The sequence below is a fragment of the Hibiscus syriacus genome, unplaced genomic scaffold, assembly GCF_006381635.1.
Source record: "Hibiscus syriacus cultivar Baekdansim isolate YM2019G1 unplaced genomic scaffold, ASM638163v2 tig00112044_pilon, whole genome shotgun sequence".
Lineage (NCBI taxonomy): Eukaryota > Viridiplantae > Streptophyta > Magnoliopsida > Malvales > Malvaceae > Hibiscus > Hibiscus syriacus.
In genome coordinates, this window is record NW_024063242.1 from 202,259 (window position 1) to 274,347 (window position 72,089).

Consider the following 72,089-nt stretch of genomic DNA (forward strand, 5'->3'; position numbering starts at 1 on the left):
TCATTCTCTACATAGCCAGTCATACGACGACAATACATAGTGATATGATATGAAGGGCATGTGGTCCCATTATACTTCTCAAAATCTGGAACCTTGAACTTTGGTAGAATAACCAGGCCAGGGACCAAACTTAGTTCTTTGGCATCAAACCCATAAAATGACTCAACTGTCTCTATAGATTTTATCACCTCTTCTATATTTTCCAGTCGTTGAGTGACTTTTTCCTTCTCAACTGATTTGTTTAGGTCAAGGACCTCATTACTAATACAAAATTCATCAGGCTTCAACTCAGAAGTAGTAGGACAATCAGTGGGGAATGATGCTCCAACTTGATATGGTGAGTTCTTAACAGCAAAGTAAAATTGGTGATTGAATTTCTTGGGGTACAGAGGTGAACTCAGGAATATGAACAGGTGTAACACCCAAAGAATTTGTGGGGTTTTCAATAAGACTCTTTCCAGCTGTCTGGTGCTTCTCAATCATTTCTTTCATATTGTTCAGTAGATCGATATGAGAATTTGTGATATTAGCTTCAATTTATGCCAACTTGCTCCTCAATTCCTCTTGTATTTCTTTCTGCTCTATCTCAAATTTGGCTAGCCTATCCTCATTTTCTTTAGACATTTTTCTTGTGTCGTGCTGAGCGTTCTTACTTCAAGGAAAAACCAAGATCACTTCGTTTGAAATCCTTATTTTAATGAATGAATGTTTTAATGTATTATGACATAAAAAATGCAAAGATGCCAAATGCAAATGTAAATATGTGAATGTAATAATAAGAATACAAATTGTGCAATACAAAAGCAAACATAAAAATACAAATGCAAAGATGCCAAATGTAAATATGCAAATGTAAAAATGTAAATGTAAATTATTTAAAATACCAGAATATGACATCCAGTTATATTAAGACTGCCCTTTTCTTTGATATTGAAAATAAATAAACATTATTATTTAATTAAATATGTTTTAATGCATGATGTAGGTTTAAAAATGTAAATGTAAATACAAACGTAAAAATGTACAAATGCAAAACACAAATGCATGTATGAAAAGGTGTTATTCAAGAGTGATCATCTTAGAACATATTTCATTGAACGCAAAAGTTTTGGTACATCGAACAAAACTTTACATATAGGGATATATTTCATTCCTAACTTCTCCAAAGCCAAATTAGTCTATCAGCTTAAGGGACATATTGCTTGTCTGGACTGCGACTTCTTCCATGACATTCTCTTTCATCTTCTGTGCCACTTTTCGGAGTTGCTCATTTTCCCTTGTAAGAGAACCTTTCTGTCCAAGAAGTTCTTGAACAAGATCTTCATATATGTTGCAGTTCTTTTTCAGCTTGGTGACCCCTGTGATCCACTCTTCTAGGGTGTTTCCTATGCCAGTATTTTGAAAGGCTTGACTAATCTTCTGGAAATCTTCATGCATGGCTTCCATTTTTGTGCTCAATTTCTTGTTTTGGTCGTTCAAGTCCTTCAAATAATATGCTTGAGCTTCATAAAAACCTCCACTACTCTGAATGTCCCGACTGATACTCTTACTGTAGACTGCTTTTGGTATCAATCTGGTAGGATCTTTGTGTAATACTTTTGGTATTAATATAACCGGTTCTCTATGTACAGACTTCCCTCAATCCTCGTAGTTTCTTTAGGATGTCTTTCCTTGGCCGCATCATATTTTGTTTAATCATAAAACTTTTTGTCCATTTACGATTTCTTTCCTATATGATAAACAGTCTTTCCAGTAAACACCTTTTGGTTATGCCATGATCATGCAATGCAATCAAAATAAGAAATCAATATGAACAGATTAGAGCAATGTAACATGCATGGAAAAATAAGAAAACAAAAATAGAATAATTAGTACCAATTAATGGAAAGAAAAATTCTATTTATCAAGGTATAAATCTTAACCTCATGCTTTATAGTTCCATGCTTTGTTTGGAAAATTTATCCTAACCGCATGATTTCTAGTTCGCATGCATTTATTCAGGAAAAAGGAAAGGAAATAAAATAAATTAAAAGCTAGAGCTTATTTCTCCTTTGTGTATACCTACTGAAAAAATGGTTTCAGATCGGGAGAGTTTCTAGGGTTTATTATATGCAGGTTTTTAGTTCCAGGAGTAAAGGTACTCGAACTGTCCTTGTTGATGCCCCCTTGGGTTGTCAACCCTCAATCCTAGTCCATTACAGACTTAAGCGGATCGAGTTCAATTCGAGGGGACACATTTCTCTATACCTGTCACGGAGAATAAATTCTCACGAAGACATAGAGCATATGAACCCCGAAAGTTACTTGCTAGGTCTGACACGGAGAATAAATTCTCACGAAGATGTCGCTTTCACTCCCACTTAAAAGGGACAAACTCAATTATAAAACTTTATGTTATGCAATGCAAGTGTTGTGTGTGAGGAGAAATGTTCAAACCTCTAACAGACAAATAAAATAATTAACACTTGAATAAAATAAATAAATAACAAATAATAATAATAAAAATAATAAGTAATAAAAAATTTGAAAGAAAATAATTAAAAATTAAATATATGAATTTTTAATTTCCAACTGATAGAGACAATTTACAATTGATTTTAAAGTTTGACAAATCCCCAGCGGAGTCGCCAAGCTATCGTAACCGGTTTTCGTCCGGGCACGAAATTTTTGCATCGGCGGGAAAAGTGATATGAATAAATGATTTTAAAATGATTTGGGAGTCGCCATCGACTTTTTGGGTCAGGTAGGTCGAATACCTAAAAATTTTCTTTTAAAATAGCTTTTAAGAAAACATCGATTAAAAGATAAACTGATTTACGTTTTAACCAAAAATTCGTTCTTTTTAATAATAAAAAAGGATTCGTGGTCGGTTACGTTTAGGGAAGGATTAGCACCCTTACAACGCCCAAAATTGGTACTTTTTAATTATAAATGGTCTCTATTATTAGAAATTTAAAAATTCAAAATATATTTAATTTATAACCTATTATTTCAAAATTATAATTATAAAAAAATATTAATTTATATTTATAAATAAAATATTTATTTTTAGAAATATCAGAAAATGACTTCTAGGTGCCTTAAGACAGCTCTTTTCTTCGATATTAAAAAATAAATAAATAATTAATATATGATTTAAAAAATATGATATTTATTTATTTAAAAATATCAGAAAATGGACATCCAGTTGTTTTAAGACTGCCCTTTCTTAATATTGAAAAATAAATAAATATTAAAATATGATTATTAAAAGTAATTTATGAAATATAATATTTTAACGAATAAACAAATATTATTTATTATATATATATTTATTTATATAAATAATAAGAATAATAATAAAAAAGAAATAATTAAAAAATAATATTGCAAATAATAATTAAAATAAAAGGAATTAAAAATATAGTATTAAGATATAAAATATTAAAAAAAGTAATCAAAAATGAAATTTTAATGATTAAAATGTAAAATTATAAAACTAGAGTACTAATTCGAAATATATAAAAGATGGGCATTAAAAGTGTAATTTAACCATAATTCATAATACGGGATTAAAATAATAATTACTAAACTATGAGGGACTAAATTTGATATTTACCTTAAATATATTATTTAATACTGGTAAGGACTAAAACATAATAAAATGAAATTCGAAGACTGAATTAGAACATTCAGAAGTTAGTTTTAGTGACTAAAATGGAATGTTACAAAACTACGATGGTTGCGTGTATGGTTTAACCATGCGTGAAATTATAGATATACGCATCCCAAAACGGTGTCGTTTGGGAAGGGGTATAAATACCTAAAACCGGCTGGCCCGAAAGGCCATTCTCTCATTTCTTCCTTTCTCTTCTCTCTCAAAACTGAGAGAGTTATAAAACTCTCTCTCGCCTCTCTCTAGCTTCTGTCGCCGGAGAGAGACCGATCATCGGCCGGCCGCCTTGCCCCGGCACCGGCAACCACCCATGGTGGCCGGAATGTACAAAATTACCTCACTTTCAAGATCTAACAACCCCAAAATCGAATCTGGCTTTCTTTTCTCCTAAAAACCCCAAGAATTTCCTAGATCTAGGTTTTATACCTTCGGGTTTTAGATGTTTCGACGGCGGTTTTGAAGTTCCATTGAAGGTAAGCCACTCCACTCTCTTTCTCTTTTCTTTTTGCTTCCTGTCGTTTCTGGTTTGTGTTATGTTTTAGGTTTGTTGTTGGTCTCTTCCTCTCTTCGTTTCTATCTCTCTTCCTCTTTTCGTTTCTGTCTCTCTTCCTCTCTTTTTTTGCAGGTGTGGTCGATGGCTTTTATAGCCATTGACGGTGTGACTCTCAGACCGGTCACAGAAGGGGGCACCTCGGTGAGTCATCGAGCTATGTGGTGACTCACCCTTAGAGCAGCAACGTGGACGGCCATCTGGGTCTTCTGGATCCTTCGGTGGTGGCGAGGCGTGGCGGTAGCTGAAGCGTCAACGTGAAGATGACAGCTGGCGTGGGGCGGCTGGAACTCACTGGAACTTTGGAGCGGCGGCTGGGTTAGGGTTTAGACAACCCTAGCTGAAACTCCCAAATAATTTGGGCTTCTCGGGCCTGGTTCAAGTTGGGTCACTGTTGGACCTGATCTGGGCTCTGGGATCTTGTAATTGGGCCTGTTTGTAATAATATTAATTAATTATTTAATAATAATAATATAATATAATAATAATAATAATATTAAAACAAAATAATAATAATAAATAAAACAAATGAAATAAAAAAACTAGTGTCTTCAGGTACCTACTTCAATTCCATAATCAAAAAGTTGTTGTTTCATCCATAAAACTTGTGCACAACAACTACCAGCTGAAATGTATTCCGCTTCAGTGGTAGATAATGCAACACAATTTTGTTTCTTTGAAAACCAAGAAATAAACATATTTCCAAGGAATTGGAAAGTACCGGAGGTGCTTTTCCTATCTAATTTGCATCCTCCATAATCCGCATCAGAAAAGGCATGCAAGCTAAAGCTAGAGTCTCTAGGATACCAAAGTCCTAAACTATGAGTGTCCTTAAGGTATCTAAAGATTCTCTTAACATCTAGTAAATGTGATTCCTTAGGGGCATGATTGAAATCTAGCACATAAGAAAACACTAAACATAATGTCCGGTCTACTTGCAGTTAGATAAAGTAAAGATCCAATCATTGACCTATATAATTTAACATCTACACATTTACCTCCTTCATCTAAGTCAAGCTTTGTTGAAGAGCTCATTGGAGTGTCATGAGGCTTGCCATTTTCCAGTCCAAATTTCTTGAGCATATCTTTGACGTACTTAGCTTAATTGATGAAGATGCCATCTTTTCTTTGCTTGATTTGGAGTCCCAAGAAAAATGAGATCTCCCCCATCATGCTCATTTCGAATTCTCTTTGCATTAGCTTAGAAAATTCTTGGCAAAGAACATCATTAGTAGAACCAAATATTATATCATCAACATACATTTGAACTACTAATAAATCTTTACCTTTATGCTTTAAAAATAATGTAGTGTCAACCTTCTCTTTTGAAAAAACCTTTTTCAATTAAAAAATTTGACAATCTTTCATACCAAGCTCTAGGAGCTTGTTTTAAATCATAAAGTGCTTTTGTCAATTTAAGAACATGATCCGGAAATTTTAAATCATAAAATGCACTTTTAACATCCATTTGATATAATCTAAATTCATGAAAACATGCAAATGCTAATAACATTCTAATTGCTTCCATCCTAGCTACGGGAGCATATGTTTCATCATAGTCTATGCCCTCTTCTTGAGTATACCCTTGAGCAAGAAGTCTAGCCTTGTTTCTCACTATATTACCACTCTCATCAAGCTTATTCCTAAATACCCATCTAGTACCTACAGTAGATTTATTACTAATGTCCATACTTTACTTCTCTCAAATTGATTTAACTCTTCTTGCATAGCCATAATCCAATGTTCATCATTTAATGCTTCTTTAATATTCTTAGGCTCTATGCATGAAATAAATGCAACATAATTACAAATATTTCTAAGAGAAGATCGAGTTGTTGCCCCTTTGGATGGATCACCTATAATCTCACCATCCTTGACATAGTTGTACTCTCTTGGATAAGATACTTCCCTTTCTTCAATGGTTGGATTCTCGAGAGGATCATGAGTTTTCTCATCTTTCGTTTCTTCCTTTGATGATGATTCCCCAACGTCATGTCTAACGTCATTTGTATTTATAATACCTACATCATCATTAACACAAGAATCCTTCCTCGGAAGGAGATTATCATCGAAAACAACATGTATAGACTCTTCTACAACTAAAGTTCTTTTATTAAATACTCGGTAAGCTTTAGAATTTAAGGAATAATCCAGAAAAATTCCTTCATCACTTTTAACATAAAATTTGCCAAGGTTTTCTTTACCGTTGTTTAAAACAAAAACATTTACATCCAAAAGGATGAAAATAGTTAATGTTAGGCTTTTTATTTTTGAAAATTTCATATGGAGTTTTCTTTAAAATTGGCCTAATCATTACTCAATTTACAACATAACAAGCGGTATTTGTGGCTTCCGCCCAAAAATATTTTGGCAAATTATTTTCACAAAGCATGGTTCTAGCCATTTCTTCTAAAGTTCGATTTTTCCTCTCAACAACTCCATTTTGTTGAGGGGTTCTAGGTGCTAAAAAATTATGGTTAATACCATTAGAATTACAAAACTCATTAAATCCAAGATTTTCAAATTCAGTGCCATGATCACTTCTAACACTAGTGATAGAGTAACCTTTTTCGTTTTGGATTACTTTTGAAAATGTGATAAAATTTTCTAATGCTTCATCTTTAGTACTTAAGAATAGAACCCAAGTATATCTAGAATAGTCATCTACCAATACAAATGCATATTGTTTTCCACCCAAGCTAGTAGTCTTAGTTTGCCCAAAAAGATCTATATGGATCAATTGTAATACTCTACTAGTTGACACATCATTAATGGATTTAAAAGAAACTCGCTTTTGTTTTCCTTTAGCACAAGCATCACAGATTTTATCATTATCAAATTTTAGTTTAGGCAGCCCTCGAACCAATTCTCCTTGAACTAACCGTTGCAAAACACTCATGCTAGCATGTCCTAGTCTCCTATGCCATAACCAACTATCATGTTCATCCTTAGCAACTAGGCACAAATTAGTCATATCAATAGAATCTAAATGCACCATGTATATGTTTCTTATTCTATGACCAACAAGCATAATCCGATTAGATGCAATGTCAATGACTTTATAACCATTAATTTCAAACATGACATTGAATCCCTTATAGCATAATTGACTACTACTCAATAGATTAAGCTTTAATCCATTCACATATAACACATTTTTAATTTGTATGGAAGAGGTATTACTTATAGTACAAATACCTTCAATGTGACCTTTTGAATTATCACCAAAAGTCACTTCTCCTCCATTTTTAGCGTTAAGCTCTATGAACCGGCTTTTGTCTCCGGTCATGTGTCTCGAGCATCCACTATCAAGGTGCCATGAATTTGGATTTGTTTCCCGTGCCTTGTAGCAATGCTCCTTTTCCTACAAACATAGATTAATTTCTAATTTTGGTACCCAATTCTTTTGGGTCCATATTCATGAGTTTCTAAAATCCTTGTCCCTTGGTATCCATTTATGAAGGACTCCTTATATTTAGTAGTAATGAATTCTTTAGAACCCATATACTCCTAACAATTTTACCCATTCAAGTTCGTTGAGGACTTCTATGATTGTAGCTTCTAAACTTTTCTTAACAAGTTGGATTTTGATTCTCACATTTTTCAAAACTTTTTGTTCCCCTTATTAAAAGAAGTTTTAAGATCATCAATCTTCTTTTGATGATCATCATGAACTTTTGAAAGTAAGTTATGCAAATCAGTATTTTCTTTTCAAAATTTCTTTGATCTTACTTTCAAGTTCATTGTTGGTCTTGGATATAAGACTATTTTCGTTTTTCAATTTTGAAATATCTTTTTTGTATTTTGAAAATAGAGTCTTATAATCTGAATCCAACCCATTATAATCCTCTAATAACCATCATAAGATAATTCATCCAAATCGAATGAGTTTAGAGGTTACCTTAGAATCTTCCCCGATAGCCATCAAGCACAAGGTTTGCAACTTCTTGTTCCTCTTCATAGGAACCTTCTTCATCGCTCCATGTAGCTACATGAGCCTTGTGCTTCTTTTGGATTGACCCTTTTCTTAATTGTGGCAATCATATTTGACATGCCCCGACTTTTTGTATTCATAGCAAATGATCGGTCTTTTTCCTTCGATCAGTTTGAAGCCTTCATGACTTTGAATTTTTCAATCTTATCGAGGTCTACTTCATCTTCAACCATCATTTCATGAGTGAGAAGGGAACCGATCAGTTCTTCAAGAGTTAAGGACATTAGGTCCTTAGACTCGATGATTGTCGTCTTCTTTGATTGCCATGATTTGGAGGGAGTAGACTAACTTCCTCACAAGCTTTTCATTTGAAATGATCTCTCCATATGATTTGAGACCATTGATAATCGTTGAAAATCTATCATAAGCTTTGATATCTTCATTTGGTTTCATCCTAAAATTTTCATAGTTATGCGTTAGAATACTAATTTTAGATTTCTTTACCTCATCGGTACCTTCATGAGTGACTTGAAGTTTGTCCCATATTTAGTTGGCGGTTGTACAAGATGAAACTCTTCCGTATTCATCTGGTCCAAGAGCACAAAATATGATATGGATGGCTTTGGAGTTGAGCTGGAACATTCTTGTCTCTCATTCACTCCACAATCTTGGATGAGTGAGAGGCTTGATGTATCCTTCTTCTACGGCAATCCATGCTCCCATGTCACTTGCTTGAATGAAGTACATCATCCTATTTTTCCAATAGGCATAGTTAGCCCCATTGAAGAAAGAAGGCTTGTTGACGGGCATTGAATCGAGACCGGAGTCGAAGTTTGAAGTAGAGGCCATTGATGACTTGATTATCGATGTAACTCTTCCCGAATCGACTCAAGAGGCGATTAAACCTTCAATGAGTTTAGGCTCTGATGTCAATTGTTGAGTTAATCGATTGACGGAATCGGCCAAGGGGGTGAATTGGCAATTAAATTTTGTGGAAGCTTTTGCAGAAAATTGAAAGTAATTGCACAACGATTTAGAGTGGTTCGACTTTCTCAATCAAAGTCTACGCCCACTACCTTAGCTATCCACACTAAGAATTTTCCAACAAATTCACTAATTTGTTCTTTTTTTTAGGCCAAAGAGATAACCTTACAACACCCTCAAGAATTATACCACAATTCTTGAGAACACTCTTTCTCAAAGAGGGGATTACAAATTTCGCAAACTTACTAGAAAAACCTCACAAGGCAAATATGTTTGCACAATTCTAGAATAAAGAAAGAACACTCAAGAATAAATACAATTGAGCACAATAAGTGTTCTTGAAAGCAAAATGAATATTGAATGAAAAATAGGCTTGAAATGCTCAAACTTGAGGTTTGATGCTTCTCTTTGATTCTCTCTTGATTCTAGTTGCTTGATGTTTCTTGTTGTTGATCAATGGCTTCTAAGTTTGTTTAAATAAACCTTGAATCATTTCTGAACGTTGGGGAATCATTAATGAAGTTATTGGAATCGTTTAAGTGTGAAAACAATTAATATTTCTACTTGGAGCGTGGGGGGAATCGGTACCCCCTCATAGGGAATCGGTACCCCCTCATAGGGAATCGGTTCCCTAAGTGTAAAATTTAAATATTCGACCGTTGAACAATGGGGGGAATCGATACCCCTAGGGGGAATTGGTTCCCTCTGAGCATACTGGAATTTCTCGAAGCCAAACCATTCAGGGGGAATCGGTACCCCTTGGGGGGAATCGGTTCCCTCTGGACAAACTGTAATTTTTGGCATTGAAACGGTTCGAAATACTTTGTAAAATTGTTTTGAAATTATTTTAAGATTAAAACTTAATTTTACACTTTAGTAAGGATTTAAAATGAACTTTGAAATACTTTGAGTAATATTTTGATATTCGATTTAATATATCGAATATGCTTAGAAAAATCATTTTCAAAATTAAAATTCTTTTAATTTAATTTGTTATATCGAAACATCAAAATGTTTTCAACAAAGATGACCATAAATTCTATCTAAATCTTGAAGTTACTGCCAAAGAAGCTTCCTAACTCTGTCATTATTGCTGTCATAAACAACAGTAATGATAATGGGTCAACCAAGATGAGTACCTTTAACAGTGATGCTCTGCTCAGAAACATGACAAACAAAAAACTCAATGCCTTTCCTCCATAAGATCCAAATCCTACCATTTATGCCAAAATCATAGTTGGTGCAAGCATTCTAGTTTTCAAATTTTCTACCTAGTATATTTACAGACTTATCAGCTTTTACTCTAGTCTCCAACAGACAAAAGACATCAATCTTGTTCTGGTTTTCTCTTCTTATAACAATCTCTTATTTGAGAGGGCAATTGAGCCCTCTAACATTCCAAAAACCTATGATCATTGGGAAAATATGTCAAGGGAACCTCCACTACCACCCACTTCAGCATTGTTAGCTTTTGTAAGCTTGTCTTTCTTTTTTAGTTTGAGCTCATTAACAATACTGGAAACTCTTAAGGAAGCTTCTCTAATCTTTCTTTGTTGGCCTTCAGGAGCAGTAGGAATATCATCAACATTACTAAGTATTTCAAATCTATTTTTTGATCCTGAAATATCAACTTTAGATTTATTCTTTTCAGGTCTTCCCCTGCCCCTTTTGGAAACAGTAGGTTTAGAGACAGATTTACCATCAGGAAGAGCATCTACAGTTTCAGAGTTAGTAGTTTGTTTCTCTTCGTTGGGTTCATTACTCACAGAGGCAGGATTATTAGTCATACCCACTGAATCAGTAGGTTTCATGTTAACTCCATCGGTATCATTAGAGACTTGCGATCCTTTTTCCTGTGAAACCACAATACCACCAGCAACATTTTCAGCTACTGTAATTGGGGTAATATCATCCTTCCTTTTCCAAATTTACTTTTTAACCGGAGCTGGATTTTTTAGTACAATATAATTTTTCTCGGAGTGACCAAAGACATTGCAGTGTTTGCATCGAGCAGGGAGCCAAGGTACTTCGACAATAACAGAAGTGGAGTTCCCATCTCTAAGAATGACCTCAACATATTTAGGAATGTCCTAGTTTACTTCTAGTTCAATGCAGATTTTAGCAAATTCTAGGTGTGTTTTAGCAGCAGTTACAGTGTCCATGGAAATTGGGGTTCCTATGGCACTAGCAATATAGCTCAAGCCTGCCCTAGAAAATAATTCAAGTGGGACATTATACAAATGAACCCAAACTGGAATCTTAAAGAGATCAAAATTTAATCTTGTCAAATTAGGCTCCCATTTTCTAAGAATTAATGGTTTATTTAGAATATGCCATGGTCCATTTTCAAGGACCCAATCTCTTGCTGATTCAGAATGAAAAGAGAAAACACACAGGTTATTTCCCACAAAACTAACCTGAATAGTGCTTCCTACCAGATCTTTCTTACACAGAGTATCCACGATGCGTTGCAAAGCCGCGAAGTTTGGAGCAGCACCGAGGAACTGCCTAACAAGCGAAAGCCTCCATTCAGAGATACCCGCTTCATAAACTTCTGGAGGGGGATGGACGGTTGTGACCCCATCGCTAACCCTAGGCGAAAAAAAATCCAGATTTTGCTCCGCAACACATCCAAAGAGTTTCCTCCAATCCATGGAACCCTTGATAGGAGTAGTGAGAAAGCAGTTGGAACAACCACTGAGGACACAACGAGATGATCGGAGAAGAAAACCAGAGACTCGACGGGGATTTTTAGATTTTCGTTAGCCCTGCTAATGTGCACCCAGAGAAATCCTAATCGTGCACTATTTTATATTCTCCGGAATAATCTGCTGACTAATTTTGAAAAACGTAATTTCTCTAATCACGGAAGCTGTCCATGCTGCGATGGTCCTTTGGAGGACATCGACCATATTTTTCGAAAATGTATTACTATCCTTCCCATTTGGACGATGCTCGTAAAAGAAGAAAAGGTTGAGGAATTAATGACGATGGAGATCAAGAAGTGGATTTGTACCAATCTGAGTAAAGTTTGCTATTTTCCTAAGGATAGCAAGGAGTAGGATAATATGTTCGGCTCGATCCTTTGGAATACTTGGTGTCATAGAAATTCCATAGTTTTAGATAATCCGTTGGAGGACAATATAGGTATTATCGAAATGATCAGGAGACTTCAAGGGTTGATGAGCAGAGCTACCGAACAAGAAGAGGAGGTGCAAAAAAGAGTAATTCGAACAAGGGTGGGCGGGACAGTGTGGATAGCTCCCCTTGAACATTGGATCAAAATGAACACTGATGGATCAAGAAATGTTGCTAACGGATTGGCCTCTTGTGAGGGTGTAATTCGCAATAATGCCGGAGAATAGCTAGTTGGCTTTAAAAAATTTATTGGCTTGTGCTCGATTTTGGAAACGGAACTTTGGGGAGTGTACTTCGGCCGTTATTGTTCTTGGAATACCGGTATGAGGAAAACATGTTAAGCGAACACAATAGAGAAAGGAGTCCACTGACAATAGTTGAGCATATTTATTGCTTGCTTGTTCGAGAATGGAGTTGCCGATAAACTAGTGAGGGACACTGGCCCGGAAGCGATTGAAACTCAGGTGTTGTACTATCCTCCAACTAATATCCTCGACATCTTGATGGTGGATTCTAGCTGATTGGTGATAGTCTTGTGCTTACTGTTTCGATGATGTGTGGATGTCGTGTGTCTGATTTTTTTTATGTTCAGTTGTAACGTTATTACCAAGTGTACTCTTTTCCTCAATTAGGATTAGAGAGGTTTTTAACGAGACTTGGCAATAACCCTCTGTTCTCACCAAAAAATCAATCTAGGGTGATTATAAGATATATATATTCATAATCTTTTTTAACCATTGACAACACAAACTCTACAAACACAACTATTTAAATCCAAGACTTCAAGAGAGAATAACACCTAGTTCAATGGAGATCATTATATCAATATCGGTATCTATTTATTCTATGTTAATTTGTAACCCTTTTTTACTGAATTTGTAAACTTTTTTAATATAGATAGATAGATAGATAGATAGATAGATAGATAGATAGATAGATAGATAGATAGATAGATAGATAGATAGATAGATAGATAGATAGATAGATAGATAGATAGATAGATAGATAGATAGATAGATAGATAGATAGATAGATAGATAGATAGATAGATAGATAGATAGATAGATAGATAGATAGATAGATAGATAGATAGATAGATAGATAGATAGATAGATAGATAGATAGATAGATAGATAGATAGATAGATAGATAGATATAGATAGATAGATAGATAGATAGATAGATAGATAGATAGATAGATAGATAGATAGATAGATAGATAGATAGATAGATAGATAGATAGATAGATAGATAGATAGATAGATAGATAGATAGATAGATAGATAGATAGATAGATAGATAGATAGATAGATAGATAGATAGATAGATAGATAGATAGATAGATAGATAGATAGATAGATAGATAGATAGATAGATAGATAGATAGATAGATAGATAGATAGATAGATAGATAGATAGATAGATAGATAGATAGATAGATAGATAGATAGATAGATAGATAGATAGATAGATAGATAGATAGATAGATAGATAGATAGATAGATAGATAGATAGATAGATAGATAGATAGATAGATAGATAGATAGATAGATAGATAGATAGATAGATAGATAGATAGATAGATAGATAGATAGATAGATAGATAGATAGATAGAGATAGATAGATAGATAGATAGATAGATAGATAGATAGATAGATAGATAGATAGATAGATAGATAGATAGATAGATAGATAGATAGATAGATAGATAGATAGATAGATAGATAGATAGATAGATAGATAGAGAGATAGATGATAGATAGATAGATAGATAGATAGATAGATAGATAGATAGATAGATAGATAGATAGATAGAGATAGATAGATAGATAGATAGATAGATAGATAGATAGATAGATAGATAGATAGATAGATAGAGATAGATAGATAGATAGATAGATAGATAGATAGATAGATAGATAGATAGATAGATAGATAGATAGATAGATAGATAGATAGATAGATAGATAGATAGATAGATAGATAGATAGATAGATAGATAGATAGATAGATAGATAGATAGATAGATAGATAGATAGATAGATAGATAGATAGATAGATAGATAGATAGATAGAGATAGATAGATAGATAGATAGATAGATAGATAGATAGATAGATAGATAGATAGATAGATAGATAGATAGATATAGATAGATAGATAGATAGATAGATAGATAGATAGATAGATAGATAGATAGATAGATAGATAGATAGATAGATAGATAGATAGATAGATAGATAGATAGATAGATAGATAGATAGATAGATAGATAGATAGATAGATAGATAGATAGATAGATAGATAGATAGATAGATAGATAGATAGATAGATAGATAGATAGATAGATAGATAGATAGATAGATAGATAGATAGATAGATAGATAGATAGATAGATAGATAGATAGATAGATAGATAGATAGATAGATAGATAGATAGATAGATAGATAGATAGATAGATAGATAGATAGATAGATAGATAGATAGATAGATGATAGATAGATAGATAGATAGATAGATAGATAGATAGATAGATAGATAGATAGATAGATAGATAGATAGATAGATAGATAGATAGATAGATAGATAGATAGATAGATAGATAGATAGATAGATAGATAGATAGATAGATAGATAGATAGATAGATAGATAGATAGATAGATAGATAGATAGATAGATAGATAGATAGATAGATAGATAGATAGATAGATAGATAGATAGATAGATAGATAGATAGATAGATAGATAGATAGATAGATAGATAGATAGATAGATAGATAGATAGCTAGATAGATAGATAGATAGATAGATAGATAGATAGATAGATAGATAGATAGATAGATAGATAGATAGATAGATAGATAGATAGAGATAGATAGATAGATAGATAGATAGATAGATAGATAGATAGATAGATAGATAGATAGATAGATAGATAGATAGATAGATAGATAGATAGATAGATAGATAGATAGATAGATAGATAGATAGATAGATAGATAGATAGATAGATAGATAGATAGATAGATAGATAGCTAGATAGATAGATAGATAGATAGATAGATAGATAGATAGATAGATAGATAGATAGATAGATAGATAGATAGATAGATAGATAGATAGATAGATAGATAGATAGATAGATAGATAGATAGATAGATAGATAGATAGATAGATAGATAGATAGATAGATAGATAGATAGATAGATAGATAGATAGATAGATAGATAGATAGATAGATAGATAGATAGATAGATAGAGATAGATAGATAGATAGATAGATAGATAGATAGATAGATAGATAGATAGATAGATAGATAGATAGATAGATAGATAGATAGATAGATAGATAGATAGATAGATAGATAGATAGATAGATAGATAGATAGATAGATAGATAGATAGATAGATAGATAGATAGATAGATAGATAGATAGATAGATAGATAGATAGATAGATAGATAGATAGATAGATAGATAGATAGATAGATAGATAGATAGATAGATAGATAGATAGATAGATAGATAGATAGATAGATAGATAGATAGATAGATAGATAGATAGATAGATAGATAGATAGATAGATAGATAGATAGATAGATAGATAGATAGATAGATAGATAGATAGATAGATAGATAGATAGATAGATAGATAGATAGATAGATAGATAGATAGATAGATAGATAGATAGATAGATAGATAGATAGATAGATAGATAGATAGATAGATAGATAGATAGATAGATAGATAGATAGATAGATAGATAGATAGATAGATAGATAGATAGATAGATAGATAGATAGATAGATAGATAGATAGATAGATAGATAGATAGATAGATAGATAGATAGATAGATAGATAGATAGATAGATAGATAGATAGATAGATAGATAGATAGATAGATAGATAGATAAGTTCCATCTCTTCCCCACATGTAAGGAACATTGGTTGGCTTTATGATTTTTTATTTATTACAACATAAAGGCTCTTTCAGATCATACTTCAATATTGCATCTAATTCCAACTTGTTAATAAATTATATTAATTAAGTGAAAATTTGAGTTGAGCAGTGAGTCAGGTCTCCCTTTTTGTAGCCCAAGTTGAAGTCATAGAGACACTGATATCAAGGAAACCAAAGAGATTATCACTTCATTGCTAAAATCCCATTTGCAAATTATTTAATTTATCAGCCATTCACAGTATGAGTTATCCCATATCTAGGTTCTTCTTCCCAAGGAATCAAACCTCCTTTCTTTAACAAAAACAGATAGATATAGATAAATATATACGATTACATTTCATAATTAGTACATATACTAAGTGTGAGCGGTGGATTTAATACTTGTATTGCATATACAGAAATAATCTAATTAAATTTATAACCAAGTATAATGTCACATTTCTGATTCAGCAAACAGTCACAAGAGCAGATCAAGAGAATCTGTCACATTTTTCACTACCGGAAATTATTGAAGAAAAGGCTGAAGATGCATTGGAATGGAAAAAGAAAAGCATGCATGAATCAACCATATGGGAATGCCCTTTATCCTAAGCAAGTCTTCAAGATTGAAAATATTAATTATTCATATATATTCGAATTCGAGTAACAAATCATAAACATCAACACATCTCCGACACCTTTTCATAAAGTAATCTTGCACCACCCCCAAAAAAGAAAAGAAAAAAGAAAAAAAAGAGACTGAAACATGTGGAAATCTAAAATCTTACCCCTTTTCCCCCTACTATATAATGCAATGATCCCAAATGGTTTAGGGTCATCGTTTTCTAACCAGAGAACAATGGATCATAACTTAATGCTAAAGTTTCAAGCCATCAAGAAATCAAAGAAGCAGCAGTTTCTGGACAAGGTTTTACTCTACACATTCATAGCATTCGCTTGTTCCTTCTTCTGTTCCAGCCCTTTCTGGCTCCCTTACTTCTTGTCCTCATTCAAGACCTTTCTATTAGTCTCTTCAACAAAAATGGGTTCAATCATGTACAACCCTAAGCAATTATTCTTTCTAGGCAACCTTATCGTCGCTGTTCTCATCGGAGAATCCAAGTTTTTTGCTCGTTTTTCAGGTTCCGGATACGACGAGCACATCGACCATCATCGGAGTCCAAACCCCGGAAACGATTCGATCCTCGAAGTGAAAAGAGAGATGAAAACGAAGCATTGCGAAGAGAAGGTGACTATGATGAGGAGTTTCCGGATTGAGGATGGTATTAGGAAAGTAAAGAAGGGAAGGAATGAGTTGCGGGGAGAACATGAAGGTGTTCTGCCCACTGAGGAGTTGAAGAAAAGAGCTGATGATTTCATTGCAAGGGTCAACATGCAAAGGAGGCTTGAAGCTACATTATCTGTTTAAGTAAAAGTAGTGAGTAGCCATTACCGTATTAGACATATATATACTTGTATCCCGCATTTTCCGTAATCCGGAGAGTTGTAATATCTTTTCTTCAACTTAATGGAGCTGCTGGCTGGTTTGTTTGATTGTTTTGGTATCAGAATAGTTTTTAGTTTATATGAATTTGATCGAATCGAGCATCAACCAGTAGTTTCAGCAGAAGGCTTTGGAATTGATGATATACATGGCATTTTTTGTTGATATTTTGACATTGTTAATGACATAGACGGAGGAGGAAAGCCATTGATTTCTGTGGCAACTTTTTTAAAACAACTATGGCCACGAAATCACCAAAGTTGGACAGACAAAAAGGTGGCACAGCCCATATCGTTTTGTTTTAACACGATTGCTTTCTTTCTTCACCAAAAAGATAAAGGTAAATCAAATCAATTTTGAATTCAACTTACGACTTTTACTAAGAGAGAAGGAAAATGTAACTATTAAGTTATTAATATACATTGGTAAAAAGACATCGGCCTTATTTAGGGTAAACCATAAGAGTGGTTAGTTTTGTTTCTGATATTTTATCTGTTTCAAGTGACATGGAAGGAAAATTTAATGATTCTTCCTCAAATAAGGAAAACTGTTTTTTTTTTTTTTTTACTTTCTTTCACCACTAGGAGCAATGAAGAGTAAAGTTATATCCAAGGATTTCACATCTTCACCGAAATAATCTTTCAAGCAAATAAAGTCCATGTTTAATTCAGAAAATTTAAGTTTCGGGAGTAATTTGTGTTGAAAAATCAAATAGCAGCCGGCTGCTTTAGGCTGCTTTTATTTTTTTTTAATTATTATTTTTGTTGAATTATGCAAGGGATAATTACAACATTTAGCCACTAAAATTTAGGGTATTTACAAGATTAAGTCCTTAAGATTTAGCTATAAATACCCTATCCCATTTAGTTTCAAAACCATCCCAAAGCATTCTAGCTTTCTTCCAATACTAGAGAGATTTAGAGAGTTTCTTGAGAATTGTTTTTCTCCTTTTTATCAAGAGAGAATTATCATTGTTTTCTCCTTGGTCGATAGAGAGAAGTTGTAATTCATATTTTCTCATAGTGAAATTCTTCTACCGTTGCCCGTGGTTTTTACCCTAAATTTTTAGGGGTTTTCCACGTAAATTTTGTGTCTCTTTTATCTTCATTTTTATTTTCTCAAATTATCAGTTGCGATTTTACTCTATCTGATAGCCGTCTTCCGCAACAATTGGTATCTGAGCCAGATTTGAGTGTGTAATATCTGCTTATTGTCTTTGTGGTTGTTACCAAAAGGTGGATCCTCCAACATAAGAAAGTAAGAAGTTATTACCCATTCTTTGAGGTTCTAGAGAACTATTCACGATAGTGAAATAGTGGGAGCTATCCGTAATAGAAGCTATGGCAACGAAATTTGATATTGAAAAATTCAATGGGAGAAATTTCTCATTGTGGAAATTGAAGATAAAGGTTATCCTGAGAAAAGACGGGTGTCTAGCGGCTATCAGTGAAAGGCCGGCGGATTTCGCAGATGACAGCAAATGGAACGAGATGGACGGGAATGCTATGGCAAATTTTCATCTAGCATTAGCAGATGAAGTATTGTCAAGCATCGAGGAGAAGAAGACAGCTAAGGAGATATGGGATCATCTCACCAAATTGTACGAGGCCATATCGTTGCACAATAAAATTTTCCTTAAGAGGAAATTGTATACTCTCCGGATGTCAGAATCTACTTCAGTGACGGAGCACTTAAACACACTGAACATGCTATTTTCTCAGCTTACATCCTTAAGCTGTAAAATAGGAGAACAAGAATGTGCTGAACTTCTACTTCAAAGTCTACCGGATTCGTATGATCAAGTCATCATCAACTTGACAAATAGTAATGTCACCAATCTAGTCTTCGATGACGTTGCAGCTGCTGTTCTACAAGAAGAAAATCGGCGCAAGAACAAGGAAGACAGACAAATAAATCTGCAACAAGCAGAAGCGTTGACAACGACAAGAGGGAGATCAACAGAACGTGGCCAAAGCAGCAGTCACAAATATGGTAGATCGAAGTCCAGAAGCAAAAAGAATTTAAAGTGCTACCACTGTGAAAAGAATGGTCACTTGAAGAAGGATTGTTGGAGTCTCAATAAAAACTCCAATCCACAAGGCAATACCGCAAACACTTCAGATGATGGAGATGCTCTATGCTGTGAAGCGTCAACCACCGTGGAAGGTAGAAAGAAATATGCAGATATATGGCTCATTGATTCAGGAGCAACATATCACATGACCTCAAGAAGAGAATGGTTCCATCATTATGAACCTGTCTCAGGAGGATCTGTGTATAGTTGCAATGATCATGCCTTAGAGATCGTTGGCGTGAGAACCATCAAATTGAAGATGTATGATGGAACAATTAAAGTTGTTCGAGATGTGCGGCACGTGAAAGGCCTGAAGAAAAATTTATTATCCTACGGATTGTTGGATAATAATGCTAGCAAGATTGAAACACAGAAAGGAATCATGAAGGTGTTCCGTGGAGCGCTTATGGTGCTGAAAGGCGAAAAGATAGCAGCAAACTTGTACATGCTAAAAGGAGAAACTTTGCTAGAAGCAGAAGCCTCTGTTGCCTCATGTAGTTCAGATTCTGCAATGCTATGGCATCAGAAACTTAGACACATGTCAGAACAAGGAATGAAAGTCCTTGTGGAGCAAAAGCTACTTCCCGGCTTAACAAAGGTATCACTTCCTTTGTGTGAGCATTGTATAACAAGTAAGCAGCACCGGTTAAAATTCAACACATCAAATTCTAGAGGCAAAAGTGTTCTAGAATTGGTTTACTCTGACGTATGGCAAGTACCAGTTACATCCCTAGGCGGAGCAAAGTACTTTGTCTCATTTATTGATGACTACTCCAGGCGATGTTGGGTGTACCCTATTAAGAAGAAGTCATATTTGTTTTCCACTTTCAAAAACTTCAAAGCGCGGGTGGAACTTGATTCTGGAAATAAGATCAAGTGTTTCAGAACAGATAATGGAGGAGAATACACAAGCGAAGAATTTGATGACTTTTGCAAGAAAGAAGGCATCAAAAGGCAGTTCATAGTGGCGAACACTCCTCAATAAAATGGAGTGACAGAGCGGATGAACAGAACCTTGTTAGAAAGAACAAGAACAATGTTGAGGGATGCAGGCCTAGAAAAATCATTCTGGGCAAAAGCAGTCAATGCCGCCTGTTATTTGGTGAATCGAGCTCCATCAACTGCAATAGAGCTGAAGACACCAATGGAGATGTGGACTGGTAAACCAGCTGATTATTCAAACCTCCATGTATTTGGAAGTATTGTGTACGTGATGTATAACCACCAAGAAATTTCAAAGCTAGATCCAAAATCCAGGAAATGTAAATTCTTGGGGTATGCTGATGGTGTAAAGGGGTATCGCTTGTGGGATCCCACTACCCGCAAAGTGATCATTAGCAGGGATGTTATCTTTGTAGAAGATAAGCTACAAAGAAAAGAAGACGATGATAGCGCTGAAAAGTCAGAGACTACACATATACATGTGGAAAAAGAGGTTGAACAAGGAGATTCTTCTGAAGCAGAACCAGCACATGATGAACAAGAACCAGAGTGTTCTGAAACTCCAACAACTCGTCATTCAGATCGTGTGAGAAGACGTCCCAATTGGCACTCAGATTATGTTATAGAAGGTAATATTGCATACTGCCTTTTAACAGAGGACGGTGAGCCATCAACATACCAAGAGGCAATAAACAGCTCAGATGTTTCACTATGGATGATGGCGATGCAAGAGGAAATTGAAGCCCTTCATAAAAATAATACATGGGACCTCGTGCCACTACCACAAGGAAGGAAACCAATTGGTAACAAATGGGTCTTCAAAATCAAGAGAAATAGTGACGATCAAGTGGAGAGGTATCGTGCAAGACTGGTGGTCAAAGGATATGCTCAGAAAGAATGTATTGATTTCAATGAAATATTTTCTCCTGTAGTTCGACTAACAACAGTTCGAGTAGTTTTGGCAATGTGTGCTACATTGAACTTACATCTAGAGCAGCTAGATGTTAAAACAGCTTTTCTTTATGGAAATCTTGAAGAAGAGATTTATATGCTCCAGCCTGAAGGTTTTGAAGAAGAAGAAAAGAAGAACTTGGTTTGCAGGTTAAACAAATCTATGTACGGTCTAAAGCAGGCGCCGAGGTGTTGGTATAAGAGATTTGATTCCTTCATAATGTGCCTTGGATACAACAGACTTAATGCAGACCCTTGCGCTTATTTCAAGAGGTCTGGTGATAATGATTTTGTTATATTGCTGTTGTATGTGGATGACATGTTGGTTGCAGGACCCAACAAAGATCATATTGAAGAATTAAAGGCACAACTGGCTAGGGAATTTGAAATGAAGGACTTGGGATCAGCAAACAAGATTCTAGGAATGCAAATTCACCGAGACAGAAGTAATAGGAAGATTTGGCTTTCACAAAAGAATTACTTGAAGAAGATCTTGTCACGATTCAGCATGCAAGACTGTAAGCCAATTTCTACCCCTCTTCCTATTAACTTCAAATTATCCTCTAGTATGAGTCCTAGCAGCGAAAAAGAGAGGATGGAGATGTCTCGAGTACCGTATGCATCAGCAGTGGGAAGTTTAATGTTCGCTATGATATGCATAAGACTAGACATTGCACAAGCAGTAGGAGTGGTTAGTCGGTACATGGCGAATCCAGGCAAAAGAGCATTGGAATACAGTAAAGAGGATCCTGAGATACATCAAAGGGACCTCAAATGTTGCATTATGTTACGGAGGATCAAACTTACTAATAAATGGTTATGTAGATTCTGACTATGCAGGGGATTTGGATAAAAGCAAATCTACAACAGGATATGTGTTCAAAATTGCTGGTGGAGCTGTAAGCTGGGTTTCAAAATTACAGTCAGTTGTGGCTACATCCACAACAGAGGCATAATATGTAGCAGCTACACAAGCCAGTAAAGAAGCAATTTGGTTGAAGATGCTATTGGAGGAGCTTGGGCACAATCAAGAGTATGTCTCTCTGTTTTGTGACAGTCAAAGCGCCTTGCATTTAGCAAGGAATTCAGCATTTCATTCAATGACAAAGCACATACGAGTTCAATACCATTTCATTCGTGAAAAGGTGGAAGAAGGGACAGTAGATATACAGAAGATCCATACCAAAGACAACATAGCAGATTTCATGACGAAGGCGATCAATGCCGACAAATTTACTTGGTGTCGATCCTCTTGTGGCCTATCAGAGACGTAAGCAACATGAAGGTACAAGGTAGAAAGAATGATGTGAAGATATGATTGTTACAATCAAATCTTCAAGTGGGAGATTGTTGAAAAATCAAATAGCAGCCGGCTGCTTTAGGCTGCTTTTATTTATTTTTTAATTATTATTTTTGTTGAATTATGCAAGGGATAATTACAACATTTAGTCACTAAAATTTAGGGTATTTACAAGATTAAGTCCTTAAGATTTAGCTATAAATACCCTATCCCATTTAGCTTCAAAACCATCCCAAAGCATTCTAGCTTTCTTCCAATACTAGAGAGAATTTAGAGAGTTTCTTGAGAGTTGTTTTTCTCCTTTTTATCAAGAGAGAATTATCATTGTTTTCTCCTTGGTCGATAGAGAGAAGTTGTAATTCCTATTTTCTCATAGTGAAATTCTTCTACCGTTGCCCGTGGTTTTTACCCTAAATTTTTAGGGGTTTTCCACGTAAATTTTATCTCTTTTATCTTCATTTTTATTTTCTCAAATTATTAGTTGCGATTTTGCTCTATCCGATAGCCGTCTTCCGCAACAATTTGATGGAAAATTCGGATGCAGTTTAAAGTTTTAGTGCTTGTGCATCAGCTGGCTGCCAATGTTCCTTCTCCACAGTTAAAGTTACATATTGTATAAAAGAATATGGATTTAATTAAGATATAAATTTAAATTTTTAGTCCCCTTCTAACAATATTAATGATAAATTTATTATTATAATTTATTTTTAAAAAATTAGGATAAATTTGTAGCGTTCAAAATATTTTTCAATAATGCAAACACCATATTTGCATTTAAAAGATTAAAAGTAAATGAATTAAAAATTTTGAGATCCAACGGTCGTCACAATTTCAAACAATTACAGTGATTGAAAACGGTGATAATGGTGGTGAATAACGAGGGATTTAGCTACAATAAGAGGTTAAATTGGTGGTCATCTAAAATTTAAGAGTTAAATTAATATTTTATCTAAAATTTATAATCAAATTAAAGCCTAATCATTTTTACTTGCATGACATATCATCAAACTAACAAGAATTAAACAAACATGGATTGATTCAAGTGGTAAGTAGCTTGATTTTCCTTAAACAGTGTCTCAGGTTTGAGTCCTTATGTATGCAGAAAATCTCTGTTAAGAGACTCACCCACTAAAATCAGGTGTGCGACACGAATCGGTCCGAATTAGTCAAGACAAAGCCTTGGAACCAGGAGGGCCAAAAAGAACTAACTAACGAGAATAAACAACTCAATGACTAAAACAAGACAAATCAAAAACAAAAGTGACCATAACATAACTTCATCAAAACCGTTGACCAAAATAACAAAGACCCGTGTAGTTTACCCTTTACTAAATTCCGATAAATTTTAAAGGTTTCATTAACTATAACTCCGATTGAATGGATGTCATTTTGTTATTGGATGTGCTGTTTGTGAAGACGGTGAAAACCCCTTTCCAACATTGATCTAAACCACAGTTAACTTAAGTTGCTGGTTTTTTATTGTACAGGGCTGTGCTCTAACGATTTAGATGTACCCGGATTATACGTCATTCGTAAGATATTAATCCGCTCTCCGAGGATGTACTCTTTGAGTTCCTCGATTGCAGCATATTCCTTCTCCATTAGCACCTCCGCATCAACGCAATGCTTCATTTTAGATCGCAACTTCTTTAACTATATTCGAGTTAAAGACAAATATCAGGCATAGGTTATGGATAAATCCAATAGCATCATAATAAACATCAAGTGAATAATGAAAACGAAACAGGTATGTTTGACACACTTGTGCTTCGATTATGCTTGCGACTAAATGCTCAATCTCCCTCTCTTCCTGCATGGCTAACAATTTGGCACGAGCAGCAGCTGCTCCGAGACCTGTTGCAACTGCCGCTCTGATTCGCAATGGTAAAGGTACATCACTCTTCTTCGGATGTATCTCTTGAGATTCTGCAAGAGTTTTTTCTTATAAATTCTAATGATGACTTGGAATGGATAACTCCAATATAAACATGCAAAAGATCAAAAGTAAAACACAAATCATATGAAAACCCGAGAAGATATCATAAAGAAAAAGCTGGCAAGAAGCCAAATGATGTTGCAGAACTGTATTCGAAAATTATATATACCTGATGGACTAGACCTCTCCGTTCTCTCCGATGCTTCGATATCATGAGCTCTAAAACATATAAAAGATTGAACACATCAAAACACCATAATGATGCAAAAGCTAACAGTAAATTAAGGAGTAAAGGGAAAGAAAAGTAAGAATAACAATAATAAATTCTGGACAACCTTAAAGTGGGAGTTAGCGACCCATTAGTTAAATCAATGTGATCACCATCAAATATTTCCCTTGGACATGACATTTCATTGGAAAGCGTCGCAACTGCAGCTTCAGCTGCAGCAGCAGTGATTTGAGGCTCAACCATGGTAGAGATGCGAGCAACCTGTAGGAAAAGTAATCAATTACATATAATCAATTTTTTTAAAGAATGCTTGGATTTATACATGCAACAAACTTATAATATAAGAGGAAAGTATAAAGTCAGATAAAATGAAGATGTTAGCCTGGTACAAATTTCTGAAGTGAAGTCTCTTACCTGCATCATGAGAGAACTACCAGCATCTGGAATGGAAGCAGTACGTTTTTTCTTCAAAGGAGGCTCTTGATTTTTAGAATCCCCATTCTTTCCGTTCTCATTTGTACCATCATAACATTGATCCTCATTTATAATATTCTCTTGACGCTCGGATGAATGAACAGGAACTGGTTTTATGCCATTTACATTCGTACTCGTACTGCTGGAATTGCCCCTTCCCTTGGGCAAACCTATCAAAGACTCACCAAAAGGAAGCTCAATGAGCTTTGTAATACAATCAAGTTTAGACTTGGTTTGAACATTCTGAGCAACTAGATCCCAGTTATCCCCGTGTTTCAGAACAGAATCCAAAAAGAAGAAGACTTTCCGCTTCAGTCCAGACAGCACCATTGGTCGCACTCGTCTCACTGCAATCTTTCAACTTGAAATCATCCATAGATTTATCCTCCCCATAATTTCCACTTTTGAAGCATTTAGCGCAAACTACAAAATTATCCTGCAGATTCAAATCATGTATCACTCTTACAGCACAGCAAAATCAAGCCGATTACATGGCTTCAGCTTTGTGCAGTAATTACAGCAACAAACATAGAGATCATATATTTACACATATAAACATACATGCATACACACATTGGCACCCAACTAAACTACATAGGGTATGCCAAATCAAACATGAATTTGATAAAGGAATGTATCTGATAGGACCAAATTTAGAACATGAAACATATGGATTACACCTACAGAGCCATTTACTTGGAGAACCCAAACCCTCATATCAAATGCTAAGCAGAGATTCCACACAAGCAAACCATTGTTCTTCGGCATAATTCAGAGATAAAATCAATTTTAAACAAAATTTAAAGGTAAAACCATCTTTCAACTTATCTTTTAAGGAGAAAAAAAGAGAAATTACCTTTTTTATACTCATAGTACCCAAAATCATAATTATCTCCACAATTACCACAATGTAGCCTCTTCAAATCACCAAAAACATCAGAGTACGAAGCCAAGGGAGGCAGCTTAACTCCACTCTCTTCAACCCCATCACCACTGTTCGTCCCCTTAACAACCGGCACCGGAAGCGGCCGCAAGGAACTGGGATTGGCCACGACCCGGACTCCATTAGGAGCCCCGTTTTCGACCCGAACCCTATCGTCGCTCTCGGAACCTTCGCGGGGCGGAGGCGGGGCGACGGAATTGATCAAACCCCAGGTTTCCAAGAAGAGGAAGACCTTGTGGAGCAAAGTGACGTCGCCGATGAGGGATTTACGGATTTCGGTGAAGGTGAGGCGGCGAGAAGGGTCTTCCCGGTATTTGTTGATGATAAAATCCCTAAATTCTTTGTATATTTTGGGGGTTCTCGAGATTGAGCTTCCTTCGAAGAATTCTTTCAATGCTTGCCTCTCTGTTTCGTGAATATCGTTCCAAGCAAACCAACCTGTACAAAGAAGTTAAAGAAGAAAGTAATGGGATTGTTTGGTTAGGGTTTTGGGCAATTAATTAAGTAACTAACGAGGGACTTACTGGAGTATCTTGGTATGGTGTAGATGTCGAGCTCTGGTTCTTCGGGTCGAGTGGAATCAGGACTCGGGTCATGATGAGGCTTGTTCTCCATTGTCGGATCCTTGGTGAGTTTTAGAATGAGAGATTTTAGTTAAAGAGACCTACAAATTGAATAGAAGTAACTGAGGGATCAATTAGTAGTTTTAAAATAATTAAAGCACTTAAATAAAATTAAACAATTTTTGTTCGTGCTTTTCTCCAACCTTTTTCTTAGGAGAAAAATCTTAATACCTATTTTAGTCTATCTGATTTGGTGAAATTTTTATGTCGATCACTTTATTATTTTTATCAATTTAACCTTCAAATTTTGCATTTATTATCATTTTCAATCAAATAGGTCATTGAATAAAGATTTTATATCTAATATATCTAAAAGATTTTCTAATTTAAAAATAGAAGAGATACAAACAATTGTCGACTGAGGATTAACCGATTTGTAAACTTCAAAGAGAGATAAGAAACTGGTGGTTATGTTGTTAATGTCACAATCATGGATGAATAATTAGAAAATAGTAGGATAATTTGTAGGACTGTTTAAAAATACTCGACTAGGTAGATCTGGTCCATTGACTTGCTGACTCTAACATAAAAAATTTTGGATAATTTTCTAAAAAAATAATTACCCTATCGGGTCGGGTACCCTACCCATAATTTTTTTCGGGTATTTGGGTTGTATCTGGGCCAAAATATCTTTATAATCGGGTACTCAATCTAACTAGTAGTTTTAATATATATATATATATATATTAGAGCAACAGAAGGTAGAAGAAAGACAATTGTGTTCAAGGCGCCGATTCAGGAGAGGAAAGCATGCCTCCTACTCTTAGTCAGGTACGCCGCGGAAAAATTCCAGCTCTTAGTTCACAGTAACATCGCCGGTCTCGTATCTCTTTTTAAAGTTTTCAAATCGGCTAATTCCCAACTGACAATGATCAAAGTTTCTTCTATTTTAAAATTAGAATGTTTCATGATAAGTTAGATGTAAAATTTCTGTTGAAGTACATATTTGATGTTTTAATAATTGTTTAAGGATAAAATTAAATATTTATTTTTTTATTAATTTTGTCACGTCATCAATTTAACAAATATGACGATTGAGTGATTATTTTATTATAAATTGATAATGTCAGTGATTATTTTATTATAAATTAATAATATAAATGATTAATTTATTACTTTTAAAACTTTAATAAAAAAATAAAAAACTTACTTAAATATTAATGGTCATATTTACTTTACTTTATTTTATTTATTTTTTAAACAAACTAACTATGAGAACATCAAGCCTGCCCAGAGGCAGTACGATCAATATGCAATAACGACGAAATCTCGTGCGGGCGGCTTATTAGGTTTGATTTCATTTTTTAGGATTTTTAGGATATAAAATGAGGGAGACAATCCTCCACAGTCTCCCCCAATTCTTTCTTGGCAAAAAGGTATCTAAAGTGTTTGTATTTTTCAAAGAAAATTAATGTAACTCTCCAAAACAAAAAGAAAAAAGGAAAAATTTAATGTGGTTCTTTAACCAATATTTTCCGTCGTTGACTAATTGTTTCGTTACTTTATGCTAACATAACACGTTAAGCAAGCAACATTCCTATTTTTTCTTTTAATCTGACATTTCAACTCAAGAAAATAACTCAACATGACCCTTGCCCATCTGTTTAATGCTGTTATAAATGAGAAAATTATACAATTTATCACTCAACTATATTCTTTTTTCTATTTTGTCATTAAAATTTAAAATTTTTCAATTTAATCACTCAACTTTTGAATTACTCATGTTTTGATCATCATGATTTATTTAATTAATATTTATGTATGATGAGACATTTATTTTTTATTTTATTAATATATGATTAAAATAATATTAATTAAATTAAAATTTTAAAATTATATTGAAAGAAAATATATATATATTTCCAAATATCCAGTCTCTTCCTTTATCATCTCATTTCATTTTTCTTCTTTTGCAACCAAAGATTTCCTTTTTTTTCTTTCATTACTCGATCAAATAACTTATCCCTAGTTTTTTTTAAATTTTTTTACAAGTTCAATTTAGGTTCACTGAATCTGGTAATGAAAGAAAAAGAAAAGAAATCTTTGGTTGAAAAGAAAAAATGTCACATCATACATAAATATAAATAAAATAAATCATGATGATTAAAATAGGAGCAATTCAAAAGTTGAGTGATTAAATTGAAATTTTTTAAAGTTTAGTGATCAAAATAGAAGAGAAAAAATAGGAGGACCAAATTAAGTTATTTTCTTGAATTGGAGGGCCAAATTAAGATAGAAAAATGTTGATATGCTCAACGTGCCATGTCAACACAAAGTAACGGAACTGTTGGTCAACGATGAAAAATGTTGATCAAAGTACCACATTGATTTTTTTTTCTAACTTAAAGGGCCACAGGTGAAAAACAAATAGAGGACCACCTTGATTTTTTATGAAAAGTACGAGGGAGTTAATACCCTTTTGCCTTCTTTTTTTTTCTCTCTGTTTTGAAAACCGGACTGGACCGGACTGGCCGGTTCAACCGGGAACCGTTGCTTAGTCCGGTTTAATCTAAACCGGTTGAATCACTATTAGTGAACCGGTCAGAACCGTTGAACCGTTCGAACCGGACCGGCTGAAAATCGGAAAAAACCGGAAAAAATTGGGATTTTTGTTTTTTTTAAAAAAAAATTAAACCAAACAACGTCGTTTGTTAAACGAGCCAAGTCGAACTCGAGTATTGCTAAGCTCGACTCGAACTTGAAAACTTTAAAAGTAAGCTCAACTCAACTCAAACTCACAAGCTAAAAATTATCAAGTTCAACTCGAAATATAATATTGAAACTTGAACTCAAAAAGGCTTGAACTCAAAAAAAAAATTAGAAGCTCGATTGAAGCCTATATTTGAGCTTGATTGAAGTGAAAGAATAGTTCCCTCAATGCTCACCAAAAGGCTCCATGATTTTGAATGCCAAATTACCTCTATTATTTATTGAAGTTAGTTGTGATGCGCTTCTATGTTTCTTAGCAATGTGAGATTGTTTTGTTCTCATATTTTTACTCTTTACACTTTTAGGATGTTCTTCTATGTTTCTTAGCCATGTGGGATTGTTTTAAAAAAAAATTAAACCAAACAATATCATTTTGTTATGATTTTTTTAACCCAAAATTTATTTTTTTAATTATAGTTATATAATTATATTTAGTATTTAATATGTTTTACCTTAAATATTATGTTGTAGTTAATTTGAATCATTTTGTTTCACTTGATTTTATGGTTTTTAACTTATATATGTTATGACTTGCTTTGAATATGACTTGTGATATAAAAAATTATTTTTTATTAAATATTTTTGGTATTTTTATTTAATTTTTTAAATAATTATGACGTCGTCCGGTTCTTCCGACCGGTCGGACCGATTCGACCAATTGAACCAGTAAACAGGTAGCATAACCGATTCGCTAACCGATCCGGTTCTGAAAACCATGTTTTTTCTCATCTTTTTCATCGCGTAAAGACACCCCTTTTTTTCCGTCTCTTTCTAATGCTCTCCATTTCTCAATAACCCTTCTCTTCTTTATTTCTCTCGAGTAAAGACACCGCCTTTAAAGGTTTTTGAAGTAGCAAAGATGGGGATTAAGCATGGATAAAATGAATGGAGCATCCTTTAATCATTCATGATAATTAATCCAAAATTTTACGTTTAAACAAGTCTTTGAGGACTTGAGTGCATTTTCTTGCATGTTTAGAGTTCAAGTGGTTAACGCAAGAGCAAGAGAATAGAAGATTTGAACATGAGTTGATTTTGTGTTGAAAAAATAACTTCAGTGACAAAAAATACCTTATAATATACGATTTTAACCAACTTTTTTTGGATTTGCTAAAATGACCAACTAAATCGTAATGCGATCGATAATTCGCAACGCGATCTCCGGTATCGCAAATCAGTTTCCAGATTAGCAACGCGAACATCGACTATCGCAATGCGATTTTCCAAATTCGTTGCGATAGTCCAAGTTCGCGTTGCGATTTATTCCAAATTCGCGTTGCGATAGTCCAAGTTCGTTGAGATAGTCGAAGTTCGCGTTGCGATTTATTCCAAGTTCGTTGCGATAGTCCAAAATCGCAACGACTGGTGGTATTGCATTTGTTTTTTTTAAGAATTTTCTCTAAAAAGATAGTATTCATGCAGACGTGTCGAAGACACGTATTACCACGACCACGACCACGACCCGACCCGACCCGAGACGAAACGGCGGCAGCGGCGGCGCGCGAGAGTTCCCCTTGTTCTCTATCACTCAACAAGAAATTGGGAAAGCCAAGCCTTAAATATCATTCCCAATAGTGTTTCCAATACTATGTGGGATTGAACATTACTAACACTTGTTCCTAATACTATGTGGGATTGAGCCTTAAATAGTGATATTATTTGTGAATTATAGTTAATGACTTTAGTATTTGTATGAAAAGTATTTGTGGTTCGTTTAGTTTTCATGCAATTCTAATTTATTTTCAATTGATTGTAATTGCACGATAACAATTTTTTTATTCTAGCGAGTAATGCAATTTTTTTTGAATGTTTTGCTTAAAATTGCAATAATCGTGATTGATTGTAGATTGACTTTTAATTATGACATATTTAATCGTATAATACTAATGCAATTGGTTGCTGATTCAGTTGTTTTAAGGTGCATGATTGTTAATTGTTTCCTGAATAATCACATAGTATTGGAAACAAGTGTTGGTAATGCTCAATCTCACATAGTATTGGAAGTACTATTGGGAATGGTATTTAAGGCTTGGCTTTCCCACTTCCTTGTTGAGTGATAGAGAATAAGGGGGACTCTCGCGCGCCGCCGCCGTCGTCCGTCTCGTCTCGTCTCGGGTCGGGTCGGGTCGTGGTCGTGGTAATACGTGTCTTCGACACGTCCGCGCAAATGCTATCTTTTTAGAGAAAATTCTTAAGAAACAAATGCAATACCACCAGTAGTTGCGATTTTGGACTATCGCAACGCGAACTTCGACTATCGCAACGAACTTAGAATAAATCGCAACGCGAACTTCGACTATCGCAACGAATTTGGAATAAATCGCAATGCGAACTTGGACTATCGCAACGAATTTGTAATAAATCGCAACGCGAACTTCGACTATCGCAATGCGATTTATCGCAACGCGAACTTCGACTATCGCAATGCGAATATGTAAATCGCAATGCGATAGTCGAAGTTCGCATTGCGAATCTGGAAACTGATTTGCGATACCGGAGATAGCGTTGCGAATTATCAACTATCGCAACGCGAACTTCAACTATCGCAATGCGAATATGTAAATCGCAATGCGATAGTCGAAGTTCGCGTTGCGAATCTGGAAACTGATTTGCGATACTGGAGATCGCGTTGCGAATTATCGACTATCGCAACGCGAACTTGGACTATCGCAATGCGAATATGTAAATCGCAATGCGATAGTCGAAGTTCACGTTGCGAATCTGGAAACTGATTTGCGATACCAGAGATCGCGTTGCGAATTATCGATCGCATTGCGATTTAGTTGGTTATTTTGGCAAATCCAAAAAAAGTTGGTTAAAATCGTATATTATAAGGCATTTTTGGTCACTGAGGTTATTTTCTCTTTTGTGTTGGGGAAGGCTTGTGCATCCCAAAACTTTGAAATGCTTGTTAAAATCATATTGGTTGGATTTTATGTGTGATTTGTTTTCATGGGTACCAAGCATGGTGAAAATAATATTTTAATGTTAAATAGTATGCTTTAATGTGTTTTAAGACGTCTTGATGTCGTGTAAATGTTGATTGCATATGTTTGAGGTCATTGGGGTGTTAAAGACTAAATTTTGGGGGGAAAGATGAGTTTCAAAGTAGTTTTTTGGGGGTGGGGGGGTGGGTGGGTTATGCATGTTTAAGGTCATGGGGTGTAAAAACTTAAAATTACGAGAGCCAACAAGGTTTCAAAACTTACCAGAAAATCAAAGCTAAACCTTAAGTCTGAAACTGACACATCTAGAGATAGATGGATGGATGAGTAAAGGTGATATTGGCACGGCTCAATCAAATTAAATGACCCAAAAAAGCATCAGGAAATTTGACTTGATTGAGCCGTTCCAACATCCCCCAGTTTTCAGATATCATCCAAAACATATGCTTACCGGTTCAACAAAAGATGTTTCTCAGACCAGACAGACATCAAAACATAAAATTGCCACCCACTCTATCCCTCTCCTTGTTGGATTTTCGTGTTGTTTTTCTTCCCGTTATCGAGTTTGCCGATGAAAACCATCCATGATTGCAATAGCAAAGTAATAAAACCTGGGGAAATCTGCAACAATACTGAATTATTATGATGAGAAAGTGGAAAATATGATGGAAGAAGGTGTAATATATATGAATATTAGAATGGTTGAGATGTCACAATCTTTGCTGGATCCAGAAAACTCACTATTTATATTAAATTTATCAGAATATGTTTTCCATTATTTATTTATTTTTGACAAAGGTTTTCCATTATTTAGTTTAGTGGTTGATGACATTTCACATAATTAAGTACCCAAAAACCTCTCTTAATTTCCATTATTTAACAATATGGCTTTGCTGTTTCATCTCTACCTAAACAAATAAATGATGTGTTAATTTGTAGATTATTCTTTTTCGATATTGTTAATTTTCATTGTATTTTATTTATTTAATTTCAATAAAAGTAACTATTATTTAAAAAAAAACATTGTTATTTAGCTGCTCTCTCCCTCCCCTTCCCCCTACCCCTCTCTATCTCTCTTACAATTTGTGTCAAATTTTATCGTTCAAATCAACTTTTTATTCTTTGATTTTGTTTAGTCGGGGGCGGTACCGATTTTAATATTGGTTTTCGACCGCTTGTTGTCTTTTATCTTTTTTTTTAGTTTTTTAATAAGAATAATTATATCTTTGTGACATGTTTATCTCTGTTTATGTGACACTTTTTCTATGCCTTTTGGTAGTTTTAGGTCATTTGGCCGTTGTTTTCGTTTCTCATTTTTCTCAGGGTTGGATTTGACATCGCCACGACTGATCAAGATGGCACTTATTTTTTATCATGCTGATTTTCCCTACTTTGGACCCTCGAATTGATTTGGATACGCATTTAGCGCTCGAAATAGTTTTCTCACGTCGCTTGACTGTGATTTGCGATTTTTCGGTGATCTTTCAATAATTTCATCACCTTTTTGTAGTTCATTTACCGATGCAGTCAGATTTGTTCGTATATTTATCTTGTTCGAGCATTGGTTATGATTTTTTAACATTTTTCTTTTATGGTCATTGTGTGATCTAGGTGACTAGTTTTTGTGTCAATGGTTATAGGAAAATATCATAATTATAACTTAGTTTACATTTATAGTTATGCTCTTAAATCTTCATTGTAATTATTGATATTTTTTTTAATAAACTAGAGGATTTCTATAAAAAAAAAATATTAATTATTTCTAATCAAGAGTTCAATTATTTATTCATATTTTATTATGGATCAACGACGTCCGTCTTGGTTGCTCTCCACTTAGCAAGCCTCCCCTCCAAGGCTACCGCTTCTCAACATCATAGACTAAAGTCCTTTGCGTACGCTCCACCTTCGTAAGACTGACTGTGCTTGAACATCGATGCCTCGGTAACATCCATCATTGGTTTCTATTCTATTGGAGCTCTATTCCGCTTTAGCGATGATAGCTGGATCGTTGGGTTTCGGAAACCTGTCGGCATCATCACATCTCTTCAAGTCGAGTAGTGGAGTCTCTATATTTGTCTTCAAGTGACATAGACCCACGATTTCAAATGGTTCCAAGTGCAATCATACTGTTTGGAAGCCGTGAAATTTGTCATTGCCCTGAACGCAGACTTAATCCCTCCCCCCTGGTAAAAGTCATATATTCCTTCGAAATCAAACTTGGTTTACAGAGGAGTTTCTTTGGATCTCATGAGAATGTAATAGGGTGATTGATTGACTGGCGAAAATGTCTGCTCGTGATCACTATCAAGCTTCATTGCTTGATTCTATACCGCCCGACATTCAATTACTTGTTTTAAGGACTATATCGAGACATTCGTATTATAAAACTGTTCATATTTAAATTATTGGCTTGAAGCCATCTTTCAATTAAAAAATATTTTAAATAACGCCAATCTCATATTTATAGATGATTTATATAATTTTTTCAAATAGGTGCGTAAATTGCATTAGCCATAAATGATATCATATATAATAATATTAGAAATACATTCATGATAATCATAAGTTGAATATAACGATGAGCGATTAGTGATAACCTAACGAATAAAAACATGAATAATTGAGATAACGATTTATAAAAACGAAACATTGACATCTAATGAATAAATTTAACAGATTCCTTTAACAAATAAATTAATAAAAATATTGCTTACAACATAATTTATGTCCAAAATGATTATTTTATTGAATTTGCATTATAAAGTTTGAGGACAATTATTGGACAAAAGAGGAATATGAACAGCTACAACCAGAGGCGATACTCGTGAGCTGTTCATATTCCAGTTTTTCAGCAAACATCGAATTTAACAGACGGCCTATACGGTAGTGGAAAATGGTGCCCATTATTGTTTGATTTTTTTTCTTCACAATGCATCAAATGGGAAAATATCATAATATTTTTTATATTAGTTTATTATATGAGTTGATATTCAAAGTTAACAAATTTTTTAAATTGATATATGAGCTATTTTATTTATTTTAAATTAGGGTTTGAATTTAGAAAAAAAAAATTGATATTTATGTTAATGTGTCACTATAAACTGTTTAAACTATTAAATTATCGATGTAGTATTGATCAGCTAAAATGTTGTCATTAGTAAATATATCAATTTAATTGATTATTAAAAGATTGGGTAAAGCACACAAATGGTCCACGATTATATGATATTGCTTTGTTGAGTCGTTGACAATTAAAAGTTATAAAATGATCCCTTGACTATAGGGTGTTACTTTGTTGAGTCTTTCGACTATTAAAAGTTACAAAACGGTCACCCAACTATTTATTATGTTTCAAACTCGTCCTTTTTCATTAAAAAATTAGTAGTCGTCTGAGTTGACGTTAACATATTGACTGAGATATGACAATATTTGATCTCAAAATCTCAAACGACTATCATATCTCAGTCAACATGTTAACACCCAACTTAGACTATTGTCAAATTTTTAACAAAAAAAGACGAGTTTGAAATATAATGAATAGTCGGGTGACCATTTTGTAACTTTTAACAGTCGAGGGACTCAACAAAGCAACGCCATATAGTCGATGAACCATTATGTAACTTTTAATAGCCAGTGGATTCAACAAAGTAATATCCTTTAGTCAAGGGACCATTTTTGTAATTTACCCTAAAATATTTTGTAAAATAAATAAAATATAAAATATTTAGATTGTATATCATCTTGATTTAAATATGCTTGAGGATAAATTTTAAAAAAGAAATTGAATATTTGGTCCAATGGAACCTAAATGAGTTGTTGAGAAGAGTTTAGGTAATGAAAAGATTTATGATAATGCCATTTGGAAAAGAAAATAATAAGTTTGACAAAGCAATATCCAACAAACCAATGAACTTAAGAAATGAAAATTAATTATGATATAATTGGGGAAATGAGTTGGTGGTTTTAATTATTTTTCTCCACCACAAGACACGAAGAACAAGCCATGTATTTGGCTAGTCTATGCCTATTTGTCAATTTTCCCTACAATATAGCTTAAGTGCACATAATTATATTATCTCATCTTTTATTGCTAGGAAAAGGAAAATTAGATTCTACCCACCCCTATAATGTTATGTTTTTCTTTTTAAAAAGATACTATATGTTGCTTGAATTTATAAATGATAAAGATAGAACAAAAAACATATTATATAGTAATTCATAATTATATATTTTTATTATTAAATAGTAATTCATATTAAACTGAGGGGAAAGAAAGACTCCAAATATAATGAACGAATTCCAGCGTGTAAAAATAAAAGCGATAGAGTAGGAAATAGGTCGTACGTGAATGTGTACTGTTTGTAATAATTTTTGTGGGAAAATTTAGGGTGAATTTGGTTTTGTATAATATAAGCTCTCCACTCCAACCCTACCCCGCGAATCTATTATCCCACACGACGCATAAACGGATACTAATAATGTAAAAGGTACCAGCGCCATCACAAAGGACAAATCACAGTAAACTCAACGAATAAAGTCCAAAGAAGGAAAAGACCAGGGTAAAATACAATATATAGTCATTCAAGTATAATTCAATTTATTCTTTTAGCACTGAAGTTTTAAAAATAATGAAATGGTTACTAATATTTAGGGATGGTAGACGGGTACAAATTTGTGAGTAAGTGATGGATTTGAGACCTTACCCATCCTGCATCCGCCCGCCCACTAACTACTCAACATATAAATGTGGACAATTATGAATTTAGGCATGATTTAATTGGCTACTTTGTAAATCTTAAGATTTTATAGGACACGACTTATAATTTAACTAAATATTATGTGTTTGTCATTTATGTTCTAAACTTTAATTATGTCCTTTATTATGACGTTTTATGTATTAAGGCATTGATTTATTTTAAAATCTATGTTAATATTAAATAAGATATATTTAAATAAAATAAGTAAAACAACACCTAAGGCCTCGTACTCTTTTAAAAAAAATCAATGTGACCCTTCACTTTTTTTTGCACCCAATGTGGGTTCTTTGACCAACAACTCCATTTATTTTGTGCTAACGTCACACGTTAAGTAGATCAACATCCTATTTTTTCTCTCAATCTTGCCATCCAACTCAAGAAAATAACTCAATCTGGCCCTCTAATTTTTCTCTTCTATTTTGGTCACTAAACTTTAAAAGTTTACAATTTAATCACTCAACTTTTGAATTGCTCTTATTTCAATAATCATGATTTATTTTATTAATATTTATGTATGATGTGATATTTTTTTCTTTTCAACCAAAGATTTTTTTTTTATTTCATTACCATATTCAATGAACTCAGATTGAGCTTGTAACAAAATTGAAAAACTAGGGATGAACAACTTGACCAGGTAATGAAAGAAAAAAAAAATCTTTGGTTGAAAAGAAAGAAAAATGAAATGAGAGGATAAAGGAGGAGAGTGGAGATTTGGAAATATATAAAGTAGAGGGAATATTTTCTAATTTAATTATAATTTTAGATTTTTTTCAATATAATTTTCAAATTTTAATTTAATTAATATTATTTTAATCATATATTTAATAAAATAAAAATAATAATAAATACAACGTCATACATAAATATTAATAAAATAAATCACGATGATCAAAACATGAGTAATTTAAAAGTTGAGTGATTAAATTGAAATTTTTTAAAGTTTAATGACCAAAATAGAAGAGAGAAGATAGTTGAGTGATGAATGATATAATTTTATCATTTATAATAACATTAAACAAATGGTCAAGGGTCACATTGAATTATTTTTCTTGAGTTGGAGGGCCAGAGTGAGATAAAAAATAGGATGTTGGTTTGTTTAACGTGTCACGTTAGCACAAAGTAATGGAGCCGTTGGTCGACGACGAAAAAAATTAGTCAAATAACCACATTGAGTTTTTTTTCTTGACTTGAAGGTTCACATTGGCTGTAAAAAAATGGAAGGCCACATTGATTTTTTTATAAAAAGTACAAGGATTTTAATACCATTTTGCCAATAAAAAATATTTAACTAAATAAATTATTAATATGACACTTTGAAATTTTATAAAATAAAATATTTAATCAAATATTCATAAATTCAATACAGTAAACAATTCAAGAAATTCATCTCTTTAGATTTACAAATCTTATTAGTAAGGAATTCAAAAGAAAGAAAAATGTATCCGAAAATAGAGTTATTGGGTTTAAAACAGGTGTAAGTTAAAATTGTGAGGCTTAATCTTCTAGGCAGACAAGGGTTTAGATGATATTTGTTTATTTCAGAATGATTAAGCGCTGAATGATTCAAATATTAAATGATTCAAATACTGAATGATTCAGAGACTCTATACGAATTAACTCTGAATGTAAAATACTGTTTGATAATGGCTCTGAATCATTCAAAATATACTTCTGTGCCGAATCATTCAGTATTATTTTGTTGAATCAATCAGCACTGAATCATTTAAAAATAAAAAACAAACAGTCTAAATACTGAACGATTCAGCATTTAACGCTGAATGATTCCATTAAACCAAACAAACAACCCCTTAAACAAAGAGATTGATTTTGGCGCTACCCGAAAACCAGATGCTGGAGATTTTGGCTTCTAACATTCACCTCATTTCTCAGTCTCACCTTCCCCTCCCATCAAACGATTCCAAACAACCAGAAACCCCCCATTTCAACCAACCCAAATCATCACCGAATCCTCAAGAAATGCACCCATTTACTCCAATTCAAGCAACTTCACACCCAAATCATCAAAAACCCACTTCACCAATCCGATACATACCTTTCCAAACTCATCGAGGCGTTAGTCGGCTCCTCCGATATCTTTTACGCACGCCGAGTGTTCGACCAAATAACCGAGCCGTCCGCTTTTGCTTTCAACACCATGATAAGAAGATACGGAATAAATAATTTGGGCCCCGAAGGAATTGACCTTTATATCAGAATGAGACACCAGGGCCTTAACCCAAATAATTTTACTAACCCGTTTCTTTTAAAGGCCTGCAGTGGTCTTAATCAAGGCAGAGGAGTCCACTCCCTGGTTGTCAAAGACAAACGATTTAGTTCCGAGATCCATTCTTTAACTTCTTTGATAACGCTTTATTGTGCTTTTGGTGATGTTGAATCCGCCCGGTTGTTGTTCGATAGAATGAATGAGAGAAATGTGGTTACTTGGACTTGGATTATAACGAGATATGTGAAGCAAAAGAGGTATAAAGAAGGGATTGAATTGTTTAATCAAATGAAGATTTCTGGGGTTGGAATAGATGAATTGACTTTGGTTTCTGTACTCTCAGCTTGTGCTAATTTGGGGGCATTGGAAATCGGTCAATGGGTGCATAAATATGTTGATAAAAAGGGAATATTTTTTAATCCAAAGCTTGGTGCTGCTCTTAGACATGTATGCTAAATGTGGTCACATTGACAAAGCTTATCAAGTTTTTAAAATTTTGCCTTGTAAAGACGTTTGTGTTTGGAATGCCGTGATCGGGGGACTTGCAATGCATGGTTATGGGATTGAAGCCATTGAAAGATTTAGGGAAATGCAACTAGCAGGAATAAAGCCGGATCGGAACACTTTTATTGCGGTTTTATCCGCCTGCAGTCATTCAGGATTGGTGGAGAAAGGAAAGGAGATTCTTCATTCAAGTATTGAGCCGCACATCAAGCACTATGCATGCTTTGTGGACATTTTATGCAGGGCAGGACTCTTGAGTGAGGCTTACGAGGTTATAACTAACATGCCAATGGAACCTAATGCTGTTTTGTGGGGAACTCTATGCTTGTGCTGCTGCTGGCAATGTCGAGCTAGTCGAGGTTGCGATGCAACGGCTGATGGTTCTGGAACCATTCAATGATGGAAACTATGTTCTTATGTCGAATATTTATGTCCGTGAAGGAACGGTGGAGGGATGTGGCTAGTATTAGAAAGATTCTGAAAGATAGGCCGATATCAAGGAACCCCGGCCATAGTTTGATTCAAGTGGACAACGTTGTCCATGAATTCTTCGTTTGAGATGGCAGGCATCCCTGTTCGGAACAGATATACAGCATGTTGGAAAAGGTTGCCCTAACCATTAAAGAATGGAGTTTCTAAGTTCTTGTGTCCATTAATATGTAGGCAACAGTTTGATACAAGAATATGATCTTACTGAAAATCTCATCAAGATCTCCCAGGTATATTTGACTTGGTTCACAATTGTACAATGTTTAACTGATAGGATATAAAATTATCTGAGAATTTTTTTTATCAAATTATCCATGTGATATTTAAAAAAAAATCAAATCAAACCTTTAATAAGGATAAATTAAACGTTCAGTTTTAACAAATATATTTTCTTTTAATTTGAAAGTTCAAACTTGAATAAAGTTTATATTATCTTAAGCAACCTCCCTTAACCTACTATCCAAATGACATCATAGTATTTATTATAATGTATAAGCCTGCAAAAAATTCATCAAAAACAGTAACTACAAGGTATTTTGAATGTTCAACTAGGAATCTCTGGATTTTCCTCTGTAAAAAATGAAAAGAAAAAGAGAAAATAGAGTTTGAATGTTTGATTGCGGCTTCTACTTCAGAGGACCATTTAATCAAAAAAGAAGAAAACCCAGAACTTAAAGTACAACTGGAAGGATAGCAATGGTGTTCTCAAGTCATCCTCTGAGCAGCTTCCTTTGCAAGTAACTTCTCCCTTGCCTTGGTTCGGGCCTGTGACTTCGATCCCATGATACCTCCACCCCACTTCTTCCTGTACTCGTCATATTTGTCGTTGAAGTTTGCCTGCGATATAAGCACCAAGTTAACCATATGATTTATAATATATTACATATATTAACTAGAATATATTCTGTGGTTGTGATTTTACCTTGATTGCTTCAAGGATTTTGCTGAAGTCCAACTTATCCTCGTTCTTAACTGTGGTCAAGCACAAGACAGAAGCGGTTTTCTTGTGGACAATCTACAGTAGTACGACCACAAATACACAAATAAGTAGGCCTATAAACAAACTGAACGCACACGAACGGAGATATATTCATGTTCGTTCATTTAATAAATAAACGAACACGAACATAAACGAGCAATTTTTTTTTGTTCATGTTCGTTTATTAAGGAATATAGCTTGTTCATGTTCGTTTATTTAAATAATAAACGAACATAAACGAACACGAACGAATATAAACGAACACAATAAACGAACAACACAATCACAAAAAAAAAACTTATTCAAACACAACAAACGAATGTAAAAAAAAGTAAACAACAAGAATAACAACTTAAAATTCATTAATATTACCTTCAACTTTAGAGTTAATTTGTTCGAATACGACAAAAATATACATAAATCATAAATAATCTATATGAACATAATAAAGTCTTAAAGTTAATTAGTTCAACAAAACAATCTTCTTGAAATCCAAACAACTTCAATAATCTTCGTAACATATTCAACTTGTCCTCTGTTCGAACATAAATGAACGAACATAAACAAACATAAATGAACGAACATAAATGAACGAACATAAACGAACATATAATCGAATGTTCATGAACGTAAATGAACAAACGAACCCTTTGTTCATGTTCGTTCATTTAATTAAACGAACGCAAAATCTTGTTCATGTTCGTTCATTTAATAAATAAACGAACATAAACGAACTTCCCGCCGTACGGTTCATGAGCGGTTCGCTGAACGTTCAGTTCATTTACAGGCCTACAAATAAGTGAACTCCCTCGATTCTATCGAGGGCAGAAAAGGAAATGAATCTGAAAGAAAAATACCGATCCCAAACGTGATTTCCCCTTGACGATGCAGTAAGGGACCTCCATTTTTCTGCACAAAGCAGGAAGCCACAAAACCAATTCTATTGGATCCACATCATGAGCGATAACAACCAATTGAGCCTTGTTCTGCATTAGGAATAATAAAAACAGCCATTGTTTTAAACAACTTACCATATAAACAGAATGCACAATGCCACACATGCTAAATCGATGATTTTGAAGAAGAAAAAGAGCTACCTGCTCAATAAGGTAGGTGTCGTGGTTAAGTCCGTATTTGACAACAATTGGTTTCTTAGATTCGGGAGCTTTTCCTTCAGCTTCAGCCTGGGCTTTTTTCAGGAGACGTTCCTTCTTAGCTGCCTTGTCTTCTGGCCTATACTTGAGGAGCAATTTGAACAAACTTGTTGCTGTGATAATAAAAAAAATGAACCAAGGTTTAATCCCTACTGTTTAAAACAGGAAAGGGAGCCACAGCAAGAAAGCCGGAAGGGCCAAAACAGGGACATAAGTAAGTTTTAGCGTACCAAGGTTCTTATCAAGAGTCTTGGTAAACTGGTTCAATGCCGGTGGGACCTTCAACCTCTGCTTAAGGATCCTCTTTTTCCTTTGAATGCGGACAACCTTAGGCCACTTCACGAACCGATGTAGATCCTTCTTTGGTGGTAAGGCTCCTCCAATACCAAACTGCTTTGGACGCTTCTCAAACAATGGATTGACAACCTTCTCTTATTTTCAGGAACAAAGAATTATTAAAATCACAATCGAGTTATTTTAGGGTTCAGGTGATTAAGACAACATCAAAATTACTTGTTTCTTTTTGACTGGGACGGCCACCTTTCCACCTCGCTTAGGGGCCTGCATTAACAGCAAATAAAACAAAAACACAAAGATAAACGCTTTTAAAACAAGTACAAAAATACAGCAACATATTCAAACCATGAAACTTACATTACCAATCGTAAAAATAATTAGAAAAGAGATAAAATTTCCAGGATAACAAGAAAAAGACCAATAGTCTTAAAGCTTCTTCAAAACTTATGCAACCCAAAGATTAGTTCTCTAGCTATACTATGACTTATGATAATCTTCAGTGCAATGACTGTACCTTATAATAATCTATGCTACAAGAACTCTTCGTCTGTTTAAACAGTCGGACATATTCTTATCAGAAACTCAACCAAACCTGAACAGATAAAATAATAATAGCTTTCGCGGATCTGTTCATTTCCGATTGGATGCTCATTTTTTCCTAAAATTTTCAGAATATTATAAAAATCAAGTCTTTATAGTAAGTTTGGCATATGATCATCCTCAAACTTGATTTATACAACACTAAATCCAGAAAACAACACTAAGCTCAGGGAACTGCATGCATCGGAAGCCAAAAAAAAAGCAGCAGCAGAAATTGAAAATGCATTTAAAGAGAGCAATTGAAAAGAAGAAAACTGAAGAATTGGAAATGGAGTTTCCAGATTTACCATTCTATGCACCTCTTTAGGTTTCTTCAAAGCTTTTATGGTTAAGAATGGCGGAGGAAAACCCTACCGAGAGAGACGAAGAAGAAGCGGAAGGATTGAAATTTATATAAATATCAATTAACAAGTTCTATGTCTGGGCCGGTTTAGGAAAAATATGGGCTTTTGGGATCCTTACATATCTGAACTGTTAACGGATATAAAACTAACCTAAAGTCCAATAAAAAAGCGAAACTTGCTTTACCCCAAAATTTGTTTTTGATTCCCCGCTCGTTTCTTGCCACTTTGATCTAATTCTTATTCTTATCTGAAATTTTACATTTTGCAGTCCAATTCAAAAGCATCAAAAGACCATCTTCTTTTCATTTCTCTGTACTGGTTGTCAGTTGTCACCAGAGCTACTTACTATCTTTTGAGGGTTCCTTTCAATTCTAGGGTTTTAGTAAAAACCCATAATTTTGGTTGTTTGATTGGCAGTTTCTATGGAGACGGAGACACTGGACGAGAGCAAACCGGTGGAGGAGGAGGCTGCTCCAGCTGACAATAAAGAAGGGGCTAAACAAGAGAAAGAAAAAGAGGAGAAAAACATTTCTCGGGAAAGTGAGGAAAAGAAGGAAGATGAAGAGAAAGTTGAGGAGACTATAGAGGAAGATGAAAAGGAAGAGAAGAGAGAAGAAGGTACTAAAGAGGCCAAAGGTAGTAGTCGAAAGCGAAGGTCTAGGAAACCCAATCGGGATTCATCGGAGAATAAAGAGCCTGTGACACCGAGTAGTGACAGGCCGACAAGGGAAAGGAAAGTCGTTGAAAGATACTCGGTTACACCTGTTTCCAGGTCTTCCACTCCCAAACCTTTTTCAATTGAAAAGGTATTTTTCTTAGCTAAGGATTTGATTAGTTTTCGGCCATACTTTTGTTCCCGTCATGTTTCTTTGTTTTGATCTTGTGTTGCTTTCAGGGTCCTGGTGCACAGCTTAAAGACATTCCAAATGGTATGTATCTTTTGCTTCGAATTATTTCGAATCCATCGGATCTGATAGAACTTCCATTCTTTATTCAATTATGAACAATTGTTGAACTAAATTTTGTTGGATACTGTAAACAATCTGAGTTTTGGTTATTAATTTTGCATTATGAAGCCTGGAAATGAAAATTTTAGTAATTGCATTCAAACTCGGTAATCGGTATTAAAACTGGGTTTATACAATTTCTGTGTGTAGATTTAACCATTTTAATTGTTGTTAAGCTTGATTAAGTATTAATAAGTAATGGGAATGGATGAACCCTTGGCTTAAAGTCTAAAGTTTTATAACTTCGTAAAAATAGGCCTCTATGTGAAGCCTTTTGAACTGCTCTGATAGCAATATGTGCTCAAATCACTTGTGATACAGATGATACAGTAATATTTAACTATTAATATTTAGTACTTATATACTTCAGGATAACAATAATCTGAAATTATTAGAAAATAGGGAAAATTGAATAAAGAAAAGTTAAACAGAAGAAAAGAAAAGATATCACAAGTTTCACCCTTAGGGTTGATAGCATCACAAAATCAAGAAGAAAGGAAGCCTAAGCATCACAGTTAGGGTTGATTGAATTGCAAATGCTTGGACTCTAGTCCCAAGGCTTATTAGGGTTTCGCATCATTAAGCTCTTGCAGTTTTCATTTAATATTTGGTTCTCAAGATCGTCTTGGATGACAGACAGATTCTAATCTTGTCATTTGATGGTATTTTCTATCAAATAGTCCTTTTTATATGTTTATTTTACTTTGTTGTTACTGCAGAGTCTGGCCTATTTTTTCTCTGATATTATGAACTGTTTCAGTGGCTTTCAAGTTGTCGAAGAGAAAATTTGATGATAATCTGCAGATGCTTCATATGATACTCTTTGGAAAGAAAGCAAAGGTAATCGAGCTATCTTGTCTAGTTGTTCCATGATCCTTTTTTATGTTTATTTTTTTTTTTACTTTTACAGCCACAAAGATTGAAGAGAAATATTGGCCAATTTTCTGGCTATGTTTGGGGTCAGAATGAGGTATTTTATTTGATCTCATGTAAGTTGGTTAATTCATTTTTATTTTTTTCCTGTGGTCCACCACCTGAGTTCTTCTCTTCTTCATTGTAGTAATATATGTTTAATTTATGATAGATTGCCTATGATTATTCACAAGTAAAATCTTCTTAAACCCATTGTTTTCTTTTTTCAACAGGAAAAACAAAAGGCTAAAGTAAAGGAGAAAATTGAAAAATGTGTTAAAGAAAAATTAGTTGATTTCTGTGATTTGCTGAATATTCCAATCACAAGGGCCAGTGTACGAAAGGTCAGTAAGAAACATATACTATAATACATTAAATATACCGATGTTTATGTAGTAAGTGTGCATCTCTATTTAGGCTAACTGATTTCAATTTTCAGGAGGAACTCTCTGCCAGATTGTTGGAATTTCTGGAATCACCCCATGCTACAACTGACGTTCTACTTGCTGACAAGGAACAGGTACACTGTTATTTCTTAATCTTTGTGTGCTATGGAGTATTGGGCATGATTAACCGTGTGTTTGAGATAGAATGAGATTCTTTATTCATCATGTTTTCAAAGGGTAAAAAGCGTAGAGCTACACCAAGCAAAAACATTGCTTCTGGGGAAGCATCAGATACATCAGCCAAGGTTTGTCTTGTCTGGTTGTGTTCCATTTTGATATATACAAGCATGCATGCAACATACATACGTATGTACGTATGTATATAACTTTTTTTTTACTTTCTTCATCTATGATCGTAGAATAGTGATTGTTTCTGCATGTATTGATTTGCAGTTTTTAAATTTATTGAATCTGTTGTAAACCTCCTCCGTACTGAATTTAAGTTTTTTATTAATGTGGTATTTTTTTAATGTTCATTAGCATTAAGCCATCAACCACAAAGGATTTATGCTTGGATGTTAAAGTTCTCTTATTATGGATCTTTATACAATATATTGGTCAAAGGTGACATCACCAAACAGTTCTTTTGTTAATGCTATAAATGAAATTAACAAAATTGATTTTTAGCTGATAAGGATGGAGTTTTAGAATTGTCAATTTGTCATGTTTCTTGTAAGGGTCGTTAAATAATGTCAGGCAATCCAGATTGGTGCTCTAACGAGCTGTACGGGTTGTTCCTGCTTGAGAATGATGGCTTCTCTCTTATGTTTATCTCTCTGCTTGATATTTTATCTATAAGGAATTTTTGGTGGCTGAGAGTGTTTGGTGCTTGTTATATTGTTCCCGGTTTTGCTCTGCAGAAGCAACGAAGCACACCCCAAGGTAGAGGAAAGCGCAAGCGTTCGTCGGAAGTTGAGGAAAAAGATGAAGATGTTGAATCCCCTGTTAGTAAAGATGATTCTCATGAGGATGATGCGGACACTGCACACAAAGAAGTGAGTGATGATGAAGAGACTAAATCAAAGGAAGAAGAAGAATCCAAGAAGACAAGTGAGAAAAGTACTTCGAAAAAGAGTGCTACGGATCATCCAGATTCAAAATCCAAGAAGACATCGGCATCTGAAAAGAAGGCTACCCTTGCAAAATCTAGCAGAAAATCTTCCGGATCAACTTCAAAACAAGGTGCTAGTCGTGATGATAGGACTCCGGGCTCTAAATTAAAGGGTTCTGCATCGAAAAAACAGAAGGTTGAAAAGGAAAGCTCTAAAGATGATAGGTTTTCCACCAAAAACAAGGTTACCAGGAAGAAGCAAACTACCAAATCACCAGAAAAGGTTTCCACCAAGGCTCAAGGTGATTTCTTTAGCTATACTGTTGAAACATGTGCATGTTTACTAAGACTTTGCATTCACAAGGGTTTTACTAAATTTGCATGAGTTTCTGTGTGCTGTTGGTATTATAAAAAGAAAATCTTCTAGGCCAGGGATATTTGAAGTGTTTTTTTGCATTATAATTTTTTTTTTGAAGGAATGCTTTTATTAATTTGATTGTCATCAATTGAGTTTATGGCATTACAGATAAAGGCAAAAGCAACAAGAAGCCTAAAGCAGAGCCTAGCAAGGAAGAGATTCATGATGTAGTTGTAGATATTCTAAAAAAAGTGGACTTCAACACCGTAAGTAGTATGCACAGCTGTGCGTTTCGAGATGAAACGATAATCAATATTCTATTCTCAACTTTTCTTCTGTTTTTGATGCAGGCAACGTTATCGGATATTCTTCGACAACTGGGTATGTTTCCGTTTATTTATTAAAGCATTAAGTTAGAGTTTCAACTCTTAGACTCTCTAACTATAAGATTTGACCATGTCAGCTACGCACTTTGATCTGGATTTGATGCATAGAAAGGCTGAGGTGAAGGATATTATCACTGAAGCGATAAATAACATGTCTGACAACGATGATGAAGAAGGGGAGGAAAGTGAGGAGAATGCTGATACAGGTGGCGATGCTGATAAAGACGGGAATGGGGACAATGATGCTTAGTTCCCCGGGGAGTTACATACCACCATGTCGAACGTGTAAGATATCTGCAGTCATGGTCATTTATAACCTTCGGGATTTTTCCTGCAATCGTTCAGTTATAAAATCGTAGTTTGTTTTAGGTGACTGATAGGTGGGCGTGTAGCGTAGGAGTTATCAACTCTTTGGTACTAACTTATTGCTGATCTGGCATCAACTTACATATTTTGTAGGTTTTGTGGTGTTGTGTATCTTCGTTGAAAATTGAAAATGTTGAAGTTGTATTTGATTTGTGTAGTTATACTTCGACCAGTGAATGGTTTAGTAAATATGTAAAGATGGGATTGCAGTTGTGCTATCTTGCGTTGTTCTATTGTCATCCTCTGCATCTCAAGTTAGTCTAAACGATTATGTTAGTAGAACAATTTTAATTTATCTTTGTTGTATTAGTTTCTTTGTCTTCATTGATGAGTTTTCCACTATTTTTCTTTCTATTCTAGTTATAATGTCCTGATTTTTCTTTTTTAGTATCCATGCTTAATATAAATTATGAAAAAAACAATGCACCATTTTTCAATTACATTTATGTATTTGCACCATCTTCCCATAATATCCAATCCTAGCTTGGTTAAATGAAATGACGACAATTGTAAGCATTCAAGATGGAGTAAGAAGTTCATACACGATCCATAGCCTTCATTGATGGTCGAGTGTCGAGAAGGGCTGCAAGCGAAGCTGCAAAGGGGAGTTATTTTGGGATCGTCGCCATTGTCCATCTCCTCTAAAACTTGGTGGAGCGAATCAGCGTTGCAGGGAAGGAGTGGACCTTCATTGTTGTACTCGAGCTCGGTGTCTTCTAACATCTGGAACAACGGGTGGTTGGCGAATCTGCCCTTGGGGTCCAAGTAGACAAGAATTGGGATTTTAGATTTTAGTACATTTAACCCAGTAACCCACTAACTCATTAAAGCTTTAACTCAATAAAAATTAGGATATTTAATTTGTAACACCTTAATCTGATACATCACAAAGTCGATCGATTAAAATGCCACACAAGACTACCGAAGTAGTCAACACAAAAAATTCTTTATTTACTTATTAAAACGACGATTTAAACCATTTAAAGTAAAATAATTCAAACATATATATATATATATATATATACACAAAGTTTACATTGGGAGCTCCCAATATAAGTATATCAAAATAGTACAACTGGATATTACAAAAAAAAATCACAACCCAAGTACATGAAGGTCTATGAAATATATATGCTCTCTAAGAATATAACTCGAGACGTACTATGCTTCTCACTCAGTTTGGAAAGCTACTGTTCTAAAGGCTCCTCGAATGCTCCTCCTAAATACATGCACACGAAAACAAATTCCGAACGCTGAACTCACTAACCGAGTGCTACACTAACAACTAAATCATATTAAAAGTGTTCATTAAATGCTCATGCTATCGAGTACAATAAAAATAGTGAGTATACTCGTATACTTTACTCTATACTCTAGTGTAGACATCATGGTGTGGCTGAGAGTTCTGCATCTCGAAACTCACACACCCCTCTAGTCTACCTAAAGTGAGGTCCGAAATCTCTACATCGGACTCAACCCTCACAGGTGTCGAGCCTCGTGCCCTAGTTAGTCATTTTAAAGTGCCTCATGCACTACCTAAGGATATCCAGACAATTCTATTTCTTTACACCAATATCATTTACTAAAGTAAATCGGGTGTCTTGATCATTTCCCGAGCATCAACCAATGATAGTTTTATGTCTCCCTAATTGATATCGTTTCTAACTATATTTGATTATTATTCTTGTTATCACTTGTAGTTTTATTTGAGAGCAAATATAGAGATCTTGGGTACCTTAATACCTTTTGTAAATCCCTTGAATATCTTACCCCAAAATATATAATGGTACCAATACTATGCCTCTCAGTATCGGTACTAACCCTTAAGTATCGATACTCCACCTTGGGTATCGATACTCTACAACTAATTTCAATTGGGAAAAGGGTAGTATCGATACTCTAATATTAGTATCGATGCTCCCAAGCTAGGGTATTGATACTTTCCAAGGTATCGATACCAAATTTGGGTTCAATATTTTGAAAAAAATACCTCAGTATCGATACTCTACCCTTGGTATCGATACTCCCTTGAGTACTGATACCAAAAATACCCATTGGAAAATAGGTTTCGATACCCATCCTATGGGTCTAAAAAATTGGCCCTCAGTATCAATACCACTCACACAAAACTACCTTATTTTTGCCTCTTGTAAGAACGGTATCGGTATTGTTCTTCCATTATTGATACTTACGCCCATAAATACCATGTTTGGGCACTAATTTGGCTCCCAAAGTTACTCAAGATGCCCTACTGAGGTCCCCAAACATTATTAAAGTCTTATTTGATTTAGAATGGTCATAAAAGACTTTAGATCATGCTAAAAACACCAAAACATGAAACTACCATGAATGGTCAACCGTGCTTCATAACTCAACTCTTAAGCTAGAATGCATTCTAGTGACTCACAAATGGTATGAAAGAGTTGTGAATGTGTTACCTTAATCTCATAACTGTTGAGAATGCCCTCAAATCAACCAAAGGTCTATTTCTATTTTCCTTTAACTTTGGAGCTCTCTCCCATTTCTTTCACTAACCAAATGTATGAAAATGAGTTACTAATTCATCTAGGAGCTTGGATTGAAGTTAAAAGCATTTCTAGAACTTAAATCTACTAAAAACGAGCTAGAATCACTTGATTTTCTTAAATCTCTCCAAAACCCATTTTTGAATTTTATGGTCAAAACTTAATTTTAAGAGTTTAAATGAAAGCTTGAAAGGTGGGGATAAATATTCTTACATTAACAACTTCAAACTAAGCTTGTATCACCACCAAGATTCAATCTTTGCTAAAATTCTTGAAGAGGAAAATAGGGAGTAAAGTTGTTGAAGGCTAAGGGCATGGGTATAACGTGAGATCATCTCCCATAAATGGATTTTAGCTTTTGTTTCAAAGTTTGGTATACTTACCCTTTTAATCCTTCCACCTTTATCCTAATAATAAAAACACCATTTTTAACATTCAAATGGGCTCCAATCAAGGCCCAACTCAACATCTAAATGGATCAAGCTTTCCTACGACGTAATTGGGCTTATCTAAATCTCGGGTCAACCTGAATCTACTAACTCGGGATTTGAGACGTTACATAATTATTTATTACGTGTGAGTAACTAAATATATATGTATATATATATATATAACATAGTAGAAGTATTGAATAAGTTAAATTAAATCACAAAATTTAAAATTTAAAATTTAAAATTAATTTTTTCGTCAAATTAAATTTTGAATACGAATTCAGATATTAGATATCTAATCCAAAAATTTGAATATTTGATTTTTTTCGAATAGGAAACGAATCACTATTTTAAGTACTCAAAATTTTTGGATATTTGAATTTTTGAATCAGATCGGATCTGATATCCAAATTTGCACATCCCTAATTATCATTACGGTCACATATCATATCATCACCACCAATTATCAGAGCATTTAGTCTTATTATTATTTAATTGAATACAAGCTTATCAATTACTTAGAAATAAATAAAGATATTTTTAAAAAAAGTTAACAACCTTAGGATTATTTAGTTTTTTTTTCCTTCAAAACTTAGGACTTCACCATCATTTATTAAGGGTTTTTTTATTATTATTTAGCACTTATGGCTTCAAACAGGGGCGGATGTACATGGCTCTTAGGGAGCCATTGCACTCCCATTATTTTTAGAAAAATGTTAAATTTAGTTTAATTTGTTAATAGGAATAGAAAAAAAATAAGAATATTTGCATACCCAAAATTTTTTAGAATAGGGTATTAAAATTTTGGACCCTTATTTTTAAATTTCTAGATCCGCCACTAGCTTCAAACCAGACTTGAAAGGTCATTTTAGAAATCTTTATACATATAACAGTCCATACAAGGCCACATGTTCCTTTAAATAATGTCATATGATATAATTTTGAGACATACTAAATTAAACCTAGGAGTATCGGAGTTTTTTTGGCAGTTAGAACTTTAAACTATGCTTAAGAGATCGTTTTAGGAGAGTTGGGTAACCAGTTTTAGATCCAAATAGGCTCTTTGGGTTATATAAGCCCAAATTGACTCGAAAAGCCTAGATCAAGACCATCAGTTTTGAAACTAAAGGGCTAGTTTTAAAATCAAAAGGTCAATTTTAAAATTTAAAAGATGATTTTAGAACTCTTCGCCTAATTTAGCATTAAAAAATTCTAGTTTCAAAACTAGAAGATCAATTTCGAAACTAATGTTTGAAACCTCAATAGTTGAATATGGATTTGCTCCTAAGGCAGCTTTAACAAGCATGACTAAGCATTGTGACTTCATATTAGTTTTAAAAACAAATGTACACCTATAGCCATCAACAAGCATGACTAAGCATGCTAAGATACCAAGATTAAGTCAAGGAACATATTTAAACAACCATGCACACATATTTATGATACAGAGTTGAAGTTAGGAGTGCAATTCTTTTAACTTTTTTTTGCATGAGAATGAGAAAACAACAAGCTAGTTTAGTTTATAGCTTCAACATGGTTATAAACTGTGGTTTTTTCAGATAGGCTTCTTCCACCGGAGGATCCTGGAAGTAACGTAAGCCCAAACTGTCAGCTTGCGCCAGCTTCGCCATCGTATCTACTGTGTTATTACTTGCCCGAGGAATGTGGTTAAAAAGCACTCGTCACTCCTTCCTCACCATGTTCAGGATGTGTGGGAATAACGACGAACTGCAACACATACTTGCTTCCCCTTTCAAAACAATGACCACATTTCCGCTATCTCTCTCCACTACAATCGTGCCAAACCGCAACAATTAATTTTTTAATATTTAAAAAATTGAATTCCTACTAATTAAAGTTGTGGTCATAAATTAAAGAAAAATTTGTGTCCATAAATTAAGTTAGTAGTGAATTGCACAAACCAAATTAACTCAATGGTTAAACGAATGATTATTATTCCTATAGGTCTCAAGTTCGAGCACCAGCAAATGCAATCGAGATTATTGAACGTTCATTATCAAATGATTGAGAATATTAAAATAACAAGGAGTGAATTTCCTTTAACCTTATGATTTACATTAATAGTGGTAACAATTATGTTCACTTCATTTATCATTTCACATTAATAATGATAGGTGAAAGATCGATTTCCTACCAATTAAAGTTGTGGATATAACTTAAAAAAAGTTATGAGTAAATTTTCTTTAACTTTATGATTCCCATTAATGACGATACAAATTGTATTTGTAACACCCTATTCCAGACCGACCCGAAGATCCATGGATTACAATGTTACACGGGACTACCGAAATAATAACCCAAAATTTTCTTTAAAACATGCTTGTAAATAACTGATAAAACCATCCATCTAAATAAAGGAAAATCGATAATAAATTTGAGTTTACAAAATGTGGGGAGCTCCCAATCATCCAAATATATACACCGAGTTTAAATCAAAATAAAGTTACATCTGAATACAAAGGGTATACAATACTACATGCCCTTTAACAAAAAAACAAGAAGTAGTCTGAAAAGTCTGTGCTGGTTCTGGAATATCTAGTGATGACGACGCTCCCGAACTGATCACCTAAGGACCTACACACAGAAACACATTCCATACGCTAAGCTTACGAGCTCAGTACCTCACAAATAATTGTACTATACTACATGCGTTCACTAAATGAGTTGGCTAATGGCACAGGTCTAACCATGCAAAGTTACTGACTTTAACTACTGAGTAGGTATCATGGTACGAATTAAGGTTTTGCATCTCGGAGCTCACACATCCCTCTGACCTTTATGTGATATCTTAGGCGTTGAAATTTTTTTGATGTTTCGATATAACAAATTAAGGGTTATTGAATTTTAAGATTTCACAATCATTTTTAAAGTATATTCGATTCAATTATTCGAATATCAAAATATTACTCCAAGTTTTTTCAAAGATCAATTTCAATCCTTACTAAAGTGTAAAATTGTGTTTTAAACTTAAAATATTTTTGAAACAATTTTTACAAAGTATTTCGAACCAAAATCGAGCCAAAAATTAATTTCCCAAAATGATGTACCGATGCACTACATGATGCATCGATGCACACCCATTTCGAGTGCATTTTGTGTACCGATGCACAAGCTATGCATCGATGCACTCTTGAATTTTTGAAACATCGAATGCATTTTGTGTACCGATGCATAGACCATGCATCGATGCACTACAGGATCATTTGAAACATCGAATGTAATTAGTGTATCGATGCACCCCTAGTGTACCGATGCACTAAGTCTTATAACTGTCAAAATATTTTAATTTTACACCTAGTGTACCAATGCACCTTGGCTATGCATCAATGCACACACGCTCCCAACTATTTTATTTAATTATTTTCACACACTAACGGCTCTATTGACTCCACTAATGATCCTCAACGTTCAGAAGTGATCCAAGGAGTATTTAAACAAGCTTAGGAGCCATTGGTCAACAATATTTAAGAAGAGAAGCTAGAGAATCAAAGAGAAAGCATTAAACCTCAAGTTTGAGCATTTCAAGCTAAATTTTCAATCAATATTCATTTTGCTTTCAAGAACACTTACTGTGCTCAATTGTATTCATTTTTAGTGTTCTTTCTTTGTTCTAGAATTGTGCAAACATCTTACCTTGTGAGGTTTTTCTGTAAGTTTGCAAATTTGTGTATTTCTCTTTGGGAGAGAGTGTTCTCAAGAATTTAGGGTATAATTCTTGAGGGAGTTGTAAGGTTACTCTTTGTCCTCAAAAGAAAGAACAAATTAGTGAATTTGTTGGAAAATCCTTAGTGTGGATAGCTAAGGTAGTGGACGTAGACTTTGGTTGAGAAAGTCGAACCACTCTAAATCGTTGCGCAAATATTTTCAATTTTCTACAAAAGCTTCCACCAAAATTTTTATTGCCAATTCACCCCCTATTGGCTATTTCGTCTATCGATTAACTCAACAATTGATACTAGAGCCTCACTCATTTGAAGGTTTAATCACCTCTTGAGTCGATTCAGGAAGAGTTATATCGATATCCAAGTCATCAATGACCTCCACTTCAAACTCCGACTTCGGTCTTGATTCAATGCCTGTCAACAAGCCTCTTTTCTTCAATGGAGCTAATTATTCTTATTGAAAGAATAGAATGAGGTACTTCATTCAAGCAAGTGACATGGGAGCATGGAATATCATAGAAGATGGATACTTTATTCATTCCACTCATTCAAAATTGTGGAGTGAAACAGAGACAAGAATGTTCCAGCTCAACTCAAAGGCTATCCATATTATATTTTGTGATCTTGGACCAGATGAATACGGGACGGTTTCATCTTTTACAACCGGCAAGGAGATATGGAATAAACTACAAGTCACTCATGAAGGCACATACGAGGTTAAAGAATCTAAAATTAGTCTTTTAACTCATAGCTATGAAAATTTTAGGATGAAACCGGATGAAGATATCAAAGCTATGACGGATAAATTTTCACGATTGTCAATGGTCTTAAATCATATGGAGATATCATTCCAAATGAAAAGCTTGTGAGGAAGTTAGTTTACTCTCTTCCAAAATCTTGGCAATCAAAGAAGACGACAATCATCGAGGCTAAAACCTTAAAGTCTTTAACTCTCGAAGAGTTAATTGGTTCTCTCTTCACTCATGAAATGATGCTTCAAGATGAGGTAGACCTCGAGAATATTGACGAGACAAAGAAGGAGAATGAGAAAAAGAAGAACGTGGGAGTTGCTCTCAAATCCATAAAAGATGAGAGTGATTCGGATGAAGATGACGATGATGAGGAAATGGCATTATTTGCCAAACGGTTCAAAAAATTGATGAAGCCCAACCGATGAAGAAAATTCAAACGAAATGAAGGCTTCCAAACTGAATCGAATGAGAAAGACCCAATCATTTGCTACGAATGCAAAAAGTTGGGTCATGTCAAATACGATTGCCCAAAATTGAAGAAAAAGGGTCAATCGAAGAAAAAACATAAGACTCATGTGGCTACATGGAGCGATGATGAAGGTTTCGATGAAAAGGAACAAAAAGTAGCTAACTTGTGCTTGATGGCCATTGGGGAAAGCTCTCAGGTAACCTCTAGCTCATTTAATTTCGAAGATTATTCTTTTGATGAGCTGTTAGAGGAATATACTGGGTTGGCTTCGGATTATGAGAAATTATTTTTAAAATAAAAAATTGATATTTCAAAATTGAAAAACGAAAATAATCTCATATCCAAGACCAACAATGATCTTGAAAGTAAAATCAAAGATTTGCAAATCAAACTAGAAGAGTTTGAAAAGAAAAATACTGATTCACATAATTTAATTTCAAGAGTAAATGATGATCATCAAAAGAAAATTGATGATCTTAAAGATTCTTTTGATAAAGTTGGAACAAAACGTTTTGAAAATGGAGAAAGTTCAAAAACCAACTTTGTTAGAAAAAGTTTTAAAAACTACAATCATAGAGGTCCCTGAAGAACCTCTAATGGAAAAATCGTTAGAAGTATATGAGTTCCTAAAGAACTCATTACTACTAAAGATAAAGATATCATACATAAATGGATACCTAAGGGGACTAGAATTTTGGAGACTAATGAATATAGACCCAAAAGAAATTAGGTACCAAAAATAAAAAAATTAATCAATGTTTGTAGGGAAAAGAGCATTGCTACAAGGCACGAGAAACAAATTCAAACTCATGGTACCTTGATAGTGGATGCTCAAGACATATGACCGGAGACAAGAGCTGGTTCATCGAGCTTAACGATAAAAATGGAGGAGATGTGACTTTTGGTGATAATTCAAAAGGTCACATTGAAGGTATAGGTACTATAGGTAATACCTCTTCCATACAAATTAGAGACGTTTTATATGTGAATGGGTTAAAGCATAATCTATTGAGTATTAGTCAATTTTGTGATAAAGGATACAATGATAAAGGATACAATGTCTTATTTGAAACAAATGGTTGTAAAGTCATTGACATTGCATCTAATCATATTATACTTGTTGGTCATAGAATAGGAAACATATACATGGTGCATTTAGATTCTATAAATATGACTAATTTATGCTTAGTTGCTAAGGATGAACATGATAATTGGTTATGGCATAGGAGATTAGGATATATAAGTATGAGTGTTTTACAGTGACTAATTCAAGGAGATTTAGTAAGAGGGTTGCCAAAGCTTAAATTTAATAAAGATAAAATCTGTGATGCTTGTGCTAAAGGAAAACATCAAAGAGCTTCCTTTAAGTCCATTAATGATGTATCAACTAGTAGAATATTACAATTGATCCATATAGATCTTTTGGGCCAATTAGAATCGTTAGCTTGGGTGGAAAACAATATTGTTTTTGTATTGGTAGATGATTATTCTAGATATACTTGGGTTCTATTTTTAAGTACTAAAGATAAAACATTAGAAAATTTCATCACGTTTTCAAAAGTAATCCAAAATGAAAAAGGTTACTCCATAACTAGTGTTAGGAGTGATCATGGTACTGAATTTGAAAATATTGGATTTACTGATTTTTGTAATTCTAATGGTATTAGCCATAATTTTTCAGCTCCGAGAACCCCTAAAAAATGGAGTTGTTGAGAGGAAAAATCGAACTTTAAAAGAAATGGTTAGAACCATGCTTTGTGAAAATAATTTGCCAAAATATTTTTTTGTAGAAGCCACAAATACCACTTGTTATGTTATTAATCGAGTAATGATTAAGCATATTTTAAAGAAAACTCCATATGAACTTTTCAAAAATAAAAAGCCTAACATTAGCTATTTTCATCTTTTGGATGTAAATGTTTTGTTTTAAACAACGGTAAAGAAAATCTTGGCAAATTTGATGCTAAAAGTGATGAAGGAATTTTTATGGGTTATTGCTTAAATTCTAAAGCTTATCGGGTATTTAATAAAAGAACTTTAGTTGTAGAAGAGTCTATACATGTTGTTTTCGATGATAATCCCCTTCTGAGGAATGATTCTTGTGTGAATGATGATGTAGTTATTATAAACACAAATGATGTTAGACATGACGTTGGAGAACCATCATCAAAGGAAGAAACGAAAGATGAGGAAACTCATGATGTTCTCGAGAATCCAACCATTGAAGAAAGGGAAGTCTCTTACCCAAGAGAATACAACTATGTCAAGGATGGTGAGATAATAGGTGATCCATCCAAAGGGGTAACAACTCAATCTTCTCTTAGAAATATATGTAATTTTGTTGCATTTATCTCATGCATAGAGCCTAAGAATATTAAAGAAACATTAGATGATGAACATTGGATTATGTCTATGCAAGAAGAGTTAAATCAATTTGAGAGAAGTAAAGTATGGACATTAGTTGAAAGGCCTAGTAATAAATCTACTGTAGGTACTAGATGAGTATTTAGGAATAAGCTTGATGAAAGCGGTAATATAGTGAGAAACAAGGCTAGACTTGTTGCTCAAGGCTATACTCAGTAATAGGGCATAAACTATGATGAAACATACGCTCCCTAGCTAGGATGGAAGCAATTAGAATGTTATTAGCATTTGCATGTTTCAATGAATTCAAATTATATCAAATGGATGTTAAAAGTTCATTTTTAAATGGTTTTATAAAAAAAGAAGTGTATGTGGAACAACCTCCTGGTTTTGAAGATTCAAAATTTCCAGATCATGTTTTTAAATTGACAAAAGCTCTTTATGGTTTAAAACAAGCTCCTAGAGCTTGGTATGAAATATTGTCAAACATTTTAATTGAAAAATATTTTTCAAAAGGGAAGGTTGGCACTACATTGTTTTTAAAGCATAAAGGTAAAGATTTATTAGTAGTTCAAATTTATGTTGATGATATAATATTTGGTTCTACTAATGATGTTCTTCGCCAAGAATTTTCTAAGCTAATGCAGAGTGAATTCGAGATGAGCATGATGGGGGAGCTCTTATTTTTCTTGGGACTCCAAATCAAGCAAAGAAAAGATGACATTTTCATCAATCAAGCAAAATACGTCAAGGATATGCTCAAGAAGTTTCGATTGGAAAATGGGAAACCTGTAACACCCCAATACGTACCTGACCCGAATACGAGTCTGAGGTGTCACATTGACTTTTCAAACTTTGACTCTTGACAAAATTCAAAGAAAATTTAAAACTTTCATTAAAATAAAAGCGGTTTATTTACATAAATTGACCAAAATAACCAAAATCGATCAGAGCATTCATAACTGACACCTTTCTTACAAGACAACACACTATACACAATAAAATACATACTTTATCAGTTACTTCTGATATGATCTTTTAGCAGTGTTGTTGTTCTTGCCACTCTTATTTCTGTTCTTCCCGATTCTTGGTACCTACGTGTAAATCACTTACACGCTAAGTCATAGACTTAGTGATACATAAAATAAACATATGACAATAATATCACGAACATACATCACTATCAATCCACTAAGACATTGTGATGCACATGTAAATACCAATCTATGACATATGAGTAGGATATGCATGAATAAACAATTATGTTTCATAATAATTTCCTTTAGTTTATCTTTGGATGCCCATGTACATTATTGAAAACAGAAGGTACGCGAGTATACTGAGGTTGTGCACAATTATGTCACCACAGCTCGAATAAAATCCCACTAGGGGCATTGAATATTTGTCCCGAATGACCACTATGTCCAGAAGGATCACTATGTTTCGAAAGACCACTATGTCCTAAAGGACCACTGATAATCCCTCGACTCTTGGCATACCAATTATACCTACAGCTCTCATATTAAATAACATCGGCTTAATTATACATACATTTCTCATTTCATATCTCTTTCATCACTGTCCATATAAACACATAAGTCACTTCATATGATCATTTCCATTATTTCACATACCTGGAAGGATTCTCTGATGATGACATTCATTCATATAATATCATGTTAAATAATGAATGAATTATACATGGAATCACTATAACATTAATACATATATATAGGTATACATGTGCATAAATATGGAATCATAAATTCAATTATAAGAGATAGACTTATCACAAGTCTTATCTCAATACAATTATATCTATGATAGGCACTCAGCTTAGCCTTGCTTGATTTGACTCGATCATACTCCTTTGATTGTTCCGGAACCAGATTATGTTCTATATCTACATAGTAATACATTGATACATATCAATATACTAATTGATATATTCTAAACTATCACTCCTTAGGCTAAAAGAAGGTTATTTTCATCTTTTAATGAAGGTATGCATCGATGCACTCTACAGTGTATCGATGCATTCCTTAACGTGTGCATCGATGCACTAGCTATGCATCGGTACACAAATCACATTCGATGTTTGTATTTTAAGGGGGTGCATCGATGCACTCTTCATGCATTCGATGTTCATTTATTTGAGAGTGCATCGGTACACATTGAATGTGTACGATGCACACAACCCAGAAATGATACTTTGAGCACGAAAATCCCTTCATAATCCTCTCAACTCTTCATATTTCACCTCTTTTTATTCTTAACTGTTATAGACCTATTTAAACTAATTAATACCCATTCAATATCTCTTAAACTTAAAAATCCATTCCTCCACATGGAATTCAAGAATCTCACTCAAATTCCAACATGTTCTAAATCTAATTCTAACACTTCGTATTAATTAAGTAGATGAAAAGTCAAATTCAACCTCTAATTCTCATTATGAACTTTATTTCGAAATTTCATTCAAGAACTCATAATCTTTAATTCTTCCTACCCCTTTCATCTGGTTATTTTAAAGCAAATTAAGCTTTCCTTAAGCTTAATTAGCATCTAAGGATCAAAACCAAACTTAAATCTTAGCTAATAAACAACTAATAAAAATTCTTACCTTTACCTTGGCTCACACGCACAGAGAAGAAAAGAGGAGAAGAGAAGTCTAGAACCCTTGTGTTTTTCTTCTTTCTCTTCCACGTGGAGCTGGTATAAATATAAGAAATCTTAATTATTTTCCCTTGCAAATGACCATTATATCCTTCAATTTCATCTTCCTTGCAATTTAACCCTATACCAAATTACAATACTATTCAATTATTCTACTTTAGTCACCAAATTTTGAAGTTTTATAATTTAGTCACTAACCCGGTATTGAGGCTGTTACAAATCTCCCCCTTAAGAAAATTCATCCTCGAATTTTCATTACGCAAAGAGATGTGGGTACTGAATTCTCATGTCATTTTCACGCTCCCACGTTGCTTCCTCTATCTTGTGATTCCTCCACAAGACTTTAACTAATGGAATAGTCTTGTTTCTTAGTTGCTTAATCTCATGAGCTAAGATTTTAACCGGTTCCTCTTCATAAGTCAAATCCGGTTGAACCTCAACCTCTTCTGGAGTCACAATGTAGGAATGATCAGATCGATACTTCCGAAGCATTGAGACATGAAAGACATTGTGAATTTTTTTTACATTTCAAGTGGCAACGCCAGTTGATATGCCACTGGTCCAACTCTCTTTATGATCTCATAAGGTCCAATGAACCGAGGACTTAGCTTTCCTCTTCAACCAAACCTCAACACCTTCTTCCAAAGAGAAACTTTGAGAAACACTTTATCTCCAATTTGATATTCTATCCCTTTTCTCTTTAAATCTGCGTATGATTTCTGTCTATGAGATGCTGCTTTGAGATGACTTTGAATTACTTGGACTTTTTCTTCCACTTCCTGGATCAACTCAGGACCAAGAATTTCTTTATCTTTAAGCTCAAACCAATTTAGGGGCGTACGACATCTTCTTCTATAAAGAGCTTCATAGGGAGCCATTTTAATACTTGATTGATAACTGTTGTTGTATGCAAACTCGGTAAGTGGTAAGTACCTCTCCCATGATCCTTTGAATTCAATAACACAAGCTCTCAACATATCCTCCAAAATTTGGATTGTTCGCTCGGATTGCTCAACGGTTTGAGGATGAAACGTTGTACTAAAGTTCAACCGAGTTCCCAACGCTCTATGTAATGATTTCCAAAACCGTGAAGTAAACCTAGGATCTCGATCCGAAATAATAGAAACAGGGACACCATGTAGACGTATAATCTCCCTAATATATCGTTTGGCATACTTATCCATGGAAAAATCAATTCGTACCAGAAAAAAATGAGCTGACTTAGTCAATCTGTCTACAATCACCCAGATGGAATCTCTGTTATTCGGAGTCAAAGGTAACCCCGTTACAAAATCCATTGTTACCTTCTCCTATTTCCACTGAGAAATCGAAATCGGTTGCAATAATCGTGTCGGAACCTGATGCTCATCTTTAACTTGCTGACACATCACACACTTGGATACAAATTATGTAATATTCATTTTCATCTCAGGCCACCAATATCGATTCTTGATATTCATATACATTTTATTTCCTCTAGGATGCATGATCAATGGACTACAATGAGCTTCCGTTAAAAAGGCTTTCTTCAATTCATCATTATTGGGAATCACTAATCTTTCTTGATAATACAAATTCCCATCAGACTTGATCTTATAGTCTTTTATCTTCTCGTTCTTTACTTGTTGCAACTTCTTCAAACATTTTTCATCTCTATTTTGCAATTCCTTAATTCGCTCTAACCATGATGGCTTGACCGTTAGCTCGGCACATATTGTACCGTCCCCACTTAACGATAGCCTGGCATTCATAGCTTGTAAGGTTGCAAACGTCTTTCGACTTAAGGCATCCGCTACCACATTTGCTTTTCTCGGATGTAAATCGATCACTACATCATAATCCTTTAAGAATTCTACCCATCTCCTCTATCTTAAATTCAAATCTTTCTGAGTCATCAAGTACTTTAAACTCTTGTGATCAATATACAAGTAGCAACGTTCACCATACAAGTAGTAACGCCAGATCTTAAGTGCGAACACTACTGCAGCCATCTCTAGATCATGCGAAGGATAATTATTTTCATGCAGTTTTAATTGCCTCGATGCATACGCTACCACTTTACCCTCTTACATTAACACGTATCCCAAGCCATTATGAGACGCATCACTATACACTACGAAGTTCTTGCCAGACTCGGGTTGAACTAGGACTGGAGCTTCTGTCAAAATCTTATTTAACTTTTCAAAACTCTCTTGGCACTCCGGAGTCCATATAAATTTTATCTCATTCCTCAATAATTTGGTTAGGGGTAATGCTATTATCGAAAAGTTTTTAACGAACCTTCGGTAATAGCCAGGTAACCCCAGAAAGCTCCGAACTTCTGACAGATTCTTTGGAACTTCCCACTCTAAAATGGCTTTAATCTTTTGGGGATCCACTCGAATTCCTTCTGCAGAAATCACTTGTCCTAGGAACGTCACTTCCTTCAACCAGAATTCACATTTGGAGAGTTTGGCATAAATATTCTTTTCTCTTAAAATATGTAAAAAAATCTTTAAATGTGAACTATTCTCTTCTTTTGACTTTGAATACACTAAAATATCATCGATCAACACCACTACGAATCGATCCAAATAGGGTTAAAATATTCTGTTCATAAGATCCATAAAAGCAGCTGGTGTATTTGTAACTCTAAACGGCATTACGATAAACTCATAGAGACCATATCTCGTTCTAAATATTGTCTTTGGAATATCTTTATCTTGAATCTTCAATTGATGATAACCAGAACGTAAATCAATTTTCGAAAACACTGAAGCTCCCTTTGACTGATCAAATAAATCATCAATTCGGGGAAGGGGATACTTGTTCTTGATGGTCACTTTATTAAGTTGTCTATAATCAATGCAAAGACGCATTGATCCATCCTTCTTTTTGACGAACAAAATTGGAGCTCCCCATGGTGAGACACTCGGTCTGATAAACCCTTTTTCCAGTAATTCTTGTAATTGGATATTTAATTCTTGTAACTCTTTTGGGGTCATTCTGTATGGTGCCATGGCGATAGGTGCAGTTCCCGACATTACTTCAATCTGAAATTCTACCTCTCTATCTGGAGGTAACCCGGTAACTCTGCAGGAAAAACGTCAGAAAACTCTCTGACTAAAGGAATTTCTTCAATCCCCTTATCTTTAGCTATCACATCCAGTACACTAGCAATAAACCCTTGACATCCCTGTAGCAATAACTTCTTTGCCGACATCACTGATATTACATTAGCCAATGAGTTTCATCCTTCACTAAATACAATAACTTCTATACCTTATGAACTTTTCAACGTTACTCTTTTCAGTCTACAATCGACATTAGCATAGTAACGATATAACCAATCCATTCCCAGTATCACCTCAAATTCATCGAAGGGTAATTCCATCAAATTAACATGGAATTCAATTCCCTGAATCCGTATAGGACACATTTGATACATCATATTAACTCGAGCACTGTGCCCTAATGAATTCGTCACTATCACCTCACTGCTAGTAGTTTCTAACGGAATATTCAATTCTTTTAATAACTTGCTACAAATGTAAGAATAAGTAGACCTCGAATCAATCAGTACAAACAAATTCTTGTCATATAACTGAAAAATACATGCGATAATCTCTGGGTCATCTCGATCCTCGCTAGTCTTGAGATTATACACACGAGCTATAGAACGTATCTCTTGTAGAGTCGAGGACTCTGACTGACTTCTTCCTCTGCCTCTACCTCTTCCTCTCTGGGTAGTCGAGGCAGACCTTTCTGGCTGAGCAAATTCACCCGCTAACATGGGACAATCCCGAACAAAATGCCCGGTGTCCCCACATTTAAAATAGGCTTCAGAAATCATCATGCAAATCCCCGAGTGATTCTTTCCATAATGTGGACATGGTTTAACTTGACTTGGATTAGATCTCCCATCTCCAGATCCTACTGGTCATTTTTTTCATCCCCTCATCGTATTTGATCCTCTCGCGAAGGATGCCACAGACTCTGATCTCGCTTGGGGTCAAGAACTCATATCTCTACCCCTTTTTGATGGTGCAACACTCGATGATACACCTGATCTTTTCGATGTATGAGCTTGAAATCTCTGAACCTCTCATTCTGAGCTCTTTCCAGAGCTTTAGCACAATTCACCATTTCTTGAAATGAAGATAAGTTCAACACAATAATCATCTCTTTTAAACGAGGACGCAATCCCTCTACAAACCACTCGCAAGCATCATTCTCTGTAGGAATTAACTCAGCAGTGAAGCGGCTCAACTTGTTGAATTCACATTCGTACTCATACACTGTACGATTCCATTGCTTCAAGTTCATGAACTCTTGCTTCATTTGTCGGATGAATTGATCTCTAATGTATTTATGTTTGAATTCCTCTAAGAACAATGACCATGTTACCTGATCACTAGTCATTCTCAATGTAACGTTGGTCCACCAAATCCTTGCTTGCCCTCTCAGCAAGGAAACTACTCCATCTAGATTATCATCATCGGAACAATGAAGTCTCTCAAGCATGATTTTCACGTCATTAAGCCAAAGGTCCGCAACAACAGGACCTTCTTTGAATTCACCTCTAAACTTTGGTGCTCCTAAACCCTTTAACTCCTTTGCAACATTCATTCTCGGAGTTGAAGTAACGGAAGGTTGGAAACGAGCCAATACCGCGTCCAGTGTTTTGAAGAACACATCTTGATTACCCACATGCACTCCAGAGGGTGGCTGATCTTCACTCTGCCTGGCCAGGGTAGGTGAATTGCTACTTTCAGCGGGCCTATCATCTCCCGCTGCACTTCTAGAACTATCATGTCCGGACATCTATAAAAACATAACCATATCGTTCTATTAGCAAAACAACATACTTACTATTATATCAGATCAGAAGCTTTAACTATTTTGTTGGCATGTATACTTTAGAGGACACTCTAGACTCCGGTTTATACCAAGAATCAACTAAACCGTAGCTCTAATACTATTAAATGCAACACCCCAACCCGTACCTGACCCAAATACGAGTATGAGGTGTCACATTGACTTTTCAAACTTTGAATCTTGACAAAATTCAAATAAAATTTAAAACTTTCATTAAAATAAAAGCGATTTATTTACATAAATTGACAAAAATAACCAAAAATCGATCAGAGCATTCATAACTAACACCTTTCTTACATGCCAACACACTATATACAATAAAATACATACTTTATCAGTTACTTCTGCTCTGATCTTCTAGTAGTGTTGTTGTTCTTTCCACTCTTATTTCTGTTTTTCCCGATTCTTGGTACCTACGTGTAAATCACTTACACGCTAAGTCACAGACTTAGTGAGGCATAAAATAAACATATGACAATAATATCACGAACATACATCACTATCAATCCACTAAGACATTGCGATGCGCGTGTAAATACCACACTATGACATATGAGTAGGATATGCATGAATAAACAATTATGTTTCGTAAGAATTTCCTTTAGTTTATCTTTGGATAACCATGTACATTATTGAGAACAGAAGGTATGCTAGTACACTGAGGTTGTGCACAATATTGTCACCACAGCTCAAATAAAATCCCACTAGGGGCACTGAATATTTGTCCCGAATGACCACTATGTCTAGAAGGACCACTGATATGTCCCGAATGACCACTATATCCTGAAGGACCACTGATAATCCCTCGACTCTTGGCATGCCAATTATACCTACAACTCTCATATTAAATAACATCGGCTTAATTATACATACATTTCTCATTTCATATCTCTTTCATCACTGTCCATGTAAACACATAAGTCACTTCATATGGTCATTTCCATTATTTCACATACTTGGAAGGATTCTCTGATGATGGCATTCATTCATATAATATCATGTTAAATCATGAATAAATTATACATGGAATCACTATAACATTAATACATATATATAGGTATGCATGTGCATGAATATGGAATCATAAATTCAATTATAAGAGATAGACTTATCACAAGTCTTATCTCAATACAATTCTATCTAGGATAGGCACTCACCTTATCCTTGCTTGATTTGACTCAATCCTACTCATTTGATTGTTCCGGAACCAGATTACGTTCTATAACTACATAGTAATACATTGATACATATCAATATACTAATTGATATATTCTAAACTATCACTCCTTAAGTTAAAATAAGGTTATTTTCATCTTTTAATGAAGGTATGCATCGATGCACTCTACAGTGTATCGATGCATTCCTTAACATGTGCATTGATGCACTAGCTATGCATCGGTACACAAATCACATTCGATGGTTGTATTTTAAGGGGGTTCATCGATGCACTCTTCATGCATCGATGTACTAATTGCATTCGATGTTCATTTATTTGAGAGTGCATTGGTACACATTGAACGTGTATCGATGCACACAGCCCATAAATGATACCTTGAGCACGAAAATCCCTTTATAATCCTCTCAACTCTTCATAATTCACCTCTTTTTATATTCTTAACTCTTATACACCTATTTAAACTAATTAATACCCATTTAATACCTCTTAAACTTAAAAATTCATTCCTCCACATGGAATTCAAGAATCTCACTCAAATTCCAACATGTTCTAAATCTAATTCTAACATTTCGTATATCTTAATTAAGTCGATGACAAGTCAAATTCAACCTCCAATTCTCAGTATGAACTTTATTTCGAAATTTCATTCAAGAACTCATAATCTTTAATTCTTCCTACCCCTTTCATCTTGTTGTTTTAAAGCAAAGTTTTCCTCTAGCTTAATTAGCATATAAGAATTAAAACCAAACTTAAATCTCAGCTAATAAACAACTAATAAAAATTCTTACCTTTACCTTGGCTCACACGCACAGAGAAGAAAGGATGAGAAGAGAAGTCTAGAACCCTTGTGTTTTTCTTATTTCTCTTCCACGTGGAGCTGATATAAATATAAGAAATCTTAATTATTTTCCCTTGCAAATGACCATTCTATCCTTCAATTCCATCTTCCTTGCAATTTAACCCTATACCAAATTACAATACTATTCAAGTATTCTGGTTTAGTCACCAAATTTTGAAGTTTTACAATTTAGTCATTAACCCGGTATTGAGGCTGTTACAAAACCTCATGCCACTCCAATGAGCTCATCAACAAAGCTTGATAAAGATGAAGGAGGTAAATGTGTGGATGTTAAATTATATATATCCATGATTGGCTCATTGCTTTATCTAACCGCAAGTAAACCTGACATTATATTTAGTGTTTGCTTATGTGCTAGATTTCAATCATGCCCTAAGGAATCACATTTACTGCTGTTAAGAGGAGCTTTAGATACCTTAAGGATACTCCTAGTTTAGGACTTTGGTATCCTAGAGACTATAGCTTTAGCTTGCATGCTTTCTCTGATGCGGATTATGGAGGATGCAAAATAGATATGAAAAGCACCTCCGGTACTTGTCAATTCCAAGGAAATATGTTGATTTCTTGGTTTTCAAATAAACAAAATTATGTTGCATTATCTACCACTTAAGCGGAATACATTTCAGCCGGTAGTTGTTGTGCACAAGTTTTATGGATGAAACAACAACTTTTAGATTATGGAATTGAAGTTAGTACCATACCTATTAAGTGTGACAATGGTAGTGTTATTTCTCTCACTAAAAATCCCATCCAACACTCCAGAACTAAGCACATTGAAATTATACATTATTTCATTAGAGATTATGTCGCTAAAGAAGATGTATTTCTAAAATTTGTTGACACTTTGCATCAATTAGTGGATATTTTTACAAAACCTTTAGATAAAGAAAGATTTTGGACACTTAGGAGAGAATTAGGTTTAACTGACCTATCTTCACTTAGTGTTTAAAATAAATTTAGCACTTTTAAATTAGAATTGAAAACTGCTTATAAAAATAATATTTTTGATTGCATTCTTTGCTATTAGTTAGGGGAAGTTTATGATTCTTAATGAAAATTAATTATATGTTCAAATAATGTTTAAGGTTAGATTTGATTGATTGAACATAGTTAATTTTCGATCTATGAGTTTCCAATACCACTAGAGCTAATTAATTTAGCATTTTAAGTGTTTAAAAATGGATTTTTTGACATTTTTGTGCTCTATGAATCGATACACTAGACAGTGCATTGATGCATCCCTTGAATGTGCATCGATACACCATGAAGGTTCACCGATGCATTCCTTGAATGCGCATCGATGCACTCTGCTATGCATCGATACACCCATCGGGTTTTAGGCATATAATCCCTAAAATTCTCTTATTTTCTCAAACCCATCTTCAAACTTTCTAACCGCCGTACGCCTCCTCTCAACCCATAATCTCTATTTTGCTTCAAATCAACGTATTCTTGTCGGAATCCAACTGTTCTTCAACTTCTAAACCTATTAGAATCATCAAACTCGTGCAAAAATCATCACATTCTCACAAAATCTGAATTTTTCAAGGTAATATTTCAAAAACCTCTGTTTTATTGATTTCTGAACTTAGGACTAGATTTGATTAGTTCTAGGTTGAACAAAATATCGGGCATTGATTGTTTAATGTTTAGAAACTAGTTTTTACAATCAATTTTATCAAAAAAAAAAATTCTCAATTTTTTTTAAAATTTTGAAATAAAAAAAATGATTTCAAAAATTATTGTTTTAATTGATTTTTTTATTTAATTATGTTGTTTTCATGAAAACTATATGTATTATGATTTTCAAACATGTTTTCCAAATAGTTTTCAAAACTTTGCCCATTAGGATTCGGTTTAGAGAACCTTGATTATTGCGGACTCATATTGAGTTTTGGGATTGATTGAATTGCATACATTTGTTTCAAATTTGTAGGTTACCTTACCCATTCCGATTCTTTAAATCATGTCTAATCCTAAATGCCCTAGGTCGTCATCAAGTTGTTCGAGTCAAAACCGATCTCACATTCCTCCTCCATCACAAATCCAAATCCAAATGAACCCGAATTAACCATTCTTAATTCTTGCTTCAACCAACCTGGTCGTCGTCGAGAAGAACTCTATCATAGGTTTGTTGATTCCTTCCAATCGTATAAAATCCGGGAAGAACATATCCCCTCCATTCAAGCAATGATGGATATGAACTTCCGATATCTTCCTATCCTTCGTTCTTGGAAGTTTGATAAACTGTGTCAAATTAAGCCCATCGTTTATCACCAATTGGTCCGCATTTTCTACTCCAATGCGATCTGTGTCCAAAATGCGCGTCAAACCGAAACCATAGGAATTCGATTCTATCTCTTAGGTGAATTCATTTTTATTGACTCGGACACAATCGTTAATGATTTTGGTTTAGATAACGAGGGTCTTGAAAATGAAAAAGAGGTTGTGGCTACACTCTATCAATCTAAGGGTAGTGTTAGTACCTTAAGAACTTATCACGAGCGATTCCTTCACTTGATGATCTCTTGGTGGTTTAGATCATCCGGAGGTAGGTACTGCTCTCTTAGGGTCTTAGATTTATGGTGGATACATTGTATCCAACATAACATGAAAATAAATTTGCCACAATCATCTTCGGTGAACTAGTAGATACTGTAAACGTTGTCTTATCCAAAAATATTGAAACTTTAGTTTACGGTTGTCTCCTTAGTAACTTGTTTATCAAACAAGGGATTCAAGTTTCGCTTGATATTCTTATCCCTCTTCAGAACCCTATTAATCTCACATCTTTAAAGAGATCGAAATGGAAAAATGAAGGTGATCAATGGGTTCGATCCACTGAGCAAACACAGGGAGCTAGTTCTTCACGAGCTCCACCTACACCGGCACCAACAGTGGATGATGATCCAGAACTTCAAGAGCTATTTCAAGACATTGACGATTACGTTCCCAATGATGAGCCGGAACAGCAAGAGGATCAAGTGCCTCTATACTTTCGATCATTTTCAATCATTTGATCTGAGGTTTGCATCCATTGAGTCCCATTTAATTGCTATGGGGGCTCAACAACGGAAGATGAACGAACGTTTAGATGCGCTCACACTCGAGATGCGAGCACATTATCCTCCTCCTCCTGTCCTCCTTTGGATGAATAGACCTATCTTGCTTTAGTTTTCTTGGATTTAGTACCTATTGTTAAAATTTTGAATGTTTCTGAATGATTGTGTATTGATGTTTTTGGATTGTTTTATTTTGGATGTTTAAATTTGTTTTGGTTAATGGATGTTTAAACTTGAATGCTTATATTTATATATGTTTGGTTTGGTTAAATTTATGTTCGTTTATTAATTTTTTGCATCATTTACATCTTAGATAAATATGACCAATTTACCATTACACATTGTTTATGAATATTGATTTATGAAACTAATGGCTAACCTTTCTCTTGATTGTGATCTTAGCAGCTTCAGCTTTAAATTTCTAAATATCAATTGGCTAAGTTTTTCAAAAAACCTTGTTTAAAACTGTTTTAGAGTCTTTTTGATTTAACAAAAAGGGGAGAATATAGTAAGGGGGAGTAATT

At 34.3% G+C, this 72,089-nt stretch overlaps 3 protein-coding genes and 2 pseudogenes across 5 annotated transcripts; 3 read left to right on the forward strand and 2 right to left on the reverse strand.

The window, feature by feature from the left end:
* Positions 1–10,795: 10,795 nt before the first annotated feature.
* On the forward strand, positions 10,796–17,804 carry LOC120174295. The gene is made up of 2 exons (XM_039181192.1): positions 10,796–10,800; positions 17,062–17,804. Exon 2 carries the CDS (start codon positions 17,066–17,068, stop codon positions 17,633–17,635), a length of 570 nt encoding a protein of 189 aa, XP_039037123.1. The 5' UTR covers positions 10,796–10,800; positions 17,062–17,065; the 3' UTR covers positions 17,636–17,804.
* A 6,466-nt stretch (positions 17,805–24,270) lies between these two features.
* On the reverse strand, positions 24,271–27,213 carry LOC120174283 (annotated as a pseudogene).
* A 12,228-nt stretch (positions 27,214–39,441) lies between these two features.
* LOC120174250 lies at positions 39,442–40,721 on the forward strand (annotated as a pseudogene).
* A 680-nt stretch (positions 40,722–41,401) lies between these two features.
* Positions 41,402–44,236, reverse strand: LOC120174303 (60S ribosomal protein L7a-2-like). Of its 2 annotated transcripts, XM_039181204.1 has the most exons (7): positions 44,128–44,236; positions 43,457–43,504; positions 43,174–43,375; positions 42,887–43,056; positions 42,647–42,775; positions 41,733–41,825; positions 41,402–41,647 (listed from the first exon to the last, which is right to left on the reverse strand). In XM_039181204.1, exons 1-7 carry the CDS (start codon positions 44,128–44,130, stop codon positions 41,516–41,518), a joined length of 777 nt encoding a protein of 258 aa, XP_039037135.1. In that variant the 5' UTR covers positions 44,131–44,236; the 3' UTR covers positions 41,402–41,515. The 2 variants fall into 2 exon arrangements, with proteins under 2 accessions (XP_039037135.1, XP_039037134.1); XM_039181203.1 differs by having other exon boundaries at positions 42,647–43,056.
* Positions 44,237–44,386: 150 nt separating this feature from the next.
* On the forward strand, positions 44,387–48,880 carry LOC120174302 (protein DEK-like). 2 transcript variants are annotated; one of them, XM_039181202.1, is made up of 11 exons: positions 44,387–44,990; positions 45,080–45,113; positions 45,952–46,031; positions 46,102–46,161; positions 46,337–46,447; positions 46,543–46,623; positions 46,726–46,794; positions 47,410–47,902; positions 48,127–48,224; positions 48,309–48,339; positions 48,422–48,880. In XM_039181202.1, the coding sequence occupies exons 1-11, from the start codon at positions 44,607–44,609 to the stop codon at positions 48,592–48,594; spliced, it is 1,614 nt and encodes a 537-aa protein (XP_039037133.1). In that variant the 5' UTR covers positions 44,387–44,606; the 3' UTR covers positions 48,595–48,880. The 2 variants fall into 2 exon arrangements, with proteins under 2 accessions (XP_039037133.1, XP_039037132.1); XM_039181201.1 differs by having other exon boundaries at positions 44,388–44,990; positions 46,723–46,794; positions 48,422–48,877.
* The last annotated feature ends 23,209 nt before the right edge of the window (positions 48,881–72,089 follow it).

Bases quoted from the DNA above. Each gene is read 5' to 3' on its own strand.
- LOC120174295 (XM_039181192.1), top strand. From the start codon at position 17,066: ATGGATCATAACTTAATGCTAAAGTTTCAAGCCATCAAGAAATCAAAG.
- LOC120174303 (XM_039181203.1), bottom strand. The intron at 43,376-43,456 runs GTAATTTTGATG...TCCTGAAAATAA, and splicing joins TCCCAGTCAAAAAGAAACAA to GAGAAGGTTGTCAATCCATT. The intron at 41,826-42,646 runs GTATTTTTCTTT...GTACTACTGTAG, and splicing joins GGAAATCACGTTTGGGATCG to ATTGTCCACAAGAAAACCGC.
- LOC120174302 (XM_039181201.1), top strand. From the start codon at position 44,607: ATGGAGACGGAGACACTGGACGAGAGCAAACCGGTGGAGGAGGAGGCT. The intron at 44,991-45,079 runs GTATTTTTCTTA...TGTTGCTTTCAG, and splicing joins AACCTTTTTCAATTGAAAAG to GGTCCTGGTGCACAGCTTAA. The intron at 48,225-48,308 runs GTAAGTAGTATG...TTTTTGATGCAG, and splicing joins AAAAAGTGGACTTCAACACC to GCAACGTTATCGGATATTCT.